A 60,067-nucleotide genomic window follows, 5' to 3' on the forward strand; every position below is an offset into this window, starting at 1 on the left:
CTAAACTAAACTTCATTTCTGGTGGGAATAAAGAACGAATTTCATATCCATATTTGAGTCCAAATGTCTGAGGTGCCTCCCCTAAAGAGAACATTACCCTAAGGAAGAACATTACCACCATGAACCGAGAAGGGGCAAATTCTCCATCAATGAGTGCTTTCCGATTCAAGTTGAAACTCAAAGATAAGGGATATCCCTCTTTGGGGAAAATTTTTTAAATTACCATGCATGGCATTGTAATTCGCAAATGTCGCCAACATTAAGAGGGGATAAACACCGCTTTGTCCGAGGTTCTTGCCAGGATTCGAACGCGTTCAGCGTCATAGGCTACAACGGCACGAATTCGATATCCGCATTGACGGCGAAGTGTCTCCTACCTAAAAAGATATTAGAGAGTTAAAGAAGGCGCAGCGGCTAGTAGCTGCCATAAAAACCGATTCTGAATCTTAAATTCTTAAGCTCAATTCTTATCTGATTCGGCTGAAATTTTGCACCAGGTGTTTTATTTTGACTCTTAACAACTGTGCCAAGTATGGTCCAAATCGGTTCATAACCTGATTAGCTCCCGTATAAACCGATTTCGGATCTTGTCTTCTTGAGCCTCTAGAGGGCGCAATAATTATCTGATTTTGCTGAAATTTTACGTGTCTTATGTGTTTTGTTTTAGCTTCTAACAACTGGCCCATGTACATTTCAAATCAATTCATAACCTGATATAGCTCCCATATAAACCGATCTCGGATGTTGACATCTTGAGGTATTGTTAATGCGCCATGTCGGTCCATGTTTTGATGTAGCTCCCATATAAACCGATCTCCCGATTATAATGATTAAGCCCCTTTAGTGGGCAATTCTTAACCGATTTGACTGAAATTTTGCACAACATTCCCTATGACCTTCAACATATACGCCAAGTGATTAGCAGCTCCCTATCTTTCTTGTTAAGAAAAACTATTACGTTGACATAGTATGTATATTGATTATTTATATTTATTGTTTAAATTTCTCATTGCTTAAGGTACAATTCTCATTGATCATAATCATCATTGGCATACGATGGTGGAAAGAAAATCAATGGAGAGATATCTGATATCTGGCCTCAAGTCACGAAATTATTTTTTTTATATGGTATTAGATTTTTTTCTGCTGCATTAAATTTCTCAATTTGTGTTCATAAACATTTCATTACAAGAATATATTGTTAAAAATGTGATTTGTTTAAAATTTTGGAGTATTTGTCTGTTTTTCAACGTAGCTCCCTAGGATGGATGGATGGAATGTAATGCCAATCGTTTAAAGGGAAAATTAAAAAAAAAATTAGCTATTTGAGGATGTTTAGGAAGAAAAAAGACTAGAAAATGTACTCCTTTACTTAAAATTGTGTTTAATTGCTATACAAATTTTTCAGATAACAAAATTTTCTTGCGATATATGATAGTCAAAGATCTCAAAAATATAAATGCAGATAAAATCTCAAGTGGTTGGTTGGTTGCTCTCTTAATCTGATGGCATTTAAGATATGTTTGATATTATTTTGTTTTCTTTTTTCTAAAGTGCTGCAATTTTTTTCATATTCTTTTAAAATTTTTTAAATTTTTTCTTTTGAGTAACTCTTAAGAAGGTATTTGTGTTGGTTTATATGTAAATTTTTTAGTTTTTTCCGTTATCATTTGTTACACATTTACAATCTTTATTAGTATTATATGAAGATTTGTTCATCTTATAGCTATATAACATACACAAAATGGTACATTTGCTCTATATTTATATATGTATATATATTTGCTGGAATAGTAGAATGTTTTTCATACTATATGTGGGATTTTGATTGAAGAACAAAAAATAAACTTTAATATACATAATAAAATAAGATTTATAAACTTTGTTTACTTTTTTTCACTTAAAGTTTCTGGCAGTCAAAAAAAAGGGAAAAAATAAAAATTATAGTTATGATAATCAAACGGTTTCAAATCAAGTAAAAGTGCTATTAAATAATCTACTCAGAAAGGCCCCCAATCAAGATTGCATTTTTTGTTTGCGTTGACGAATGAAGATGGAATCAATGTTGGCGAAGACATCACTGGATTTTTTGGCAGCATCAACGGCAAAATGCAAACCACGCAGAGCATAATAGTCAACCAAAGGTTTGGTTTGTTTGTGATAGGCCTCCAAACGTTTTTTCAAAGCTTCAGCATTGTCATCGCTGCGTCGTATCAAAGGTTCGCCGGTGATCTACAAAAGAAGGAATGAGAATGCGAAAAAAAAGCCACAACAAAATTAAACTCTGCTTACATCATCCTTCATTGGCACTTTGGGTGGAGCAAATTCTTCATGATAGGAACGACCACTGCTGACATGTATCAAACGACCGGTAATACGCCTCACCAACAAACTATCATCAATGGCAAACTCTATAACAGCATCCAATTCGCTTTTTCTCTTGGCCAACAAATCATCCAACTGAAAAATATATTTTTTTATTATTTTGTAACTCTAATTCTACTTTTCGTTTCTTTACCTTCTGAGCTTGTACAACTGTGCGTGGGAAACCATCCAAAAGAAAACCATTTTTACATTCTGGTTTATCCAGGTTCTTATCAATCATATCCACGACCAACTCATCGGAGACCAGTTTGCCTTCGTCCATAACCTTTTTTAAGGTAGCACCCAATTGGGAACCTGAACCAATTTCAGCACGCAACATATCGCCAGTGGACAGATGGCAAACGCAGTACTTCTCCTTCAGCAAAGGAGCCTGAAAGAAAAGAAAACAAAAAAAAAATTATTGAGAACAAATTAAAACAAGCTAAAGGCTGTTTAGTTAGGCCGGGCCGAATCTTAAATACCTAGCAGTATTCTGGCTGGTCTGAATCTGCCCGGCCAATTGTTTTTTAGTTTAAGTTAGGTTAAATTTGCCCATGGATATTCAATTAAGGAATAGCGGGGATATTTCTCTCATATCAAGGAGTGCTGTACGATACAAGTTTGAGCTCAATGACAAGGCTTACCGCAAATCGACACCATTTAGTAGAGAAGTTTACATGAATGATTATCGTCAGCGTCAAAGAAGGAGTGAGCTGCTGATATTAATCCGACCCTTCCCACTATGGACATACATCTAAGCCAGTAATCGACTTGTTGTTCCCTCTAAATAATAAAAAAAGTAACCTGGAAAAAATAGGTGTTGTTATTAATCCCCCCATGCCACAATGGACATACCCCTAAACCAGTAATCGACTTGTTGATCGCTCTAAATATTGAAAAAAAGTAACCTCAAAAAAAGTCAAAGTCTGAAATTTCATGCAAATTCCATGAAGGCCTTAATTTTTCTCCATACCACGCCGCTATGTCTGGTATAGTATCCTGTTAGACGCAAAAGCCGGGCAATGACATAGGAAATGTTATAACATCTCATAATCTTCCCCACATGCGCAATCGCCTATGTGTTCCGTAATGTTTCTTCGATGGTGGTTTTAAGGTTGTCTTCCGGGGAGGAAGCTGTGGACTGGGGGCGTCCCGTGATTCTTGGGACCCTCTGTTTACAAAGATGGGGGAACCCGGACTGGGGTTTTCTTCAATTCCTGGGAATAAGGGAGTAACGTAGAATTCTGGGCGGATGCAGCGCCAGGAGTGGTGGCCCCTTTCAGACTGTCACAATTTATGTGGCAGTCAGGCGACGCTGGAAGGCCTTTCTGAGGGTGATGTGGAATCCAGACTTTTCGGATAATAAAATGAACGTCTTGGATGTTTGGGCCATCAAGGGGAAGTTTGGACCATCGAGGAACAAAGTGACGAGCTGGCCAGGTTTGAACCAGGGATGAACTCTGTGAGTGTGACGCCAATGGTCAACCCCCCTCTATGTTGGCTGTTTGGAATGTTGTATGCATATCAAGCGTTGTAGACTGCAGGGTGGGCGAGTTTTTTCGGAACGAGAAAATCGATTGTCCTTGAGCATGGGAAGCGCGAACTTGGATTGTTAATCGAAATTCTTGTTATTATTGTTGTTGTTGTAACCACGTTTTCATGTGTAAGTGGCGATCCTCGTCAAGCCATTGGTTATTTAAAAGCGCCAATAACTCGTCTTGTCATATCAAGCATCTGGGCACTCAGTATTTGTGCAAGAGCCGGTGCCACCCGACCACTCACTGAGACTCTCCTCTCGATACCGCTGATTGTCCACAAGTGCCATTGCAGCTACTCCGTATGGAGCATTCCACTATCCGCAACCTGTGGACGCGCCCGGTAGCTCGCGGCTAAGCTTCTCGTGACAGCAAAGAACACCACACAGATCGGACCTCAAAGTTCCAGCTTTTGTGTTGCACACAGCTATCCCGGGGATCAAAATACTGACCGGACACTGCATTGTCCGGTCGCTGATGTCAAGTGATGAGCTCGGGACGATGAGAATTTTTGCACGGTATGTGGGAATGTAAAAGAGTTGGAAACGGTCGAGCAACTGTTTGTCAATGCCCCGCGATGGCGGAGAAAAGGCTTAGGATCATGAGTGAAAAAATGTTCTCTTCCCTGAGCTATGTACAGCTCAGCCCTATAAATTCTGAAATTCTGTAAGGACCTTGAATGGCTAACAGAGCGGCCCCCTAGTCGGTGAGACACCTTTCGTTTATCTTCTTGTACCTTCTTTCGTCTCTCTCTATCTTATTTCATTTCTTTTTTTGAACGAACACAGTGAACGAGACTTCAACTTCTTATTCCTAAATTCCACATACGACTAGAGATCACATTCAGCGTTTTTGGTCTGGACCTGTATTCACGATTTTCTCAAAAATCGTTGTTGTTGTAACCACATTTACATGTGGCGGTGGCAATCCTCGTCTAGTTCCTGTAGGTGAGCAAGCTCGTTCCGCTCCAAGGGGCCTATCGCCACGCGAACAGGGTGGCCATTGGTTATTTAAAGGCACCAATAACTCGCCTTGTCATATCGAGGCACTCTGAATTTATACAAGAGCCGGTGCCGGTTGACCTCTCACTGAGACTCTCCGCTCGATACTGCTGATTGTCTGCGATTGCCGTTACAGCAACTCCGGATGAAGCATTTCACTATCCGTAACCTGTGGCCCGATAGCTCACAGCCAAGCTTCTCATGACAGCTATGAACACCACACAGATCGGACCTCAATTTTCCAGCTTGTGTGGTGCTCACAACTATCCCGTGCCGGGCTTAAATCGTGGCAACTCCTTATGAAGCATTCCACTATCCGCAACCTGTGGACGCGCCCGATAGCTCACAGCTAAGCTTCTCATGACAGCTATGATCACCACACAGATCGGACCTCAATTTTCCAGCTTGTGTGGTGCTCACAGCTATCCCGTGCCCGGCTTAAATCGTGGCATGGTTGAGCCTGCGTAATGTAAAGAGCCAACAGAATCGGTTTCATAGCTTCTCTTGACCTTCAGAATAGGTGAGGTGATAGCGGGCAAAAGAGTTGTCATGCCATGCAAGTTACGAAATCCATCTTGTTGTTGTAGCCAAATTTGCATGTAGAGTTGGCAATCCTCGTCTAGCTCCTGTAGGTGAGTATGCTCGTTCCGCTCTAAAGAACCTATTGCCGCGGGAACATGATGGCCATTGGCTATTTAAAGACGCCAATAATCCGCCTTGTCGTATCGAGGCACTCTGTATTTATGCAAGAGCTGGTGCCAGTTGGCCTTTCACTGAAACTCTCCGCTCGATACCGTTGATTGTCCGCGACTGCAGTTGCAGCTACTGCGTATGTAGAGAGCATTCCAGCCTCCGCAACCTGTTGAAGCCCACGGTAGCTCGCAGCTAAGCTTCTCGGGACAGTGATGAACACCACACAGATCGGAATTCAAAGTTTTCAACATGTGTGGTGCTCACAGCTATTCCGTAACGGGTACGAAATCCATGTTGGTGCTCAGCACTTGGAAATTCTTCAACGAGCGCCTCAGCATGACTCTTTCTAATTCGAATGCTTTTCCGGCTTAAGTTGTGGGATTACTCTGCAAATTTTCTAGAACATTTAGTGTGTCTAGGCAATTTGTCTATTAATTGACTAAAAACCTTTGTTCAGGTACTCGACTTAGCTAATGGCTATTGGCGAGGGACCTCAGTCTATACGATTCTCCCTTATTCGAATTCTTTTCTTGCTTCAATAGCAGGATCACTCTTGTCATTTTCTAGATCATTTTCGGGAACAATACGTGTGCCTATAGACAGGATAAAGATTGTGGTCAGATTCCTAGTACATAAAAAACGTCAACATTTCATCGGGGCCCATATCCTATACAATGGCTGTGACTTCGATCTAGGGATGCTCAATACATTGACGATAGAATAACATGGCGGTTCAATCACTGCCAGGTGTCTGGCCCTACCAATTCAAGGATCGGTGTTTGAGCATGACTTGACCATTGACCAATTGCAGTCCTAACGTTGCAATTTTTCAAGTGATCTTGGTCATAACATTGACCATCTACTTATGTGGTGAGTTAAAAATAAATGACAAAAGTTAACAACTCATGCGGCAGTAATAAGTATTGGCTTCCAGTTTAATCAATTCTGTCTAACCTTTGGCCAATGCACGCAATATTTATATAATAAAAAATAAGTAAGTAAAAAAATGAAAATCATATGCCACTGTTATCAGAGAACGAGCGAAATTAAATAACAAATTTTATCGCTACACAAAATTGAAGAAAAAAATTAACAAAACTTTCTAAATTTGTATAATCTTTAATTCGAAACAATTGAAGAATGCTCCATGCAAGCCAAAGGTAAAATAAAAATAATTGCATGACTTCCAAAGCCAAAGTAATCAAAATAAAACGATTTCCTCATTGTCTGAATCATTAAGGAGCCTTTCGAGGAGCTACAAAAAAGTTTAAACTTTTCTTTAAATTCGTCTTCAACCATAAACCACAATTTTGGGTGTCATCTACCTACATTCACTTTACCAAAAAATGTTCAGACTTATTTTGCAGTTCTAAAGTCGTGTTCGCCAATAAACATATGACAAACCTCGAAAATGTCGTTACTGTCTAGTGTAAATATTGGCAGGTGCTTCAAATTGGCATTGTAAACTTTGCTTCCATCGTCATGCTCTTCTCTTAAGTCCAACTTGTTTTAATCCTCCTTTTACATTTTAGATTTTTGGCATGGTTAGATGCTTTTGGGAGTCAAAAAGAAAGTCCGCCATATTATCACATGCATAGCTATTTTTCCCCTTCTTTTCCCCCTTAAGTACATTTTAGAAGGTTCGGCTCCAACGACCTCAGCTGTTTACGATTGTTCATTCCTTGGCTCGGGTTACCCACTCAAAGTATATACCTATGATGGTTTTACAATGTACAAAAAACCACAATTGCCTTTGATCTGTAATTATTACACAATATTATAGTAGTGGTCCCTTTGACGTGTCTATGGAATACTGTTTTCATTGTTGCCTTTGAATCGGTAAATTAACCAAAATACCATCCTTGTATGTTTGTTTTTTTTTTACATTTGCCTAATATGTACTGATGTTCATTTCACTTTTACAAGGCCAATGCATCTCATGTCATTACTAAAAGGGAGGCGGTTTAATGAATCAACTTTTGATAAAAGCCAAACATATTTTATCAAATCGTATTGAAGATACCTACATAATGGACTTTCGGGTGTTTGGAATTTCTTTCGGTACGTCCATATAGAAGGCGGCAAATACCTAAAACGACCTTGAGCTGACCGCCAGCCAAAATCGTGCCATTATGTATATAAAGCCCATTATCAAAGCTCCAATTATTCCAGCCCATGTATATAACCACCCTCTCCACCATCCTTATTGACGCCAACAGTTTTATTCCATAATCTCGGAAGTTATGTAACTTCATTCACTACAATAATTTTCTTCTAGCTTTCATTTTCTCCCGTTTAATTCTTTCGATTTCTTTACCACCTTTGACCGTCAAAACATTGTTACATAGGTTAAGACAAGACGTTCGGCCAAAGGGGGGAAAACTACATACTACACTGTGAGGGTTCATTGATTATGTGGACAATTTGCGATTAGTGGTACTTACTTGAGTTCCTTTGCCGGAACCGGGGGGACCCAATAAAATGGCATTGATACCAACTTCAGGTTCATAACGCGATTGTGGTACGGCTTTAGCTGCGTTCGGTGCCATTTTCACTTAGGAAAATTCAAAATTTTCAGTTCGGTGCTCCCTCCCGTAAACGAAACGTGGATTGAGAAAAACAACCTAAATGAAGGCACATCGATTGAACGATTGTACAATCATTAGAAAATCGATTAAACAAAACCGTCATCGACTTTTGTCGATTGTACGATTATACAATTGCAAAGATATCAATTACACAACCGGTATTTTTAAATTATTAAAATTCAAAAGTTTTAATTAAGCCCGGTAGCTGATGATATTTGTGTAGTGTTTCAAAAAAATAATCGCGAAAAACATGGGTTTTTAACGGTGAAAAGCAATTAAGAGATAGCGTTATTATCATAACATCAAATATCTACCCCCAACCAAACCACCTCGAGTGGCAAATGCCAGGATGCACTTATAAGGTGAAATTATGCGAACAGCTGAGTACATTATTTTATTTTTGTTTTGATTTTCCTGTAAATCTAAATGTCAAAGCTGGGATTTTCTCTAAAATTATAAAAAGATGTTCTCTTTGATCCGATATTCCACACATAAGCAACAAAACAGTGATATACGGATGAAAATATAAATATAAAACACATTTAAAGAAGATAAGTTGTAAAACAAAGTTTATTTCTAAAACCTCTTTGACATTGCAATTTGCGATATTTGCCATTCAAGGTAGTTTTTATTGTTGTGCTAATGACGCGGGATATAAATCCGCCTTGACAAAATTTAACATCTTGATCATGGCGAAACAATTAAAGGTGGTCTCAAGGCGTTTTTATTAGGTGGCCGCATCGGCGAATTGCTACAACAAAGCATTTTTTTGGGAACTTGAAATGTCAAAATTTGTAAACAGGGGGAAGAAAATTCAGTTCGCTGTGACATTATAAATTTTCGGCATATTTGCTTCGACCAATCAAAGCAAGAAGAAAGAATTTTTTTTTTGGTTTTTGAGTGTCAAAGTGCTAAAGTTTGTTGGATACGAGGATGACGTTTTCATCGTGGTGTGTGGCCGTTCAGAGAGCATATAGTATGCTGTCAAGTTTGGCCATGGGGCTTGACATAAACGCCCGAAAGACAAAGTTGGTGCTTTTCACCAATATAAAGTAATTTGGTGTATTCAGGGGACCTCTCCTAGATGTGGTGGATTTATCACTTATAAAATATTAATTTTGAAATTTTTATTTTTTTTTGGGCGAATGCAAAAATGATTTGACATATCAAATTCCATCTGCTGTGCTGATGCGGCTACCTTATTAAATACACCTTGTTCATACCTTTTTAGTCATATCAACAAAACAGAAATTGTAAACAAATAATTGGAAGACACTTTGCATTTAGAATTCGTCTGAAGCGGACGCTTCGGGATTCGATGCTTAGTCATCGTTATACACAGTACAGTTATAACTGTACATTGGTTTTAATTCTGTATTTTTAATACACGTGTTTTAATTTACAGTTGGTGGGGACACCAACTTCGGAAGTACAACCTGGCATATAGAGTCGTACTCTGCCATTTCGATTAAAGTCCAAAAAAAATAATTGGAAGATGGAAGTGTACGGCACTTGTCTAAGAACTTTTTGTTGTTGGTGGAAATAAGATTGTTGTAAATATTTTGTTCCAGCCTTAGCCCTTGAAGTCATTTTATGGCTGAGTGGTATTGAGGATACAAAAAAGAAGAAATGTAAATACCAGAGTCGTGAAAGCATTAGGTGTTTTTTATATGATATGGAACCTTACAAATTGAGTACGAATGAATTGTTCAAGGTAATAAACGATCCACCTTCCAGTGCTTTACACATACCGTTGTTAATTGAAGACAGTGAGGAACGTTTAAGCGGGGAGCAAGAAATTATGCAAATATCAAAGAGACACTTTCCTGGTCCTCCGTCTGATTCAAGTTGATAATATGGATGATTAAAACTCAATAATTTTTATTATCCAAAAACTGCCCTTTAAGTGTTAGAAAATTCCCACAACATAACTCAAACTTCGGCCCACGCTTGGCATCCACTTTGCGCGTTGTTGTTGTTGTAGCCACATTTTCATGTGAAGGTGGCTATCCTCGTCCATCTCCTGTAGGTCGTTCGGGTCCAAAGGACCGATCACGGCGGCAACATGGTAGTCATTGGGTATTTAGAGGCGGCAATAACTCGCCTTGTCATATCGAGCATCATAGGCACTCAGTATTTGTGCTAGAACCGGTGCCGTGCGGCCTCTCACTGAGACTCTCCGCCCGATACCGCTGACTGTACGCGATTCCAATATCCGCAACCAGTCTGCTGATTTTTGTTTAAAATCTAAATCTAGAAACTCTGCGGCAAGTTATGGTGCGGCCAGAGGGATCCGGTCCTAAGTCGAGTAGGATTGGCTGGACGTTAAACAGGTGGCGTGTGACCTAGGTTACAATCGGGATAAACATCTAACATGCTGGCATTAATACTTGGTCAGTTTTTCAAATCTTGCTGACTTCTACAGTGGGTCGATTCCAAGATCGAATGTCGAATGTGTTATTTGGTATTTCCAGCCTAGTAACTATTAATATTGTACAGTATACCTTTAGATGACACTCTATCATTAATTAAAATATATAATAAAGAACCCCGCTCCAGGCATTTCACATGGAGAGTAACAGGACAATATAACACTGAAATAAAATATAAATAAGACTAGAGCAAGAATCTGACATGGTTATTTATGTTAGAATTAGGCAGATCGCTCACACCCAAAAAGGACAATTAAGGATCTACAAGTAAACTCAGCCTACATTGGACTATATATTCTAAATAAAATTCATTTTCTTCATTTGAAGAAATTTTCTCCACAATTTCAAGAAAATTTCATTAAATTTTTTTTCTGAAAATTTAGATTTTAAATTTATTACATTTGAAAACATACACTCATTTTATTTAAATAAAAATTGGGTGATTTTCATTTTTGTTTTTGGTTTTGATGTTATTTGTTTGTTTTTTTTTTTTGGTTATGGACAATTCAAAATTCAATTTATAATTAAAACATTTGCAATAAAAATTATCAACTATGGCGGCCAATTCGTTTAGTCATACATTTTTGTTGTTTATTGTTTGTTGTTTTTAAAATCGTAATTATGTTTCTTTGATTTCGTTCACTTATTTTTTGTTTCTTCTTTCGGTTTGTGTTTGAAGAAGGTTTTGAATTAAAATTAATTTGAAATATATTTTTTTTTTATCTTCTAAGATTAATTTAAAAATTAATTAAATTTGTTGTTTTTGGTTTTTGTTGTTGTTTTTTAATAACACACACACACACTACACATTAGATGGGCGTAAAGTGGTCGTTGTCTGAAAGGGTAAACAGAAATGGTCAAGCTTAACAAACTGGTTCACTGTAATAAAATTCAAACACCTACAGTTTTCGTTTCAGACGGTTTGATATTTTCTACAGGCGGCTGCTTCTCCTTCTTCTCCACAATATTGTGCTGTTGTAAGGCTTCAATGTATGAATTCTGGCATTCTTTGCAAATATTCTTGAAAGACATCTCCATTTTTTGGCTATTCAGGGTTAATAGAGATATCTGAAATAAAATTAGAGGTAATAGATAGATATTTAGATTTGGCAAAATAATAAAAAAATATATGACAATTCCACTTCTACAAGCCGGTGGACTGCATCGGTTAAATCCCCTCTACTGTGGTTCTTAGCAACCACTTCTATCACTGCTACCTATTTCACTACTACCTATTTCAAGGATGGAATATGTCTGCTTGTGTTCCTTACCATTAAGGAACGTAGCTGCAACTGCAGTCGCGGACAATCAGCGGTAAGGAGTGCGGAGTCTCATTGAGCAGCCGGCCGGCACCGGCTCTTGCCTATGATACTTTATACGACCAAGCGAGTTATTGGCGCCTTTAAATAACCGATGGTCATAAAGCTCCCACGGCGATCGGTCTTATGGACTGCTTGCTCACATATGGAGCTTGACGAGAATCGCCACCTCCACATACAAATGTCGTTACAACAACAGAAAACAAGTAAAAAGGCGTTAAGTTAGGCCGGGCCGAACTTTGGATACCCAGCACCTCAGGTATATATGAAAACTACGTTTCGTCGAAATCCGAGGAAAAATTCATACCTTCTGCCCCATAGCAGCTATATCGAAATAAAATCCGATTTGGACCAAATACTTATAAGTACAAGTCATTGTTCAATTGTGTATAACGAAATATTGGTCTTTTTAGTAGCTATATCTAAAAATAAACCGATCTGAACCATACACGACACGGGTGTCGAAAAGCCTAAAATAAGCCACTGTGTCAAATTTCAGTGATATCGGATTATAAATGCGCCTTTTATGGGGTCAAGACTTTAAATCCAGATATCGGTCTATATGGCAGCTATAACCAATTCTGGAACGATTTGGGCCAAATTGGAAAAGGATGTCGCCAGGTCTAACACAACTTACTGCCCCAAATGTCGGCAAAATCGAATAAGAACCTAACATAACTCACTGTCCCAAATTTCGGCGAAATCGGACCATAAATGCGCCTTTTATGGCCCCAAAACCTTAAATCGAGAGATCGGTCTATATAGCAGCTATATTCAAATCTAGACCGATATGGGCCTATTGAAGACGAATGTCGAAGGGCCTAGCACAACTCACTGTCCCAAGTTTTGGCAAAATCAGACAGTAAATGCGCCTTTTATGGGCCAAGACTTTAAATCGAGATATCGGTATATATGTCAGCTATACCCAAATCTGGAACGATTTGGGCCAAGTTGCAGAAGAATGTCGAAGGGCCTAACTTAATTCACTGTCCCAAATTTCGGTGACATCGGACAATAAATGCGACTTTTATGGGCGTAAGACCTTAAACCGAGAGATCGGTCTATATGGCAGCTATATCCAAATCTGGACCGATCTGGGCCAAATTGAAGAAAGATGTCGAAGGGCCTAACACAACTCACTTTCCCAAATTTTGGCAAAATCGGATAATAAATGCGCCTTTTATGGGCGTAAGACCTTAAATCGAGAGATCGGTATTTATATGGCTATATCAAGATATAGTCCGATATCCCATTTTGGAACTTAACCTGCTCAAGGTCAAGGAAAGATATTAGCAGTTGGAGTTCCTGACCGGGGTCAATACGCTGAAAGTTTACTCCTGCGGTTTGGCCGATTCTTAGATATGGGTATTTAGGTTAGGTTATGTATGAATATTTGGTTTGGATGGTCGGAAAGACGGAGTGCAGTACTGATCTCTGGGGGCGACAAGATGTATCTGAAGAGATAAACACTTAATACAACATTCGTTATGATGTCATTGCGCTAAGACTGAGGAATCAGGGTGGTGACTGAGTTGGTAGCGAGCTCGTCTACCAGTGAGAGGTCATGATATTAATTTCCACCAAAGCTTTCTTCCGTCGCCACTGTGAAATCTTTAACAGCAAGTTTGAGATACAACTTGCTGTTAAAGATTTCACAGAGAGATGCTGAGTTAATAGCGAGCTCGTCTTATCAGTGAGGGGTCATGATATCAATTTCCACCAAAAGTATTGGTCTGGCGCTACTGTGGTATCACTGCAAACTGTCTTGGTAAGCTAGTCCAAGTAAACTGGCATCCTATGCGTTGGGACACTGCTCGAGTATTGCGGGCATTGGCCAGTTAGGATATATATTGGTGAGAAGACAATTTGCGTTTCGAAGAGACCGTTATTTGGAAATCGTCTTCCTGTGCAGACTTGAAAGTCGTCTTACCGTATTGAGGGGTTACGCTGGCGGCAAGGTGCTCTTTGTTAGACCTACGATTTATGCGATGAACTAATGCACTGTAGCATGAGTCATTACTGATTTCTTAAGACTTAGGGAGTCGTATAGGATAATCAACGGTTGTAGTACATGTATACTCTCCAACATTGGGTTGGGATTGTAACACATGACTTGACATTCTTGATAGCCTTGAAATTCTAAGTCGCCTTAGCCATGTCCCTAAGTCTGTTAAAATAATGCTAACTTTCGGAGCGGTAAAGCTAGGCGCTTGAAATTTTGCACAAATACTTTCTATTACTGTAGGTTTGTGCATAACACACTGCTACAAGAACAAGAACAACAACGTATATAAGAGTCCGCCCGGCCGAACTTAACGCGCTTCTAATTGTTAAAACTGCCCCAGTTCCTTAATGAAATGTTCATGGGCAAATTTGCAAGCTTGTTAAAACTGAGGTTTTGACCCATTTTGCGGCAAGAGTGTCGCTCTGTCAGACATTCAAAACTTATGTTGAGGGTCAGGCGGTGCTGAAGCTTCTCAGTTCGAGTCATGTGTAATTAAAACTTGTAATGGAGTACAAAAAGTATCTCCTGCCCATGATAAGAGGTGTCAGACTATGCCATTGAGATTAACCAGATGGACAAAGGCTAACGTTTTGTGAATAAGGCTGAAAGAATTTTCAGATTTGACGACTAAAATCGGACGTCATTCTGTGTTGCCATACGTGAAGTAGTGTTTTTAGGCGTTAAAGTTAAAAATTTTTAAACTTTTGTCTTTTTCTTCTTGTTGTTGTAGCAGTTTATTATGTTCTATCTTTCGTCCGCTCGATTCTGTTGAGTGTCAAGACCCAGGAACTCTGCGACTAAGATGGGGTGCGTCCACAGGGACCTGGGCCTGAGTCGAGTGGGTCTGGCTGGGCAGTTAAACAGGTGACGTGTATCGTGCGGTCCCTGGTTACAATCGGGACATACATCTTGCACGTCGGCATCAATCTTTGCTCTGTAAAAGTTGAGGCGGCTGCATCTGCCGGAACGTAATTGAGCCAGAACCACTCTGGTTTGCCGGGGGAGGTCAATTTCTTCAGGTGTAATGGGAGGCGGTCATTCTCCAAGGACTACATTCACCCGGTAGCCATTTACCGCATCTGCTACCGTGTCGGCATGAATGTTGTCTAGACCTGCTTGATATGCCGCTTGTTTGCCTTTTTTGTGGGATTTGTTTGCGGAGTTGCATTGTTTCAAAAACAAAGCTTAATGCCGTCATTCTATTTTGGTCTTAAGACAGTTACAATTTAGGTTGAAAGTTAGGCGGCGCTGAAGATTGAGGTTTTAAGTCGTCTAAAAAGAAAATTTGTCCCTGGGATCATCTCTGCACCATGGTAATGGGTTCTGGGCCATCGGGGTGGGATGGGAAATAATGTTGCCAATGAGCTGGTAATAAATGGATTGCCAATAGAGCGGGTTCATACTACGGAATCGATAAGCTATTGCCATCAAAAAGTTTACAAGCTGATGGCCTCTCAAAATTCGCCAACATAAATGGCTGGATAACCAATATTTCACCCAATGGTCTTGTTTCTGTACCGCAACGATCTAGTTCACCAAAAGGAGCTGACTTAGGATTGCTTCCCTCATATGAATGTAAGGGAGTAGTGTTCAACGAAGCATTCAATCAACTTAATATGCAAATGCAAATTTACTCATAAACATTTCATTAAGGAACAGAAGCGAATTTCTCACATATCAATGAATGTTGTCCGATTCAAGTTTAAGCTCAATGATAAGGAGTGACTTTTTATAGCCGATTCCAAACGGCGTGCCGCAGTGCGACACCTCTTTGGGGAGAAGTTTTTACATGGCATTGTACCTCACAAATGTCTCCAACATTAGGAGGCAATAACCACCGCTGAAAATTTTTTCTGATGTTCTCGCCAGTACTCGAATCAAATGTTAACCTTCTACGGCTACGATGGGCTTATTATGGCACCGAAATATTCTACGCATTTGAGATGTACTCTAGTTGGATTTTTTTTAATCCATGTATTTTTTACCACTTACGTCTTTTTCCAAACGTGGCACATCATTGCCTAAATTGATAATTTTTTGTTTATAGTCGGGCCAAGAATTTTCCAATGATGTTACATGTGACGTTATATTGGCACTGCGATCAAATAATTCATCCAATTTGGTCTGCAAGGAAAGAAGGGAATTTTTCATCACTTTTAGTTTTGATTTTCGATTTGGTGGCAGCTTACCTTGTGTTTAACTAACTCCTCTTGCATTATAATTGACTTTTGTGTTAATGTATCATTGACGAAACTGGCATTGGCTTCCAATTTATCAATTTTCGCTTGTAAATCCGTTCGCAGGGATTTTAGTTCTTCTGTGTAATTAACCGGAAGGGCCATATTCTTGAGGCCATCACTGAAATTGGACTGTAAAGAGAAGGAACATTTTAAAATTATCAGAAGGAAAAAGTACCATGCTGCCTGACAACAAAAGCAAAAAATATAAAATTTGGTATGAAAAATAATTTCGAAATTTTTTGGGATCAAGTAACAGCGAGAACCTCCCGATCGCGATAATATGGGTCTTAAATTTAAGGGGTAGATTATGGATGGCAACTCAACTATAGTTGCGTTGCATATAGTTGTAAAAAGTATGCAATTCAATGCTGAAATGGACATTTATTTGACAAATTTTCTCGTTGGCAACTCAACTGAAGTTGGGTTGTAATCCATAATCGACATATAAGTGTATTTGGAAATGGAATATCCTATTTTGGGACAAATCAAGCAACAAGAAACACTTAAGGACATAACAACCGATCTTTACAATGTCAGATCTAAATTTGAGGAAAATTTCTGGGGACTCCTAATCCCAAAAACCTTCCAGCGGGTGTGTGATCAGTCACATAAACATATTGGAAATCCATCTAACAGTTTATTATAAATCTCGATTCGCATTTCGAGTCATGTGCCGGCGGCAGCTCCATCTCCATCTCCTAAATGAAAAGTATTGGAGAGTAGGATATGAAATTGGTATTCGAATTCGAGCTAATTGTACCAATTTACCTCCCAAACCCCTGAAGCGGTTGAACACCACAGGTGGCCTCAAGGAAACGTACTTGAGAGCCGATTATGAATCCAACATCCAAATTTGGAGTTGAGTGTCAACGAACACGGCCTCACAATCTCAAAATCTATACCGATCAAAACAATTTGCTAACCAAAGAAAGGTATTTAGGAGGAGAGTATGAAACTGGCATCTAAAATTTCCCATCTAGCTTAGGAACAACGGGTAAGTGCTATTCAATTCAATTTCTCTTGCCATATTTTCCCCCTTACCATAGTTTTCGAATGCGCCAGATCTTGGAAATGGGTTAAGCAAGTGTTGTTTGCAATCTTATGATAAATCTCAAACGCAAATTTGTTAGGGAAAAATTGTGCTTGACCTGAAGGAACGCCACCTTAAAACCATCCAAACGGACATGCTTACCGATTGGGACAATATGGGAAAAAATTGGGTCAAGCAACCTGGGGGAACGCCCCACCCCAAACCCATCCAAACGGACATGCTTACTGATTGGGACAATATGGGTATCAAATGAAGTTTAGTACGAATCTTCTCTTATATATAACCAGTAAGGAAAGGCAAAAGTCGGGCGGAGCCGACTATATAATACCCTACACCTACCCTACAATTATAAATTAGGGCAATATATAAATATATATGTATATTAGTGCTAAATCTGAACCGACTTTCAAACAGATCGTTTGAAAATTGTTTTTAATACGGCCATATAAGTGCAAATCCGGCGATAAATATGTATGGGTGCTACAACCAAATTTGAATCGATTTTAATGAAATCTCGCAAACAGTAACAAAGCTGTCCGTGCCAAATGCAGATTTGTGCAGATCGGTTGAAAATTGTTGCTACTACAGCCATTTAAGTGCAAATCGGTCGATACATATATATGGGAGCTATATCTAAATCTGAAACGATTATAACGAAGTTTTGCAGATATGTTGAGATCAGTAACAAAACAGAACATGCCAAATTTTGTGCAGATCGGTTGAAAATTGTAGCTACTACGGCCATTTAAGTGCAAATCGGGGGATACATATATATGGGTGCTATATCTAAATCTGAACCGATTTTGATTAAATTTTGCAGATATGTTAAAATCAATAACAAAACAGAACATGCCAAATTTTGTGCAGATCGGTTGAAAATTGTAGCTACTACGACCATTTAAGTGCAAGTCGAGCGATACATATATATGGGAGCTATATCTAAATCTGAACCGATTTTTAACAAAATCAATACCGTTCGTCCTTGTGCAAAATTTCGTGAAGATTGGACAACAAATACGACCTGCACTTTGATTACAAGAATACATGGACTCACAGACGGACGGACGGACGGACGGACTAGGCTAAATCGAATCAGAAAGTGATTCTGAGTCGATCGGTATGCTAATCAATGGGTCTAGCTCTTCTCCTTCTTTGCGTTGCAAACAAATGCACAAACTTTTAATACCCTGTATCACAGTGGTGGTGTAGTAGGGTATAAAAATCAATTTGTGTTTGTTTGTTTGTCAGTTTTCGCAGATGGTGTATTATGTAGCCGTAGTGAAAATAGGGTACTTCATTTATTGATGTCCGAAGGGGGCCGGACCCTCCACCTTACCCTAGTTTTCAGAAATGCCAGATCTCGGAGATGGGTGGTGCGATTTCAGCGAAATTTTGTGTGCTCTCTTATAGTAACATAAAAACAAAAAATTTCGGATGGGGCACCTAGGGGGGACGCCCCACCCCTAAAACCTACCAAAAATATATATTGACCAATCACGACAATATGGGACTCAAATGAAAGATATTTAAGATTAAACAAGTAAAAGCGTGCAAGTTCGGTCGGGTCGAATCTTATATACCCTCCACCGTGGATCGCATTTGTCGAGTTCTTTTCCCGGCATCTCTTCCCATTTCGACCGATTCAGACCATAATAAACACGTATGTTGATGGTCATGAGAGAATCCGTCGTACAAAATTTTAGGAAAATCGGATAATAATTGCGATCTCTAGAGGCTCAAGAAGTCAAGATCCCAGATCGGTTTATATGGCAGCTATATCAGGTTATGAAACGATTTTAGCCTTATTTGGCACAGTTGCTGAAAGTCATAATTAAATACGTCATGCAAAATTTCAGCCAAATCGGATAGGAATTGCGCCCTCTAGAAGCTTAAGAAGTCAAGTCCCCAGATCGGTTTATATGACAGCTATATAAGGTTATTGACCGATTTAAACCTAACTTAGCATAATTGTTGAAAGTCATAGCGAAACACGTCATGCAAAATTTCATTCCAATCGGATAAGAAGGCTACGAAGGCCTCTAGAGGCTCAAGAAGTCAAGACCTAAGATGGGTTTATATGGCAGCTATATCAGGTTATGGACCGATTTGAACCATACATAGTACAGTTGTTGGATATCATAACGAAACACGTTGTGCAAAATTTTATTCCAATCGGATAAGAATTGAGCCCTCTAGAGGCTGAAGAAGTCAAGACCCAAGATCGGTTTATATGGCAGCTATATCAAAACATGGACCGATATGGCCCATTTACAATCCCAACCGACCTACACTAATAAGAAGTATTTGTGCAAAATTTAAAGCGGCTAGCTTTACCCCTTCGAAAGTTAGCGTGCGGCCGTACAGACAGACGGACATGGCTAGATCGACATAAAATGTCACGATGATCCAGAATATATATACTTTATGGGGTCTCAGACGAATATTTCGAGTCGTTACAAACAGAATGACGAAATTAGTATACCCCCATCCTGTGGTGGAGGGTATAAAAAAGTATCTGATATCCAATTGTCGGACCAAGTGTTTGGGGGATTAGCCCAACCCCCGAAACAACCCTAAATCGGACATATATGCGGACCATGGCAAAATGGAACTCAAATGAAAGAGATTTGCGAGTAGAATACGAATCTGATATCCAAATGTGGGACCAAGTTTCTGGTGGTCCATTCTTTCCCCAAAACACCCCCAAACAGGACTTATTTACTGACCGTGGCAATATGGGGCTCAAATAAAAGGTATTTGAGTATAGAATACAAAACTGATATCTAAGTGAGGGACCAAGTGTTTCAGGGGCTGTCCCTCCCCAAAAACACCTCCCAAAGAGGACAAATTTACGACCATAAGAATATGGTATTTGGGAGTAAAGCATGAATCTGGTATCAATATTCGGGAAAAAGTGTCCATGTCCCCATTACCCACCCCAATAGGACGTATTTGTTGACCATTGCAATATGGGGCTGTAATAAGAGTTATTTTAGAATAGAACACGAATCTGAAATGTATTTTCAGGGCCAAGTCATTGAGTGGTATGTTTGGCGATTCTGGAAATATGGGGCTTAAATGAAAGGCATTTGGGAGCAGACCACAAATCTGATATCAATATTCGGGACCAACTATCTAGGGGAAGTCCCACCACCATAAAAACCCCCAAATAGAACGTATTTCTCACCATGACATCTTGGGTCTTAAACAAAGTGGAGCTCGATATTGATAGTTTTTACACTATTACACTTTAGTACCCATACTCCAAACCGGATATATTTGGGGTTTAAATTAAAGGTATTTAACATTCTAAAACGAATTTGATATCGAATTTTGAGGCCAAATGCAATATGGAGTTAAAAAAATTATATTTGAGAGTAGAGCACGATGTTGATATATTTTCAGGGCAAAGTGTTTGGGGAACCCCCCACTCCCCAAATCACCCCTAAATCGGACATATTTACCGACCATGACAATGTGGGGCTCAAATAAATGTATTTGGGAGTAGAATGAGAATTCGATATCCTAATATAGGACCATGTATTTGGAATATCGCTTCTTCCTCAAAACATTGTTGAAATAGAGCGTTGTGATGGTATTCATTATTCATTTGCTTGGCATAGGAAGGCTATGATTTTTTGTTTTTACAATTTCCACAAATCGAAAGGTCTATCTATGAAATGAAATGTCAATTGTCAAACTGTGATTAAAAGTGTTAGCAGAAAAATTTTGTGAAATAAAAAAAAAATTGAAAATAATGAAATCTGCAAAAGAAACATCGAAAAAACTCAAGGTAGGCTGCATAAATGAAGTAATCAACTGGTTGAATCAAGATTGGTGGACAACGGAATCCGAGAATGATTCCTTAATTGAAATGCCATCGAATTACAAAACTGATGAGGATTTGGAGAAAAATGGTGATGATATTTTTGGGAATATTGAGGTTTACAACAAATTAGAGGGATTTAATAATGTATTAGACAATCTTCATGATGAATTCCCAAGAACGGGAGTAGAGAATGTCGTCTTGAAAACAGATTCGGAGAATGATTTAGATATAGAGGAAAATGTGTATAAACCTACTTTTGAATATGTAGAAATTTTGGACGTATTGGAACAATTAGGAGAAAAGATTTACGACATTGGCATGCTAATGAAAAGTGTAAGAACAGCAATTAAAGATGGTGATATTCTCCTAGATTCAGAATCTGAGGATGAGTTCTATGAGGATAGAGAAAATGACTATAATGTTGAAGAAAATGTTGTAAATAAAAAAGTAATGCAATATGAATTCAAGGATGATTCGTTTGAATATGATGATGCCATTATGGCATCTGAATCGGAGGTAGGAATCATAGGGCATAACGATGATGACGGTCATCTTAAAGATCGTGATCTAAGTTCCGAATTAGAGAGCTTAAAAAGATGGCGGTCAAATTTAAGTGATAAAATCCGCGGCAAAGGATATGGGAATAAACATTATTCCTGCTTTGAATCTGAATGCGAGACGGATTTCCATAGAAACATGGAGCATAAGAATGATGATGTCGTAAATTCAGAAGATTATGATCATCGTGCCGAATTAGAGAGCTTACGTGAATGGTGGTCAAAAATGGTTGATAAAATCTCCATCAAAGGTACAGAGAAGGAAAATGATGATTCCTCCCTTGAGTGTGAATCCGTAATTGATTTGAAAGGAGCTATAGAAAATCATGTTATTTACAAATTAGAGAGCTTGAGAAGATGGCTGTCTTATTTCGAAGACCAAACAACAAATGGACTTGATAACGCCATTGAGTATGAATCGTTAAATAGCTCAAATGAAATAGTCGAATTTGATTACGATGCAGACGTAGAGGATAATGTGGAGGAGGATGAATCCTTCAATGACTCCAAAACCATATCCGAATTTGACTATGATGGAGACGCAGAAGACAATGGTGATGAGGATTAATTTTGATTAACTAAAGAAAATTACTAGAAGAATAGAATAACTAGAAGTTTGTATATGACAAGGTAGGTTAAAATAAGTGGAATGAAGTTGGTGATTCCTTTATCAATATTTCATTAAATTTTATTTTAGCTGTAAAGATGCTTAGACATAGACGTAGGACTAATTTAGCTGTAAAGATGCTTAGGCATAGACGTAGGACTAATTGTGAGGATCTGAAGAAGAACATTGGTATAGGTTTGAATTAGCCTTTTTAAATAGGAAGTTTGTATACTCCAATGAAGGTTAAGATAAACGGAACGGAGTTGGTAATTCCATTATCAATATTTCATTTATTTTAATTAAATTTTAGCATAAAAATTTTCTTAGATGTAGGTGTAGCACTAATTGTAGTGATTTTAAGAAAAACATTGGCATGGGTTTAAATTAGCCGTTTTAACTAGGAGTTTGTATACTACAAGGTAGGTTGAAATAAGTGGAACGAAGTTAGTGATTTCATTATCAAAATTTCATTGAACATTATTATATTTTAGCTTGAACGGATTCTAAGGTGTAAGAGTAGGAATAATTTTGATGATCTGAAGAAGAACATTGACATAGCTTTGAATTAGCCATTTTAAATAGGAAGTTTATATGCTGCAAGGTAGGTTATGAAGAATGGAATGGAGTTAGTGATTTCTTTATCAATATTTCATGTATTTTAGTTATATTTTAGCTTGAGAAGATTCTTAGGCGTAGGCATCGCGAATTTCCCACATAAATCAAATGGACGATTTTAAAATTTTTAGTCCAGGGATTAAATTGGGGAGAAAATTGTCTCATCTAAGTGAAGAAATTAGGATCGCTGACCTTATGATAAGTGTTGCCATAACGGATGAAGACAATGATTATTGAAATGAAATCTTATAAACATATGTAGAATATAATTGTTATTGAATTCTTATTAATAATTTCTTTGTTTCTCTTTTTTATTATTTGTTTTTTTTTTCTAATTCCATTAAACCAGCATTTTACAAAGATTTTTTTTTGTCTTGAATGTAACATTAGAAAACTAAATAATATAATAAAAAAAATTTCGTAAGCACATTTTCATGTGGAGGCGGCGACTCTCGTCAAGCTCCTGCAAGTGAGCAAGCTTATACTCGTCACAAAGGACCTATCGCCGCGGGAATTCGTTATTTAAAGATGGCCATTGTTTATTTAAAGGCGCCAATAACCCGCCTTGACATATCGAGCATCATAGGCACTCAGTATTTGTGCAAGAGGCGTTGCCACCCGACCTCTCACTGAGACTCTCCGCTCGATACCGCTGATTGTCCGCGACTGCCGTTGCAACTACTCCATATGGAGCATTTCACTATCCGCAACCTTGGACACGCCCTTTAGCTCGCAGCTAAGCTTCTCGTGACAGTAGAGAACACCACACAGATCGGATCTCAAAGTTCCAGCTTGTGTGGTGCGCATGAAATTCCACTAAGGAACAGGGGCAAACTTCTCACATATCAATGAGTGCAGACCGATTCAAGTTTTAACCTCAATGATATGGAGCCTCCTTTTTATAGCCGAGTCCGAACGGCGTGCCGCAGTGCGACACCTCTTTGGGGAGAAGTTTTATGATGGCATAGTACCTCATAAATATTGCCAGCATTAGGAAGGGAAAACCACCGCTGACATTTTTTTCTGATGTTTTTGCCGGGAGTCGAACCCAGGCGTTCAGCGTCATAGACGGACATGCTAACCTCTGCGCTACGATGACCTCCGGATGATTGGGATATACCAATTTTAATATTCCGTTTCTAAAACTTTGAAATATAGGCCTTAAATCCTATTCGATTTAACACTGGTCATCTATTATGACTTCCAACATCCATGCCAAATATGATGTGAAGCAAACCATAACCTGATATAGTCCCCATATGAACTGATCTTCCGATTTGACTTCTAGAGTTCCTGGAAGACACTTTTCTCAGCCGATGAGGTACAATGACTTCAATTATGTCTTTCAACATCCATGCCAAATCGGTTCCTGACTTGATATGGCAGCCATATATTTCGATCTTCCGCTATAGTTTTTTGTTTACCTCTCCATATCGGATAAGGATTGCAGTTGTATAGGACTACTAACATTTTGTCACTCGATTCGTTAGGCAATTCGTTAAAATCTACTGCTTCCCTCTATACGAAACGAGTGACAAAATATTAGTGGTCCTTGGTCCAGTTAATTTCTACTTATAAATAGAAATCGTGCATAAAACTTCACAAATACAATCCACGGCAGCCGGTTGTACGTACCGGATTGACCCGATGGAGTAATTCATCGGCAAGGGCTGCCGCCTCAGTGTACAACACACTGCTACAACAACAAAAGAAGTCGAAGCACCGTAGAGTGAAACAGGGAGTTCCCCAAGGTGGGGTGATTTCTCTGGCACTGTTTAACCTCTACCTATCCTCCATTCCACTCCCTCCAGACGACATAGAGATCGTATCATATGCGGACGATTGTACGATCATGGCATCGGGCCCCCCACCCATTGTTGACACCTGCGATAGGTTGAATGTCTACCTCAACGAACTTGCTTTATATTTCGCTGCAAGAAATCTGAAGATATCTGCCAACAAATCTTCAGCCACATTGTTCACTACAAATATGCGTGAGGTGAAAACTGAGCTGAATGTGATGGTCGATGGAGAAATGATTGCGACCATCAAGTATCCCAAAATACTTGGCGTCACAAGTCAAAAGTAGAAACAAGGTCCTCAAGTCACGTGCTTCCATCACTTGGAGTACAGTCAAAAAAAAAACCTTGTTGACCAAAGCAATTGGCCGGTCTGTGGTAAGTTATGCAGCGCCAGTGTGTTCTCGTCAACTTTGTGACACGCAATTCGGCCCGTCGCCGAACTCCTCAGTTCTCATGTGGACCACCTCCATCAGGAGACAAAAATCCTACCAGTGCGAAGACATAACTACATGCAGTCTTAGCACTACCTTTTGGGCTTTTATCGCAGAGACCATCCAAATCATCATCTTGTGGATAGATATCCACCGCCCAGAAGCCTTAAGGTAGATCTACATGATCTAGAGCGTGAGGTTCAGCGCTACAAGAGAGAAAATCTATATCAAGCGGCATATCAAGCAGATCTAGACAACATTCATGCAGACACGGGAGCGGATGCGGTAAATTGACCTCCCCCGGCAAACCAGAGAAGATCTGGCTCAATTACGTTCCGGCAGATGCAGCCGCCTCAACTCCTACAGAGCAAGGATTGATGCCGACGTGCAAGATGTATGTCCTGATTGTAACCAGGGCCCGTACGATACACGTCTGCTGTTTAACTGCCCAGCCAGACCCACTCGACTCAGACCCAGATCCCTGTGGACGCACCCCATCTTAGGCGCAGAGTTCTTGGGTCTTGACACTCAACATAATCAAGCTGCTACAACAACATAAACATGGTGTGCTACATTCTGATTTAGCTCAGCCAATCTCAGCGCTATTTTACTTCTTTATCCTAACTTACCTTCAAATTCTCAAAAACTTTTTGCAAATCTGTTTGTTGCTCCTTCACGGCATTGTAATGGTCCTTCATACTTTCAACATCCGTTGCTATTGCTTCGATTTTAGCTCCAAAATCGGCTACGATTTTCTCCTCCTTATAACTCTTTTGTGCTTCTTGCGAGGTACGATATTCACTGAAATTCTTCCATAACACCTGTAATGATTGTTGTAACTCTGACAATTTGGATGAGATCGAAGTTTGATTATTAATCAAATTCTTGGAGGTCTCATGCCAGGCCTGTAAGGTATCGGGTAAAATTTGACTGGCGGCAGAAACTAAAAGGACAAAAAGACAACAACAAAACTCTTGGCATAAATTCTTTTTGGGGAACAGCAGCGCTTACCTTGTTCAACTTTTTGTCTATATTCATAGATTTGTTGTTGTAAATTGAAATTTAACCAATAGGTAAAGCCAACAAATATGGACAAGGTAATGACAAACAATAGAATGCCATACAAACGGAAAATCAACTGTTTATTGTGGCCACAATGATGAGTCGGCTGTTTGACTTTGGGCTGCTGTGGAATGTCGTCGACAGTCATGGGTTAGGGGGGGTGGGTAGAGTAGCAACGAAACGAAAAACATTAGCATTTGTATTGAGTATGGAATTTCTTGTAAGTTTTTCTCTTACCCAATTATAATCCTCCTGGTCATCTGTGGACACATTATTCAGCAGCTTGTCTTGCGAATACAATGTGCCTCTATTGTTGTTGCCGCGTCTCAAGGGTCCGCCTCCACTGGCACTGCCACCCCCACCATTTTTACTGTGGCCCTGTGATAACAGGGCATCTAAATCTCGACGTTTTCTCATTTTCTTGATACCATAACGCAATGGTACCGTAACATGATGACTAGAATCCATTCTGAACTAAAAATTATGTTGGTTAATGTTTGAAATTTAATACCAGTATATAAAAATGTGATGCAAATAAATGTTTTCTTTGTAAATGTTTAAACACCTAAGGGCGAGCGAAGAGCCAGTGAGCACAACCCCAGTTTCTTGCTATGGTTGGGTTTTCCGTTTCCCGTTCGATTCCTTTTCTTTCTCGTTATTCCGTTTTTTTTCGGCTATGCTCCTTTCTCACAAATGATGTAAAGTAATTTTTATGAAAAACATTATTATTGATTCCTTCTTCTTCTGTTGCTGCTTCTTCTACTACTGGGTTTTCTATAACAACGTTTTACTACTCTCCGTCAGTATTGTCCACAATAGTCGTAGCAGCACTGAGCGAATATGGCTCTAGCTTTGATCTGAGTTCTCTGTGGGCAACACAGCACAGCACAACGCAATGCTCAGAAATACAAATTTCACCTCAACCCTTGTCGTGTCGTGGGTATGACAATCGCCAAATACCTCCAGAGACAAACGGCAAGCACACATTTCATCACACACATCCCAAGATTGGGTTGGTGAGTGCATTTTCCGGATTATGCGCAGTTAACGGCGGCAGTGGCTGTTTTTCATTTCTCAGCTTTGTTTATATCCACACATGGACACATACACGCGCGAACATTGAATTGTGTGTCAAATTTGTCATTGAATGGTTCTCGTGCCGTACAATTCCACAACAATTGAGCCATTAACTGAACCCAACCAAGTCTACGACTGGTGTGCTGCTACTACTCTTCTCCCCCAAAATATGTGTTGTGCAGATTGGCAGAGAGGGTTAACGTCATTCATATTTAGTCTATCTACCTAAAATTATTTCTTTCTGTTCTCGCTTTTTTTTATTTATTTTTTGATAAGGCCCCTCAGAAAAAAACAGAATTTGTGAAAATCATATGAAACGATTTAACTAAATTCGCTTACAAGAGAGAAAGAGAGTAAGCGAAAGAGGGATTGAGAGAGAGGGAAGGGCGGCCATACGATAACGACATTGAAAATCAAAATTCGCTGAAATCGTTATGGCAAAAGTTCATTGATAAACCTTACCAAATTAAATTGCCCCATACATGTTGATGTGGTGGATATATGTATGGGAGAGATTTACAAAAGAAATTAATAAAAATAAAACAAATCTTATATATAAAAATCAATTTGTGTTTGTTTGCAGGTTTGTTTGTGTGTTCCTTATAGACACAGAAACGGCTGAACCGATTTACTTGAAATTTTCACAGATGGTGCATAAAGATCCCGTGGTGAAAATAGTACTACACGGACCCTCCCCCTTCCCCTAATTTTCAGAAACGCCACATTAAAGGAGATGGGTGGTGCGATTTAAGCGAAATTTTGTGCTCTTATAGTAACCTTAAATCAAAAATTTGGTATCCAAATTTCGGATGGGGTACTTAGGGTGGCCGCCCCACCCCCGAAACCTACAAAATATATCCATATATATAGACCAATCACGACAATATGGGACTCAAATAAAAGGTATTTAAGATTTGAAAACGTATCTGATATCCAATCGTCGGACCAAGTGTTTGGGGTACCACCCCATCCCCCAAAACAACCTTAAATCGAACATATTTACCGACCATGGCAATATGGGACTCAAATGAAATACTTTTCATAGAAAACCTTTGCGAGTAGAATATGACTATGATATTCAAATGTGGGACCAAGTCTCTGGGGATCCACCCCTTCCCCAAAACACCCATCCCCCACCCACACCTTCCCCCAAACACCCCCCAAAAAAGAGGAATTATTTACTGACCATGGCAATATACGACTCAAATAAAAGGTATTTGCGAGTAAAATGCGAATCTGATATTCAAATGTGGGACCAAGTTTCTGGGGTCCACCCCTTCCCCAAAATGTGTCAGTTCATGCACCTAACAGCTACCACAATTTTCAAAAAAAAATACGGTAATGAAAAATTTATTGCCTCAAGACATTAAGTCTGGAGATCGGTCTATATATCGGTAATTACTAGTAATAGTAATGAAAAATTACCAATTTATTGCCCCAAGACCTTAAGTCTAGAGATCGGTGTATATAGCGGCTATATATAACTAAAATCAGAAGATTCCATGCACCGGTTACACCTCACCGACACCGACCGATGGAGCAGGCCGTTCAGGCTAACCGAACAGAACCAGAGTTCGGGGTTCTTTTCAATCCGGGATGTGCCTCTCTCATGACGAAAAAAGACGAACACGTACACTGAGGCGGCAGCGCTTGCCGATGAAGAATTCCTTCGAGTCAATCCCGTGCGTACAACCGGCTGCCGTGGCATTTTACCAACCTGTAGTGTACCACTCAGGAGTGTAGCTACCAGTAGTGTGCCAATGACAGAACAAAACTAGCTATTTATGTTATACCTAAACTTGGCCCCTAATGAAAAAACAAGTAACAGCGTTTTAATTTCGGCCGGGCCGAATACTATATGCCTTCCGCAATGGAGCGCCTTTGTCAAAATTCTTTGCCCGTTATCTCTTTATAGGCAAACAAAGGATAATGGATAAGAATTGTTATGCTTTTTGGAACTATATCGGGTTATATACCTATTCGGGTCGTACTTTGTATAGATTTTGGGAACCCTAATAAAAGTCATTGTGAAAATTTCAGCCAAATCGCATAAGAATTGGGGTCTAAAGGGGCTCAAGAAGTAAAATCGGGAGATCGGTTTCTATGGGAGCCTTTTTAGGTTATGGATCGATTCAGACCATATTTGATAGGTATGTCACAGGAGAAGTTGTGGTGCAAAATAGCAAACAAATCAAACAAGAACTGCCACCACTAACGGCTCAAGAAATACAATAGAGAGATCGGTTTATATGGAAGCTATATCAAACTTCTCACATATTAATGAGTGCAGTCCGATTCAAGTTTAAGCTCAATGATAAGGGTCCTCCTTTTCATAGCCGAGTCCGAACGGCGTGCCGCAGTGCGATACCTCTATGGAGCGAAGTTTTATGATGGCATAGTACCTCACAAATGTTGCCAGGATTTCGAGGGGAAACCACCGCTGAAATATGTTTCTGATGGTCTCAAAATTTCAAGCGCACAGCTCTACTCCTTCAAAAGTCCTTCATTGGCAAGGGCTGCCGCCTCAGTGTGCAACACACTGCTATAACAACAATAAAAACAACCTTCGAAAGTTAGCATGCTTTCGACAGACGGACGAACAAGACTATTGCAACATTTGCCTTTGAACACTCCATTAAGTAACAGGGAAACAAGTCTCAATCGACTAGAAAATATCATGGCGATCAAGAATATATATACTTTATAGATTCTTAGACCAATATTTCGATGTTACAGACGGAATGACGAAGTTAGTGTACCCCCCTCCTATGATGAGGGTATAAACAAGCCAAAACAATACGAAAGCTGAACCACATAAAATTCCATAACATTCGCTCAACCCTTGGAAGTTTTTATACTTCACACCTGCTTACAATGTTTCAAAAACTTTTTTGGGGTGGAAAATAACCTCTTTTCAAATGGACAACACATTTTATTTAGGTTAAATTGGGATAGGTCAACCAACAACCACCTTACCACATCATCTTCTGTAAATGTTCTCATTCACGTTCGCAAGCATACGCACATACACACACCCACATGCACTTATTCCCTTTTGGGCATTTCAAATCCTTTGATATAACAACAACACTTCAATTATTTATTAGTCGTTCACATGTGGCTATACATTATTGCTTTTATTTACTGTTATTAGACAGTAGTTAAAAGTAAAATAAAAGTCATTGTCTTTATGGCAAATACTTTTATTTTTATCAACAAACACAACTGTATGAATGACCAATTGGTCATAGGCATTTGCAATATGACAAACACGCACCGATTGTAGGCAGCGAAAATATTTACATGTATTGTACACACGTACATACATATACACGTATATTTTAATTATTTGTTAACGTAATGACATTGAACATTAGCACTTGCAAAGGCTTGTTGTAAACAACAACAAACTAGAGTTATGCTATTACTGTCGGTTAAACTTTAAGAATTCAAAAGACATCCGTTGTAGTATTTCCGCCTTTTATTGTTTTTTTTTTTTGGATATAGTTCAACTTTTTGCGAAATAGAATTTAACAAAACTTTTGAAATTACCATAATTGTTTATGTTATTGAAACAGTTTCTTCCTTCCCAGAATAGAAGAACAAAAACACCATACTGTACTCCTTATACGATGTTTATCAACTAAGGTCGTTATCATTCTTTTCCTCCATAGAGTGAGTAGATTATTAATAAACGGTGTTAATATACACTCACCCAGTTGTAGCCGGCCAATGAGAATAAAATTTGAATTAAAACTTACTCACTAATAACGCCCGTACTTTCATTAGGTGCCAGCCTTACTGTTGACAATGTCGTGATAGCCGTGAATATTTTGTTTGTTTATTTACACTTGTTTTCTATGGCATTTCTGCCAATTCATTTGGTTTATTGTTGAATATATTGCTTTAAGGCGAAAAAAAATTTGTTTGAGAAAAAAGTTTAGCAACAATACCTAATTGGGTGGTTGAGTTTTGGTGCGGTAGGCTATCATTTTGCCAACTGATATACACCGCCCGAATAGATTTACTTGTGATCACGTACTTTACGCTGTAGAAAATCTCTCAAATCATCCTGGGTGTATACAACACCCAAACCATTGGAGGCATCATGTGGTGTATGCGTTCAATGGTTAACATACCAACAATATAAGACCGGAAAACCTGTAAAGAAAAAAAAAGCGGGGAAAAATAAACTAGACAGGTGATAATTAGAGTATATCAATATTGTTTTCTTTAAAAATACATATATAGAGCAAATACACACAGAAATTTGCGGTGATAATTACTTCACTTAGAGATCATAATTATTAGGAGGGAGGGCTGAAAAGTATATTCAATATTTTTGTAGAAACAAATTCTATGCGGAAATATTGGCTGCAGTCACAAAATTGGTACTTCCGACATTATTAACGATTACAATTGCAAATTTTGCCCATGAGCATTCCACTAAGGAACAGGGCGCAAACTTCTCACATATCAATGAGTGCAGTCCGGTTCAAGTTTAAGCTCAATGATAAGGGGCCTCCCTTTTATAGCTGAGTCCGAACGGCGTGCCTCTTTGGAGAGATGTTTTTACATGGCATAGTACCTCACAAATGTTGCCAGTATAAATAGGGGAAAACCACCGTTGAAAAAAAATTTTTTTTTCTGATGTTCTCGCCAGGATTCGAACCCAGGCGTTCAGCGTCATAGACGGATACGCTAACCTCTGCTAACTTACGGTGGCCTCCAACGATTACAATTATGATAACGATTTATTTTATTTGTGACTAGTCGAACCGGGCCCCCTCCCCTGCGCCTTCTTTAACTCTCTAATATCTTTTTAGGGTGGGGACACTTCGCCCTGAATGCGGATATCGAATTAGTGCCATTGTAGCCTATGACGCTGAAAGCGAGCTGATGTTCTGGGGTGTGGATAAATGTGTTTTATAGAGTGTTCTTAACATTTCGAAGATTTCGCCTGTGGCTGATAAATATGATCCTTCCATGTTAGTGTTTGATTAATAATTACACCAAGATTTTTTGCTTTATATACCTGTTTCCAATTTGCACAGGGTATTCGCACACCGCATCCTGGCAGGGGTTTGAAAAAATAATGAATTTTGATTTGTTTGGATTTATGTGCAATTTGTTTTCCATATCCCACATGTTGATATTTCTTAAGTCGGTGTTTAGCTTCTCTATTCCATGAAATAGTTCTGTCTTTGAGCAATTCAGATAGATTTGTACATGGTCCGCATAGATTTGGATATTTGAATGTGTCAGTCTGGTTGGCAGTTCATTTATATACATACAAAATAGAATCGGTCCCAAAATGGACCCTTGAGGAACTCCCTGCATTATATGCAATGGTGTGGAAACGCGATGTCCTACCACGACAGACTGGACACGATCCCGTAAGTAGTTAGATATTGGCTTGGTTGCAGTGCTTGGAAAGTGGAAAACATGTTTAAGCTTTCTGCATAGTATGCTATGGTCAACACATTCTGATCTAGCAATACAAGACAGGAAAGCATTCCATCATCCAAACTTGATCTTACTTCCTCGGTGACATCGATAAGTGCAGTTATACAGCTGTGCTTTGGTCGATAGACAGTCTGATGTCTATTTGAAAGAAGTTTTTGTTTATGTAAATACACATATATCTGCTGATGAACAACTCTTTCAAAAGCTTCTGACAGTAATGGTAGGATTGATATGGGTCGATATTCGTTTGCAGTTTTGGGGATTGGCATGACTTTAGCATATTTCCAGCTCAAAATTGTATGAAAAATATGTGTTACGAATGGCAGTATAATCTTTAATATAATTTTGATAAATTTTGGATTTATGGTGTCTAATCCTACATCATCAGACTTTATAGACTGGCAACATTTTGCTACATCACTGGTGTATATGCATGATAATTCAAATGGAGAGTACATTCGATATGAGCAGAATTGGACTACCTATGTTGGTGGACTACCAATGGGAGATGATGAGCTTTGGGCATTTAAGTTATGTGGCGCTTTTATCAAAGCTTCATTAATTTTATCAGGTTCCCTAAATTTTATTAGTGGTGTTTTTCACCGATTCCCATTTCTTGTATAGTTTTCCACTTCTTTTTTGTATTTGTAGCATTTTAAAATTTGTTGGCATAGTAGATTTTTTTGCTTCTCTCTATTGGCTTGTTGGCCTCAGACCTCAGTGATCGAAATTATTCATGCAACAGAGGCATCTTAAACATTTTCCATCTTTTGAATGCAATATCTCTTTTGTTTATTAATTCTTTTATAGCTGGGTTACACCAAGAATTATTTCTTCGACTTCTTGCACAAGGCATTTGCTGCGAAACTGCACAATTTTGTAAATATCGAACTTTATCATTAAAAAATTCGAGTTGTTCATTTGCTGAAACCATGGCAAACATTTCGTTCCAATTTATTTTACAAAACTCTCTCGTAAAAGTCCCATAACACATATTGTTAAAATTATAAGATTTTATTGGTTCTTCTTCTTGTGGTGGTTCAGCATTATACGTTAAGAAAATAAGAAAATGTCCAGGAGACGACTATTAGTGTTTGCAGTGAAATGCGTTGGGGTGCTTGTATTCACGGATTGCATACCCATTTCGGTAAAAGAGTCTATAAGTGCCAATTCTCGGAAAAGATTCGAATTCAGATCACCACCAAGTACAATTTCATCATAATTCATGGACATATCAAGTAAAGTGTCTATTATTGAGTCATATGGTATGGATTTGTTTGGTCTATAAATACATCCAAGAAGCAACTTGTGTGAATTTGCAATTGCTTCCACAAATATTGACTCTAGGTTCTCATCCGTGTCTGATTTTCGAACAACCTTACACGGGAAGTTGTTCCTAACATAGATAGCGACTCCAACTCCTAAGGAACATCTGTCGTTTCGAAAAACTTTAAAACCATGTGTACCAATCATTCAATCTGTCACAGCGGGGCTAAACCAAATTTCGGACACATAGATAATGTCGACTCCTGACGTTTCAAATATATATCGAAATTCATCAATTTTTCGAGTAGTCTCTGCGCATTGATGTGGCAAAAAAATAATGTCTTTATAAATAATAATGAAAGTATTTGTTTCAGTATAAAGTATGAACAGATAGTGATTGAGAGATTGTACATGAAAAAGATTGTGATTAAAAAATTCTCCAAGTTAGAAAGGCTTTCGATTAATAAAGGTTCTCCATTTGTTGTGGGTTTGACATAAATTAAACCTCGGTATGAATCTGTTGATGCAATCATATTTTATTTTCTCAGGTTTATAGCAGCTTGTAATATTTTAAAACTCATCGATGTGAGATTCTCTTTAATTTGTATTGAGTTATCTGATGAGTGAATATCGAAATCTCCTGGCAAACCTTTTGCTTACACAACTGAAATTCAGCCCTGAGAAAGAAATAAGAAATTTTGAATTATTGAAATTAAGATTTGGAGAATTTCTACTGCATAATTATAAAGTTATGCTTAAGGATATTGCGGATTCGAAACGCATCAACGTCCATATACACAGTGATCCTAAATATGTGGATCGTGAGTTGAGTTAATTTGATAACAAACTTCTAACCTTTTGTTTAAAATACTCTGCTTTTATAGAAAAACAGTTTGATATTTCCTCCTTGATAATATCGGCCCAGTTTTGGCCATCATTTAACAAGGAAAGCATAGAATCACCCGCACCTATAGCCAATGAGTTTCAAAAATACACCAAGTCCTATGAGGAACATAAAGGCAAACGCACATTGAATTGGCTCAGTGTAACGGGTAAAGCTTGTATAAGCATTGAACTGGGCGAGAGAGTTTTGGACATGACCGTTGCTCCCACACAGGCAGTAATTATATACCATTTTCAAACAAAAAGTAAATTTGAATACCTATGACTTAAAAAAAAAATTAAGTTGGGTTTGTTTTCTTTTGCTGTGTATGAAGATGAATGGTCTTTGGATGACTTGAGCTCTTTGGTAACAATACCCCCCTTGGTTTTAAGAAGGCGTATGGCCTTTTGGCAATCGCATGGCATAATTGTAGAATCCCAGCCGGGAGTCTAAAAGTTGATAGAAGATGATATACCCAATTCACAAAAACTGCCCATCAATGAGATTATCCTTCGGCGATAGGATAATGAATCTACCATGGCCAGGGCCTCTGATCAGAGAGAAGAAGAATTACAAGTAAGTTTTTTTTTATAAGGATAAAGATAGCATATCCGCCTATGAGCTGAACGCCTGGGTTCGAATGGCGAGAACATCAGAAAAATTTTGCAGCTGTGTAAAAACTTTTCCCCAAAGAGGGGTCGTACTGCGGTACTCCGTTCGGACTTGGCTATAAAAAGGAGATCCCTTACCATTTAGCTTGAAACTAAAATCGGACAACACTCATTAAAATGAGAGAAGTTTGCCCCTGTTTCTTAATGGAATGTTCATGGGTAAATTTGCATTTGCAAAGGCCAGTGATGCAAAGAAATTTTATTGTATACTATTACGCCAACTTCAAAAGACATGAATGGGGGTAAAAACATGAAGATATTTTCAATTTATAGCCGTTGAAATAGAGCGTTGTGATGGTATTCATTATTCATTTGCTGGGCAAAGGAAGGCTATGATTTTTTGTTTTTACAATTTCCTCAAATCGAAATGTCTATCTATGAAATGAAATGTCAGTTGTTAAACTGTGATTAAAAGTGTAAGCAGAAAAATTTTGTAAATTAAAAAAAAATTGAAAATAATGAAATCTGTAAAAGAAAATCGAAAATACTCAATGTGGGCTGCATAAATGAAGTAATCAACTGGTTGAATCCAGATTGGTGGACAACGGAATCCGAAAATAATTCCATAATTGAAATGCCATCGAATTACAAAACTGATGAGGATTTGGAGAAAAATGGTGATGATATTTTTGGAAATATTCAGAGTTGGAGCAAATTAAAGGGATTTTATAATGTATTAGACAAACTTCATGATGAAGTTCGAACTGGAACTGGAGTTGGGAATGATGTCTTGAAAACAGAATCGGAGAATGATTTAGATAAAGAGGAAAATGTGGATACACCTACTTTTGAATATGTAGAACTTTTGGACGTATTGGAACAATTAGGAGGAAAGTTTTACGATATCGACATGCTGATGAAAAGTGTAAGAACAGCAATAAAAGATGGTGACATTCTCCTAGACGCAGAATCTGAGGATGAGTTCTATGAGGATAAAGAAAATGGTTATTATAATATTGAAGAAAATGTTGTAAATAAAAAACTAATGCAATATGAATTCAAGGATTATTCGTTTGGATATGAGGATGCCGTCATAGCATCTGAATCGGAGGTAGGAATCATAGGGCATAACGATGATGACGGTCATCTTAAAGATCGTGATCTTAGTTCCGAATTAGAAAGCTTAAAAAGATGGCGGTCAAATTTAAGTGATAAAATCCGCGGCAAAGGTTATGGGAATGAACAGAATTCCTTCTTTGAGTCTGAATGCGAGAGGGATTTTCATGGAGACATGGAGCATAAGAATGATGATGACATAAATTCAGAAGATTATGATCATCGTGCCGAATTAGAGAGCATACGTGAATGGTGGTCAAAAATGGTTGATAAAATCTTCATCAAAGGTACAGAGAATGAAAATGATGATTCCTCCCTTGAGTGTGAATCCGTAATTGATTTGAAAGGAGCTATAGAAAATTATGTTATTAACAAATTAGAGAGCTTGAGAAGATGGCTGTCTCATTTCGAAGACCAAACAACAAATGGACTTGATAACGCCATGGTGTATGAATCGTTAAATAGGTCAAATGAAATAGTCGAATTTGATTACGGTGTGGAGGAGGATGAATCCTTCAATGACTCCAAAACCATATCCGAATTTGACTATGATGGAGATGCAGAAGACAATGGTGATGAGGATCAATTTTGATTAACTAAAGAAAATTATTGACATAGGTTTAAATTAGCCATTTTAACTAAAAGTTTGTATACTACAAGGTAGGTTAAAATAAGTGGAATGAAATTAGTGATTCCTTTACCAATATTTCATTTAATTTTATTTTAGCAGTAAAGACGCTTAGAAACAGACATAGGACTAATTTAGCTGTAAAGATGCTAAGGCGTAGACGTAGGACTAATTGTGATGATCTGAAGAAGAACATTGACATAAGTTTGAATTAGCCGTTCTAAATAGGAAGTTTGTATACTGCAAGGTAGTTTAAGAAAAATGGAATGGAGTTGGTAATTCCATTATCAATATTTCATTTATTTTAATTATATTTTAGCATAACAATATACTTAGATGTAGGGGTAGGACCAATTGTGGTGATTTGGAGCATTGACATAGGTTTAAATTTGCCATTTTGACTAGGAGTTTGTATACTACAAGGTAGGTTAAAATAAGTGAAATGGAGTTAGTGATTCTATTATCAAAATTTAATTTAATATCATTATATTTTAGCTTGAAAAGATTCTAAGGCGTAGGAGTAGGAATAAATTTGATAATCTGAAGAAGAAAATTGACATAGCTTTGAATTAGCCATTTTAAATAGGAAGTTTGTATACTACAAAGTAGGTTAAGAAAAACGGAATGGAGTTAGTGATTTTGTTATCGATATTTCATGTATTTTAGTTATATCTTAGCTTCAAAAGTTTCTTAGGTGTGGGCATCGCGAATTTCAAACATAAAATGGGCGATTTTAGAATTCTTAGTCCAGGGATTAAATTGGGGAGAAAATTGTGTCATCTAAGTGAAGAAATTAGGATCGCATAAGATTGCTTTGGGACAATATTGTATCCAATCGCTGACCTTATGATAAGTGTTGCTCTAACGGATGAGGACAATGCTTATTGAAATGAAATCTTATAAACATATGTAGAATATAATTGTTATTGAATTCTTATTAATAATTTCTTTGTTTCTCTTTTTTATTATTTGTTTTTTTCTAATTCCATTAAACCAGAATTTTACAAGAATTTTTTGTCTTGAATTTAACATTAAAAAACTAAATCTTGTATTGAAAATTCAATTTGGGTTTGTGTGTTTGTTCCGTATACACTCAAAACGGCTGAACCGATTACCTTGATATTTTCACAGATTATGTAGGTTGATCGGGAAGGAAACATAGACTATATAATTTTTTGATATCGGGAGGGGGTGGACCCTCCCCCTTACCCCAAAAGTCCTACCAAAAAATAAAAGTGGACCGATCGGGACAATATGGTATTCATATGAAAAGCATTATAGAGTAGAGTACGAATTTCATAATAAAAGTTGGGTCCAAGTACCTGGGGGCCGCCCCAGCCCCAAAACCCCTTAAAATAGAATTATTTGACGATCATGACAATATCGGACTCAAATGAAAGGTATTCGGAAGCAGATTACGAATGTGGTCACGAAGTAGGAATAGGCGTTATAATTTGTTGATAACGGAAGGGGGCGGACCCTCCCCCATTACCTCAAAAACACCATCCAAAATCAAAAGTGGACCGATAAGGACAATATGGGAATCAAATTAAAAGTATGCGGGAGCAGATTACGAGTCTGGCATACAAACTCATGTCGAAGTAAAGGGTGTCACCCCACCCCCACAAAAACGGCCAAAATGGGACTCGGTTTGTTTGTTCCATATAGACTGAAAAACGGCAGAACCAATTTTCGCATATTGTGTAGGTTGGTCTGGAAAGAAACATAGGCTATATAATTTTTCGATACCGGACGGGGGACGGACCCTCCCCCTTATGCCAAAAACATAACTCAAAATCAAAAGTGTACCGATCGAGACAGGTATCAAAAGAAATCAAAAGAAAGGTATTGGAGAGAATAATATCAATATGGTTTCGAAATTTTTGTTTAAGTACCCATCGGGCCGCTCCAACCCCAAACCTAACCCAAACGGACATATTTGACGTTCGTTTCAATATGGAGCTCAAATGAAAGGTATTCGGGAGTAGATTTCGAATCTGACATACAAAATCAGTTCGAAGTATAGGGGGTCACGCCACTCCTCAAAAACGCCATTAGACCCATTATGACTATATGATACTTGGCTGAACGGATTTTCTTAAAATTTTTATAGATTGTGTACGTTTGTCTGGAAGGTAACAGTCTATATAAGTTTTAGATATCGGGTGGAGTCACAACAAGGGTATCAAAAGAAAGGTATTCGAGACCAGAAAGCAAATATGATATTAAAAGTTGGCTCCAAGTATCCAGCGCCCCTTATTTTTGCTGGTGTACTCATACCGTAGGTATCGTGTTTCAAATTATTGTAAATACTTTATTTTTTAAAACTGTGTGGGGCCAACGGTCATGTTACAACTCTCTCGCCCAGTTCAATGCTTATACAAACTTTACCTATTACAGTGCGCCAATTCAATGTGCGATTGCCTTTATATTCCTCATAGGACTTGGTGTATTTCTGAAACTCATTGGCTAAAGGTTCGCGTAATTCTACCCTCTCCTTGTTAAATGATGGCCAAATTTGGGCCGATATTATCAAGGAGAAAATATCAAATTGTTTTTTTTTTTATAAAAGCGGAGTATTTTAAATAAAGTTTAGAAGTATGTTATCAAATTAACTCAACTCACGTTCGACATATTTAGGATCACTGTGTATGTGGCTGTTGATGCGTTTCGAATCCGTTATATCCTTAGGCATAACTTCACAATTGTGCAGTAGAGATTTTCCAAACCTTAATTTCAAATTTCTTATCGCTTTCTCAGGGCTGAATGCCAGTTGTGTAAGCAAACGGTCTGCCAGCAAATTTCGATATTCACTCATAAATAATTCTTTACTGCCAAAGCTATCCACGACCATGGTGATGATATTGGTACAACGTGAGGTATTTACAGCTCTTGGTTGTACGGAATTTTCCAGAACAAAAGGATCGGGTTGCCAATTTTCCCAATTACTGAGTTCATCGTTGACATTGCCTGCGGTACCACCATCTTTGGTCGCATCACCTTTGGCCAGTTCTTCCGACAAATCGGTGGGACCTGATTCAGTTTCAGTTAGACTTGTAACCACACAACGTAGAGTACCACTACGTTTTCTTATTGTTTCCAAAATAACTCCACTGCTGTCCAGTTAACGTATGGCCTTGATGGCAGCCACATAGCCAATTAAAATATCCATGGTATTTACCCCCGGATGTAAAATGCTTATCTCCAATGAGGTTTTCAAAGTGTTGATAATCTGACGCCTTATGTTAATCTTTTCCATGCATATACTGAGATCTTTAACGGCTGGTATGGAATCCGGAAAATCTAAAAAATTTCAAAATGTCTAAAATTAGAGGTTTTACGACACATTATCAATTCCACTAGTTACCTATAATAAACTTGAAAATTGGTTTATTACACTGATGGCATAATTTTCATAAACATAAAACGTCAGCTTGACCTTTAAACTTTGTATAGCATCCGAGGTCCGAGAGCTATCATCGACATGCATAGCATCCGAGGCCATGGACTTGCTGTGGAAAACTTGCTTCAGCCAACTAATGACCACATCGTCGAGCCACTAAAATAAAAAATGTCTTTAGTATTCTAGTTACTGAATTTTTAATAAAAGAAAAATATACTGTTAGCAAGGCCTTCAAATGGCTTCTATGGTGGCTTTATGCGCAGCTGTACTAAAAGTGTCATTGATTGACCTTCCAAACGATCTAACAGTTCCAAATCAACTCACTTTTGATTAACTTCATTAATGGTCTGCAAAAAGACACTGCAGGGTATTCCGGATTCCTGCAGGGTATTCCGGATTCCTCCAAATCTTCGTTGTCTGAAAAGGAAAACAAGAAAGACTTCGTGCAGTTTACAATGCAAAAATAGATTTCTACTAAAAAAGAAATGGATTTGAAATTTTTTCTCCATACTTTTGGACTTGAGAACTCCTACTTAAAAAAATCACTTCCTTCATATTCTTACCTTGCCCAGCCTGATCAGCGGTTTGATGTAATTTAAAAAAGACTCAAAAGAACACACTATAAAACGAAAAGACCACGTTATTAAAATTTGTGTGCAGTTGGGATAGCAACGAAGACCGCAACAATTCATTTAGCTTTGCCAACGAGTGGCTGTGATCTGTTATCTCTCGTATTGAGTCCAATTTTTCAAGACCTGATAATTGGGATCTAGACCTTTGACGGCATTTACAAAATTTGTAAACAGTTTATACTGAAGTTGTAGGTCATCCGCTGTTTCGCTTTCGCAATCAAATTTTGAAAGAGTTTGTGTGTGTTTAAAACAAGACCAAAAGGCGGGAGTTAATTTGTTGCGAACAAAGGAGCCAATTTCAAACCATAACACTTCGTAAACATACTCCCAGGGTTCTTCACTTTCGCTGCATAAGTCGGGTGTCTCCAACTAAAAATGAAATTGGGAAAAAGAAAATTATAAATGATAAATTTCTAATTTCAATATTTTCTTGACATTCACAAAGCAGGAGCAATTGCCTAGCCAAACAATCACGGTTTACATGCGGAGTCGCGCAGTAGTTAAGCTTATGTGCTTCAACTACACGACACATGCCAGAATGTCTAAGGAGCATATCTAAACATCTGACTTTGCGGAGTAACGGACCGTTGAGAAGTGACACATAACGAAATTACTGATAAACTACTTAGGAATGGATCACCAATGGGACACATCCAACTCACACGGTCGGTAAAATCTTCTCCGTGCAAGTCCCTTATTGGATGGGATTTTAAGGCTTACATTTTAAGTGTGACATTACTCTGCTCCAGATATTTTTGTAATTTTTGTAAAATATGCAGATGCTCACGGCCTTATTAGATTTGAAATAGGTTTATTTGACATATTTCCTTTATAGAACTGTCAAATAAAACTATTTTAAGCCTTCATTAAGTTTTGTGAATAAAATCGTTATCTATCAAATGTATCCCGTTGAAAAGGCAGATTTGCCGATACGATCTAATTGCAAAAATGTTAAGATAATGTAGCATGGACATATAAACAAGACTTTGCCATAGAAAATATAAGACCAAATCTGTGCTAGGAATAGGATTTTCGACTAGTGAGACGTTATCATAAAATAAATTGATTCATTTCCGCGGTGTCTTCTTTTTGACGTTCATGATGAAAAATTACTTACACACTCTTTATTATTAGACAGGTTTCGCTAAAATCAGACCAAACTATTTCCATTTTGGAAACTTATTTCTTAATTTGTTTACGTTTTCCCAGTTTGCCGGATTTCATTGTTATCGATTTCGATTATTTACTGCCGATAGTGATAACTAGGCAAAATTATACGAGGTAAAGACACTAGCCCAGCTGATACAATTTTCCAATTCCAAAATTATTTGGAAATCCCAATAGAACGTCAAATACTTTGTTTGGATTCATGGCGAAACAATTAAAAGTGGTTTCATGGTTTTTTTTTCACATTTTGTTCCCTTTTTTGCATTTTAATAGGCTTAATTTTTATTTTACACGTTTATAATTATAAATCTTTTGATCCTGTGGCTGCTACTACATGATAATACGAATATAAACTAGAATGTCAATTAGGAAGTGTTCAGAAATTTGACAGCCAAGTGGGACTTTGCGCAACTACATATATCGTTGCAATTTCAACAAAAATCCACCCCTTCGAAATTAATAAATAATTAAACACAAAACTATTTAAAAAACGAACTCAGCTTTTATTTGTACAAATAATTTGATTTTGTAGTATTTTCGTTGGCATAAGTTAAATAAACACAATTTTCCAAAGGTATTGCCAGCATCTTCCACTTGTATAAAAATAATGTTGTTGTAAGATCAAAAGCGAAACACTTTCTTTCACAGTCGTAATTACTGCGTACAGATTTATAGCTTGTTATGAAAGAAACATTTTTTTTATTTATTTTAGAAGTATATTTATTTATATATTTATATACAAATAGTTTCTTATTTATGCTTCCACAAATTTTATTTTTTTCCACTCCAAGAAAGTACATGTGAGCAAGATCGTTAACACTAACAAACACTTAGTTGCAATTAGGAGCTTGGCGATCGCGTTTATGAGACCACCTTTAATTGTTTCGCCATGGGCTTTATCGAAAAATTCGTTTGCAGGTACGCAGCTCAAATGAAATTTTCTTTGCGTAACAGGGTGACATATTAGGCATTGGTGAATTTTTCTTGCAACTACGAATAAAAATGTATTTGTAATAGCACCATGCAACATGAAATAAAGTTTTTCGCAAATAAAAACAATTAATTACAGCCGATATGTACATTATTTGACAAAAAAATTATTAAAATACAGCCAAAATTATAAATCGATGTTTGTCGCCATCTTGTATCCTACACAACTATTTTTCAGGGGCGACATAAGTGTTTTGGCTGCAACCTAAAATTTCGCTAGATTGCATACTCAGCTTAATAAGTGAATAAACCTTATTTAGGGCTCTCTTAGCAAATCTGTGTCCAAAAAACAGAGTAAACTGGATAAACGCCCGCTTATGTTTGAACGATTAAATGCACACAAAAGTTGTTTGTTAGATATGCTGCACTACAATTTCTGCGTTTTGTTTTGCAGCACATATGGCATATGACTTGCACTAGATAGAAAATATAATACACCAACTATTACCATATTTGAAACTCTTTTATTTATTCAAGACGACGTTACCATGAATCGTTGCCAACAGCTTTTAAAGTTCTGTATAATTATCGACTACTTAGTACCCGTTTAACAACAGGGTTACATTGATGCCGCCAAATCTATTAAAAATGCCATATAAATCAACCATGCTCATATAACGATATTTTTAATTCATTTATGTTATAATCACACTTTGCATTTAGAATTCGTCTGAAGTGGACGCTTCGGGATTCGGTGCATAGTCATCGTTATACTCAGTACAGTTATAACTGTACATTGTTTTTAATTCTGTAATTTTATTACACGTGTTTTTATATACAGTTGGTGGGGACACCAACTTCGGAAGTACAACCTGGCATATAGAGTCGTACTCTGCCATTTCAATTAAAGTCCAAAAAAAAAAAAAAAAAAAATTATGTTATAATGTAAAACGGGTCAATTTTCGAAAAATACAGAGATTTAAAAACCTGTCTATTTAAAAACGCCATCATTCAATTGAAAGTATGAATAAAACCAACTTTCAAAAAATAAGTATGTTGAATCTTATGTTTTATTCTTTTGTTATGAAATTCGAATGCGTCATGTGATGAAATAATCACTTCTTTTTTGTAAACAACCCTTTTGTCATGACATGACCACGATCACAAGCATATTCATGGTTGAGCTAACACATTAATGGATAATATGTTAGGTAAGAAAGATTTAACAATAATAACTTACTGATTTTCTGCGACTCCGAATCGATCTGAACTGATTTTATTTTGCAAATTTATAAGTTCTTGTTTCAAACACAAGAAATTGTATACCTATTCTAAAAACGGTATCTGCGAGACACATGATGTAGGCTTTGAACAGAGAAGCACATGAACAGCCTGACGGTATATTATATGTATTTATGTACATACATACATTTGTATATATGTATATTTAAAACCCGTTAATCCCATTTCATGACATATTAAATCAAGAACAGACATAAGTAACACTACCTTGTTTTGGCTGCAACCTAAAATTTCGCTAGATTGCATACTCAGCTTAATAAGTGAATAAACCTTATTTAGGGCTCTCTTAGCAAATCTGTGTCCAAAAAACAGAGTAAACTGGATAAACGCCCGCTTATGTTTGAACGATTAAATGCACACAAAAGTTGTTTGTTAGATATGCTGCACTACAATTTCTGCGTTTTGTTTTGCAGCACATATGGCATATGACTTGCACTAGATAGAAAATATAATACACCAACTATTACCATATTTGAAACTCTTTTATTTATTCAAGACGACGTTACCATGAATCGTTGCCAACAGCTTTTAAAGTTCTGTATAATTATCGACTACTTAGTACCCGTTTAACAACAGGGTTACATTGATGCCGCCAAATCTATTAAAAATGCCATATAAATCAACCATGCTCATATAACGATATTTTTAATTCATTTATGTTATAATGTAAAACGGGTCAATTTTCGAAAAATACAGAGATTTAAAAACCTGTCTATTTAAAAACGCCATCATTCAATTGAAAGTATGAATAAAACCAACTTTCAAAAAATAAGTATGTTGAATCTTATGTTTTATTCTTTTGTTATGAAATTCGAATGCGTCATGTGATGAAATAATCACTTCTTTTTTGTAAACAACCCTTTTGTCATGACATGACCACGATCACAAGCATATTCATGGTTGAGCTAACACATTAATGGATAATATGTTAGGTAAGAAAGATTTAACAATAATAACTTACTGATTTTCTGCGACTCCGAATCGATCTGAACTGATTTTATTTTGCAAATTTATAAGTTCTTGTTTCAAACACAAGAAATTGTATACCTATTCTAAAAACGGTATCTGCGAGACACATGATGTAGGCTTTGAACAGAGAAGCACATGAACAGCCTGACGGTATATTATATGTATTTATGTACATACATACATTTGTATATATGTATATTTAAAACCCGTTAATCCCATTTCATGACATATTAAATCAAGAACAGACATAAGTAACACTACCTTGTTAAAAACAAACTTTTTTTGACATAGCAACAAAAAAGTCAAGTTAAAAGAGGTTGAAAAAAAAGTATGCCACAGGCAAGGCGTATTTATCAGGTGGCCGCATCAACCCAGCAGAGAAAATTTGTTGGGTGAATTCATTTTTGAATTATAAAATTCATTTTTGAATTATAAAAAAAAATATTTTATAAATTGTGTTTGCTGCTGTTATGGTTTTAAAACGTAGGTTATATAATGGCACGCGTCTAACAACTTTATCACTATCGGCTTTACTCATGGAACTTAGGTCCATTGTGTCGCCCCCGAAAGATTCAAAAAGCGCAGAAGAACACTGATAAAATGTACGTCAGTACAATGCCAGACATAATAATGAAGATTAGGAGCCAACATGCATGACAAAACGGCCAGACGGTCTGATAAAGTTTCCTCCAATATGCCATTTAAAGCTATAGTAGTCAAGAATGACGAAAGGACTATTGCACGAAAATAATTTAGACAGGGAAATAGGTGTATGTGCAGCCACAATCAGCCATAATCAATTTCAGGGCAATCCCATAAGAGGTGCTCAGCCGTCTACGACTCCTCTTTATCCCCACAAATCAAGCTTAAGTCCGTGATGTGTCCAGCACAAGGTCAAAGTCTTGACATTGCAATGACTTTTCAGGACTTTCAGTAGTGAAAGCGGCAGCTCCATCACATCTAGGAGAGGTCCCCTGCACATACCAAGTTACCCAGGATAGGTGAGTAGTACCAACTTGATCTTTCGGGGGTTTACGCCAATTTCGGCAGCATACTATATGCACTCTGAACGGCCACACACCTTGATGAGAACGTCATCCTCATAGCCAACAAACTTTAACCGTCCTCTTCAAATGACCTGAAAATCCCACGTATATCTAAGATCCAAAAAGGTCTACACAACCCCACCTTGTAGTGATTGAGCTTTTACCAAAATCTTCCTATTTGAGCCATACGCTAGTTATCCCACCTATCAACATCAGCTTTCACTTGGCAGCTATCTACGGCTACAATAACCTAATGAAAAGCTATTAAAATCTGGCATATTGCAGGTTTTGTGGGTAAAACCTCTGGAGCTAATTGGAATTTTAAATATTTTTTAATATGTGTTTTCTTGTTTGACACTCAAAAGTTAATAAACTTCTTGCTCTCATTGGTCGAAGCAAATTTGCCGAAAATTCTAAATGTCAAGGCGAATCGAATTTTTGTTCGCCCTGTTTACAAATTTTGACATATCAAGTTCCCAAAAAAGACGCTTTGTTGTAGCAATTCGCCGATGCGGCCACCTTATAAATACGCCTTGGCCTTTGGTTGAATTAAGAATCAACTCCAGAGTTGTTTCCAAAGCCCACTATTAAATACGCCTTGGCCACAGACGTGTTTTGGTCTTCTCTGAAACCTATTGACAATTTAATTCTTCATGGATCTCGAAGTGAAACAATTAATTTTACATGCGAACTATATAGGCTGAGGCAAATTTTTGTATCCGATTGCTTGTACCTATCTTAGAAATTTTATTGTAATAGAAACGCGTCTGTCAAGGGTGTGTTCATGGTCCTGACTGTCTAAAGCTTTTTTACATATACATATATAAGAAGTTAGACCAATGATAATTTACCAAATGTGCAGGGATGATTGCTGAGGTTTACACCATAGGCTGGTATTGCAAGTAATATAAAGCCTATTGATATTGTAATCAAACCCGGAATCCCAAGGTTACGCTTAGACTGGTGAAATTCGGTATGAAAAAGGACAGTTCCATTTTGGACGGATGCTCTGGAAAGTCTGGGGAAGATCTCACACTACCAGAAACCGAGAAAATTGTTTGATAGTATGTTCAAGATACATTTTGCAAAATGGAAGATTAGGCCTCGTATTCACTGTTTGAGGACAACCAAGATTCAATTGAGTGTGTGCCATGATTCACTTCAGCTCAACAACTCAACTAGTTTAAATTTCCGTACTTGCAATCTTGCAAGAGTCTGTCATCTGAATCTGTCAAGGTCCTGACTTGAAGGGAAGTCATAAAATTATATCAACTGGCTAAATTTAGTATTGATTCGCTTTGGCTGACATGTTTCAATCTTTAACAAATGCAATTTTTTAGGAACAGGATGTAAAATGCATTTTTTTTTATTTTCCCCCTTAAAAAAATATAAAAAACTAAAACAAAATTTTGTTTAGATAAATTCTTAAATAATACATATTCCGTTTTTATTTTAAGACAGTATTTTAATTTTCTTCAATATAAACTAGTATTTCTAAAGAGTACAATGTGAATAAAATTAGAGCGAAAATATAGAGTAATTCTAGAAAATATTTTAAATTTCGTTTAAGTTTAGGCGTGTGTGTTTTTCTAAACGATGAGATATATTTACAACAATGAACATGAATATTCTCAACCAAAATCACCAATGACAATATTGGCAGATATTGCAATAAAATCGTCTGCTACCAAAGAAACGCAACAGTTTTATTTTTTATTTAGTTTTTATATGGTCTTAAGTTAAAATCTGAACATTCGCATTCGACGTCTTCTTTTCTCTTTGCGCTCCCTTTTTTGTCGCTTTGTTTTTCTGGGTATTGGGTGTGGGATTTGAGGTTTGGGCTTTCCTTTTGGTTCTTCTACTTCTGCCAGCACTAGTGGCGTTTCTTTTTTAACTACGTGCAAATTGGCAAATCGATTCTCGTAGACTTTAAGACGATGCTCAGGCTCCAAGATGGGATTCAAAACGTTTGCTACTCGGTTTATGCGCATTTTGAAACGTTCACGATCTCGAGCGTACATTTCCCAATGACCTTTGCGCGCTGCACGATAGGCATAATTCCAAGCGTGCATAACATGGACCTCGGGTTTGGTATTAAAACGCACCTGAAAAAAAGAAGACCAAACAAAGAAAAAGAAAAAACAACACGAATTAAAATAGGTTTATCCATAAACAAAAGCAATTAAGAAGCCATGGGCTGAATACAGGGAAATAACTTCTTTCTGTATTTCAAAAAAAAAAAAAAAGACTGAATGGACTACGTGAGTACAGCAATACAAAAACAAAAATACCGGTATTAGTGATTGTTATGCCACACGGCAAGGGTTATTTCCCCCCAATCACCCTCTCCCACCCATTTCAGCAGCTGATAACATGTGCTATCATCAATAATGCCATTGCTAAACGTAAATATTTAAAGGAGTGTGCACATGACTATACAAATATTAGAATAAAAACCGTAAACAGGCCCTGTGCATGAAACATTTTTTTTATGGATGGATGAAAAAAAAAATAAACTTGTTAACCATTATCTATCGAAATGAAGTATTAAATAGTTTGCAAAATTATTTGCCAGCCACGCGAGGCAGGAAAATTTCCAGAATTCCATAGATAAGAGTGGCAAAATAATGCATGAGAGTTGTTCATTGGGCACAAGTTCGTTACTACTTGCAGACAAAACGCAATAAAATTTGCCAGAATGATTTTAATGTCATTGGCGGGACAGCGGTCGTATTATCTTTTCAGGTGCTCTCAGAAAATACCCTTGGTCTGTTCGTGCTTGTCTTCCATCTGGGCTTGGGTGCAAATAAGGCTAGTCTCTCATCCACCGGAGTAAACTTAGAGACAAAGTACGGAAGATGGACATGGAAAAGCTGCAAACACAAAAGATGGCAATGCAATACTCCACTCGACTGGCCCAACTGCTTGATGAAAACACTCATTCTCCCAAACAGATGCTACTTTGGATTGAGTAGGCAGTTTAGAAACAAGGCCACCTCCCGACAGACGAAGATAACACTATACAAGACAGTGATACTACCAGTGTTGTTATATGGTCCCAAGGCATGGGTACTTGTGAAAGCAGACGAGACAGTGCTTGGAGTGTTTGAAAGAATGATTCTTCGTAAAATATATGGACCTGTTTGCGTTAATGGATTATATAGGCGTCGTATGAATTACGAACTGTATGAGCTGTATAACGACGATAGCATAGTTACATATATAAAAATACAATATATACAATATCATATATGGCCATAATGGGTGTAATGGCATTTTTGGGTGATGGCTTGACCCCCTATACTTCGATCTGATTTTGCCAGATTCGAAATCTACTCCCGAATACCTTTCATTTGAGCTCCATATTGGAATTGACGTCCAATATGACTGTTTGGGAGAGTTTTGGGGTTGGGGCGCCCGATGGGTACTTAGATTCAAATTTTAAACCATATTCGTATTCTACTCTACAATACCTTTCATTTGATTCCTATATTATCCCGGACGGTCCACTTTTGATTTTGGGTTATGTTTTTGGCAGAAGGGGGACGGTCCGTACCCCGACACCGAAAACTTATATAGCCTATGTTTCCTTTCAGACCAACTTAGATAAGCAGCGAAAATTTCAAGAAAATCGGTTCTGCCGTTTTTCAGTCTATATGGAACAAACAAACCGAGTCCCATATATCTGTGATTGGCTAATATGCCCATTTTGGGCGTTTTTGTGGAGGTGGGGTGACCCCCTATACTTCGACATGAATTTGTATGCCAGATTCGTTATTTATTCCCGCATACTTTTCATTTGATACTCATATTGGTCTTATCGGTCCACTTTTGATTTTGGGTGGTGTTTTTGGGGTAACGGTGGGGGGTCCGCTCCCTTCCGTTATCAATAAATTATAAAGCCTAATTCTACTTCCTGACCATATTCGTAATCTACTCCCGAATACCTTTCATTTGAGTCCCAAATTGTCATGATCGTCAGATAAACCTATTTTAAGGGGTTTTGAGACTGGGGCGGCCCCCCAGGTACTTGGACCCAACATTTATTATGAAATTCGTACTCTACTCTTGAATATTTTTCATTTGAATCCGATATTGTCCCAATCGGTCCAATTTTATTTTTGGGTAGTACTTTTGGGGTAAGGGGGAGGGTCCGCCCCCCTTCCGATTCAAAAAATTATATAGCCTATGTTTCCTTCCAGCCATTTTTGAGTCTATACGGAACAAACAAACAAACCGACAAACAAACAAGGTTAGGTTGGGGGGTTAGGTTAGAGTGGCAGTCTTTAACAGACTCACTTAGACAATTTTAAGTCCATTGTGATACCACAGTAGCGACAGACCAAGGCTTCTGGCGGGAATCGAACCCACGACCCCTGCACTGGTAATCCAAGCACGCTACCAACTCGGCTACCGGGGCGACAAACAAATAAACGAACATACAAACACAAATTTAATTTTATATATAAGATTACATGTTTGAATAAATAAATAAATCTAAATTTGATTTGATAACATTCACGGATAAAAACTCAATTTTGCTCTAAACATCTGACAGCCTATAGGTATCTCTAATACTCGTTATCGATAATTTCTCTCCTTATCTCTCTCTCCCTCTCTTTGACAAACTCGTATAAAAAATTATTTACTGAAAAATATCTATAACATGCAATAAATATGGAGTAATTCGAAATAAATTCATTGTTGTTACAATGTCGTTGCCCCGTTGTTGTTACAATGGATAAGAATTCATAGTCATACGAGTTGAAAGCAAGATCAGAAATACCGTTTATATTCTCGATATTCCCACATACATATGTATGTACATATGAATGTATTAGGGGTTTTTCGAAACGAGTACAAAGTATTAACAAATGACGTCATCAATACACATGTATAAAACTGCTGACGAATCACTTGACAAAGAAAACGGGAAAAAATAAAAATCTCTGAATCAACAGCTTTATAAATATATGCGAAGACTAATGAAGCTAAAATATGCATGTTCTTCCCAAATTCTTTAAAGAGAATTACCAAGCATTCCACATAGAAATAAATGCAATGCGGAAGAAGTTTAGAATTTTTTAAGAGTTTCACATAACGTTTGAACCAACTCCTTGTATACATATTTTGAAAGTGAAAACTTGTACAAGACAAAACAGGCATAGTCATGATATTCATTATGTTTAACTTAATGAGACTAATGGATTTTTTTTTCAAACATCAATACTTTTTCACGTCAAAAATTCTTTGTATGCTTGTCCCTCACACTGGCAACGTCAATTGGCACTGTGATGTTATTCAAGCAAAACAAAGCAAAACGTCTGTTGCGTTATTTGTGATATGAATAACAAAATTGCTCGAGGATAGATAGATAGGTAAGGTATAAGGTCTTCTCCAATTACTTGGTGTACAACACGCTGCTACAACAACAACTAAAATAATAGCCCAAAGCCTTTTTGTGAATAGTTGCCACACAAAATGGAAACTTAACAGGCAAAAAAAAAAAAACTTGAAAAATGTTTGCTGATGTTTCTGTATGACGAAAAAAATAGTTTTTTAAGTATTTCTGAGAGAAAGACAAAATGTATATACAGATTCCATCGATAATACAAATCGATTACATTTTAAAATGTAGAACAAGACGCATTTAATAAGGTGGCCGCATTGGCGAATTGCTACAACAAAGCATATTTTTTGGGAACTTGATATGTCAAAATTTCTAAGCGAGGCGAATTAAATTCTTTTTACCGTGACTTTTCAAATTTTGGACAAATTTCCCATACCCATTAGCTCCGATGGCTTAACCCACAAAATCACCAGGATGACAGGTTTAAATTGTTTTTACTAGGTTATTGTAGAGGTAGATAGCTACCAATTGAAGATGATTTTAAATGGTGCGGAATAATACGCGTTGTACTATCAAAAGGCTCAAATAGGAAGATTGTAACTAGAGCTTAATCAGGTCATTTGAAGAGAACAGTTAAAGTTTCTTGGCTACAAGGATGATGTTGTCATTATGGTGTGTGGTCGTGCGCCAATGCGCATGATGTATCCCTCGAAAGATAAAGTTTGTGCTATTCACCAATATGAGATAACTTAGTTTGTTCACAGGGGATCTCTCCTAGATAGTGCGAAGCTATCGCTCTCATGGCAATGTTTGATTTGTTGGGATGAGGAGGAGTTATAGCCGGTTTAGCACCTATTGTGGTACTGCCACGGAATTGCGGGGTTATTTGCAGGATTATGGATAAACGAACAAGGTGTTCTATGTCTAAATTATTGCAAATTTTGCACATGAACATTCCACTAAGGAACAGGGGCAAACTTATCAATGAGTGCAGTCCGATTAAAGTTTAAAGCTCAATGATAAGGGCTCCGTTTTTATAGCCGACTCCGAACGGCTTGCCGCAGTGCGACACATATTTGGAGAGAAGTTTTTGAAGCATTAGGAGGGGAAAACCACCGCTGAAAATGTTTTCTGATGATCTCGCCAGGATTCGAACCCAGACGTTCAGCGACATAGGCGAACATGCTAACCTCTGCGCTACGGTGGCCTCCAATTATGTCTTAATTATTATCATGTACATAGTCCTTGCGCTATTCGTGACTACTACAGCTTAAAATGGCAGATTGGAAGGAATTATCCAGCCCGCTTGTCCGCCGTTTTATCATGCATTTCGGCTCCATCTTCATTCTAATGTCTGCCATTGTATTGACGTAAATTTTATCGATGTTCTTTTGAGGTTTTTGAATCTTTTGGGGGCGACACAATGGACCTAAGTTCCCTGAGTGAAGCTTACAGCGATTGAGGTTGTTAGACGCATGCCTCGGTTTTAGAACCATAGCAGCAGAAAACATTTTTGTAGGGCGAATTCAAAAATTATGACATATCAAGTTCTATCAGCTGTGTTAATGCGGCCACCTTATGAAAACGCCTTGAACTAGAGTATAATTTCTGAATTGAAACCCATCTCTATATCCATATCACATCTCCCTAATGTTTTATTATAATTTCAGCAAGAAACCTTTTATTAAATATAAAAAAGTACGGGTTTTTGGTCAATGACCATACTACAAGCTAACATTACAGACTTTTCTTGTTTATGTGTTTGCCTCAAATTTTATAAAAAAAAACAAACAACAAAAACGATTGCAGAAAATGCAAATAAATGAAAACTAAATAAAACGACTAAAATAGTTAAACAAACTTTTTTTTAAATAATTATTGACTTTATCTGCTTTTTTATACCCACCACCACAGGATGGGGATATACTAATCTAGTCATTCCGTTAGTAACAACCCGAAATATAGTTTTGCGGTCTATAAAAACTATTAATATATATGATCTTCCCCACTTCGATCTAGCCATGTCCGTCTGTCCTTTTGCGGAAATCACGATTACTATTGAATGTATTAATATATCTGTCTGATATTTTGCACAGATACTTCTGATTGTCTCTAGGGAATAAAATGACCCAAGTCGGTTGATTAGACTCTCATATAAAATGGTCATTCGAATTGACTTTGGTAGTCGCTAGAAGCTGCAATTATTATCCGATCGAAATTTTCAACGAAATATTTTGTTATGGCTCCAAGTTAGCGTGATAAGTATGGTTCAAATCGGTGTGTTACCTGATATTGCCCCCTTAGAAATCGATCTCCCGAATTGTTGTCTTGAGTCCCTCGAAGCAGCAATTATCCGGCTTTTTAACGTAGTGTTTAGTTATGAATTCCCACATCCATGGTAACTATTGCCTCGATGAATGATCAAGTGGTGGGAGACACCTTGAAACTGGGTGTAAGAGATTTTAGAAAGAGCTCAGAAGATCGAGGCGCTTAGAACGCTATTCTACTTCCGGCTAATGGGACAAATGTTCTTTCATATCCAATTTAATATAATAATAAAAATAAAGATGTTCTAGGCGATCGGAAAAAATCCCTATTTTGATGTCAATACTGAAACAGTCGAGGCAAATGCAAAATTTGACCATGTTGTGGCACTGTTTAACCTCTACATTTTCAAAGTCCCTCCCACTCTCTCTGGCGTGGAGATATTATCTTATGCAGATGACTACTCTGTCCTGGCGGAGGGAAATAACATCAATAGACTGTGTGAGCAAATATATATTTATCTCCGGGACTTGACAGAACTTTTCAGGAGCCGTAACCTAAAAATCTCCCACATCAGCAACGTTACGGCAAGCAATTCCAATGGTAAGGCACTCAAAATCTTGGAAGTTATTCTCGACAACTGCCTCTTATTGTCAGTCCACACTGCTACGATCTGCGAAACGGCAAAGAACAAGAACAGAGTCAAGGAAACCCTGTTGACGACCTATAAGGCGATCGTTACTAAATTATGCGACACCGGTATGCACCGCGAGAGTGTGAAACACACAGGCGAAACCTACAAACATGTCAGCCCGGCACGGGAAAGTTATGAGCACCATCCAGGCTGGAACAGTGAGCTCCAATTTATGTGGTGTTCATTGCTGTCACGAGAAGCTTATATGTGAGCTAACGGGCGAGTCCACAGGTTGCGGATAGTGGAATGCTCTATACGGAGTAGCTGCAACGGCAGTCGCGGACAAATAGAAGTATCGAGCAGCACCGACTCTTGCACGAAAGCCGTGCCGCAGAACGACACCTCTTTGAGGAGAAGTTTTGTATATGGCAAGGTACCTCACGAATGTCGCCAGCATTAGGAGGGGACAACCACCGGTGAAAAATTTTCTGATGTTCCTGCCAGGATTCGAACCCAGGCGTTCAGCGTCAAAGGCGGACATGCTAACCTCTGCGCTACGGTGGCCCCCAAGTAATTATTTAGTTATTGGCGCCTTTAAATTACCAATGGCGAACCGAAAGCTACCGGCCACAGGTTGCGGACAGTGGTATGCTCCATATACGGAATAGCAGTGAGAGCCCAGAGCACCGGCTCTGGCTCAAATACTGAAAGCCTATGACACTCGATACGACGCCTTCAAATAATCAATGACCATAACGTCCTCGCGGCGTTTGGTCTGATGGACCGGAATTAGCTCGCACCTAAACAGGTGACCAATCACCTGAGTAGACTAGGAAGACAGAAGAAGGATCGATATACTTGCAACGTGTGGCTACAACAACCACAAAAACATACGACAACGAGTTCAGACATCGTTCAGAATTCCTTTTAAACTGTGGGGGAAAAATGTCTACCAGTAAAAAAATGTTACACAAAAAACCAAACAGATAACAAAATAAGTCAGACACAGAGCGCAGAATTTGTTCTGAATTTCCACAAAAATGTCGAAACAAAAATTCCAAACGGTTCAAACAATATGTAAAAAAACAAGCATAAAAGGAGTACAAGGAGCAAAGACATCGTTCATAAGTCCTTTCGGGCTAAACTATCGCAAGAAAAATAAAAAAACTACGACAGGACGTTCAGACATCGTTCAAAATTGTTTTAGAACTGTCGGAAGAAAAATTAAAAAGACGGTCACACATCGTTCAGAATTCTTTTACTCCTGTGTCTCAAAATGTCGAACAGAAAGATACCCCATGGACTCCTTCATTGGCAAGGGCTGCCGCCTCAGTGCACAGCACATTGTTAAAACAATCAACGTTTTGGAGCAACTACGTTTTGGTAGATGGATGCCCTCAATTCCCACTCACCTGGGATTGATGACAACGTTTCAGATTTCTGTTCCGCTGGAAACCAGTGTCTTGTTTATATATACGGTCAATTCTATTCAACTTAAAACTAAAGGGCAGTATGCACTTTTGTTACCATAAGAAATACATTGACATATCCTAAGCGAAATTTTCCTTACCGATACCGTTACCAAACATTTCACTGCAAGTACGCAGCCCAAATGAAATTTTCTTTGCGTAACAGGGTGACTACTACAACTAACGGACGAAAACATAAATGATTGTTGTTAGTTTATAGTGGCAGTCTTTTGAAAAGAATCATCCATAAAAATTTTAGTACATTGCCATTACATAGTTGCTCCTTGCTACGTTTTATTTTAGTTCTATCCAGTGCAAGTCAGAAGTTCTGAAAAGAATTGTAGTGCAAAGTTGTCCTGGACAGTTATCGATATCAAGGGGTAACATATAATAATAACCAATTAATCATGAGTTGCTCTTTATAGCACTAAAAAAACACTTCATGTTGTGGGAACCGAAAACACTACTCCTGCAATGGTTATCTGAGTACGATACCAACTCGGCAAGTGACGCACTAAATAAGACAAGCCCAAGGGGAATAACCCTTATCATATCAAGAAGCTGGCTAATCTTACATGGAAGTGTGTGTACAACCAGGAAAAACCATCATATTGGTCAAAATTGTTTTTATCTCCAATTGTGTCTGTACGATATGGTTTAAAATTCAATTTAAAGCTTTGGTGTCGGTCTACAATTGGTTTTTCTTTTATTTTACCAAAATTTGGAGAAAAAACTCTTTGTTCCTAATACTCGAAAAGGGAGATCGATATATTTATGCGGGGCTATATAAATGTATTATGCGATACAGCTCAGCTTCAGATTGGAAGTAAATAGCAGCGTCATAAACAATTCATGAAATTCACACAGGAAATGCAGATAACGGCCGATGAACGGCGCTCAAGATGTCAGGTAAGTACCCAAAACAGCGACGTAATTTCACAATTGCCTCAAATGTTTAGTGAATAGGTGAACACGCAGAAAATATTAATGCCAATATTTTTTTTATAAATTTGAATTAATCAAAATTATTTTTTTTTTTATCATTTTATGGCAAAATGAATGATTACGTGTTAAAGGTTTTATGAATTACTTGGCAAATTTAAAACCAATAAGCAACTGTATTTGATGTTATTTTTGTTTTGACATTCCGAGTTACCCAAATATATGGCGAGTTTCGGGAAATGTACCATATTTTATGGGAATTCTCATTGATTCATAACTCTACACAAATAAAAGTAAGTGCCCCAAAAAGCATAACGAAACCACGAAAATTTGTTTGAAATATAACTTGGAAATAAATGTGTATAAATAATTAATGGTTAGTATATATAAATAATTTTAATGGAAATATGCGATTACCTTTTTCTTTTTATCACAATATTCGTTTGTTGCTTTTGCAATTGGGCAGGGCTTTATGAAATCAACAACGTCTTCACCAGTAAATAGACAAAAATCATCATCATCTTCACACTCCGCATCGTCATCATCAGTCTCATCGACATCGATATCATTGTCATCTTCATCGTCTTCGTCATCCTCCTCTTCCTCAATTTCATTCTGGTTAAATGGTCCTTCGTCCTCATCGTCGTAGGCAAATTCAATCAGACTATCATCATCATGTTCATGGTTGTCTGTCATTTTATCAAATAGACCCATAGATATGAGATTATCACAAAATTCGGATATATGATGATTTATGGAACCATTCATGGTGGTACACATCATATACACATGGGCATCTTGAGCTGTTATGGGGGCAGCCAATGCAGCCATAGGGAAAAACCCTTCATTGGCAAATGGTGGCACAAATGAGTTTTTATCGCTCCATGTGCTCTGTGGTGTACGATTTTTCTCTTTTTCGGCCATTTTGTCTTTGGTAACCTCAACCTTGCCGCCAGCTGCAGCAGCCGTGGGAACTGTTGTTGTCGTTGCTTTCGACGTTGAAGTTGCAGATGCTGCCGTCGTTGCTGTCGCAGAACCTCCAATATCCACAACAATACTGCAAAAGGAGGGTTTTGAATATATTATACTATTGACGACCACCGCTGTCTCCAGGGGCTTTGCGGCCGCTTTGCATAGATCAGCTGCCAGCGATGACATTTTCATAGCGGTTGTATTATTTTGGGATTTATTCGGCTGAAAGGATGCCGCCGCCACAGCACTATGGTTATGGTGCTGATGGTGGGCTTTCAATGCTGCTGTTGTAGACATTTTGTTTTGGCCAAGGCAGCTAGTTTTGTACTGTTGTTGAGAAATTTGATTGTCGTTGCTGATTCCAATCATATGGCAGGACCACCAGCAGCGTTCAGATGCCAATTCAAAACGTTGTGTTTACAATTGTAGCCTTCTCTTTGTCGATTGATAATACGCCTAAGGGCTTTTTTCTTGAACAAAGAGCCTTGTCGCAATTGGAACACACCGGATACAGAGACGGATGTGTAATTCAATGATCTCTTCTTTATGTGGGAGCGAATGACGGCTCTCAAGTTATCTTTGTCTATAACGTCTCTATCTATGCGCTTCAATGGAACTGGAACAACGTTTCTATCCAAATATTGTTGCCAGGTTGCATTACGAATGTTGGCTTTAATAGAAGAGGATGAAGTGTTGGCCTCGATATTGTTGTAGTTGTTGATGTTATTGTTTTTTGTTTTCTCAGCAGCAATAGTAGTAAAAGAAGTCCCACATGTTAAGCGGGTGTGGACTTGATGACGGCAGGGATGCCCCATGATTTTCATTCCGAAGACGTTAGCTTGAACATCGTATTTATTGGAAGCAAATAACATTGGTTCAATCAAAGTTCAAAAGGGAAAAAGAGTGCCCCGTATGAAAACCTCAAATGGAATTAACTTTTTGATGATGAAAGCAACCTCACAGAACTTGCAATTTAATTTTCTTTCTTCGTAGTCGTCGTTTTACGGCTTTATGGTTTAATTGTATTTGTTATCAACAATATGAAAAAAACACATACACGCGTGAGTTTAGTTCTTCGTTTTTGTTGTTGCTTTTTGTTATTGTTCAATTATTTGTCTTTTTTTCACTTGGTTCGGGGTTTGGGGTTTTCCTAGCTGCTTACCCGCTTCAGCACTTTGTCTACAATTAACAACTGTTGTAAATGTAGATGTATCAACGTTTGTGTGTGCGTGTTGGGTACCTCTGCTACACTTTCGAGTAGAGTAGTATGCGTGAAAGGTGATTTTCTGGTTGTCTAATAATACAACGTCGTTGACGACGTGATCTTTGTATTGTTGCTTGCAAATTCGATTGTTCAAGGGCACAAAATTGTAAAATCTTTCTTTCTTTTTTTCTTACGATTTCTTTGCTAATTCATATTCTTTTATTTTGGTATTTTAATGTCTATTACTTCAAATGATGATTCACTTATTTCACGGAAATTTATTTCACTTCAATACTTTTCTGATGATTTTTCATGTGGTAATGAATTCGATTTCGTTGGTTGGTTTCTCGTTCGTTCTGTTATCGTATATGGTTACTTGTGATTGGGTACCTAACCTGCTTGAAGTTACCATCGATAACTGAAATGATGGCTTTGATAAAGGGTGACACAAACTAACTAAAACCTATACGCTGCTGCTAAAGCTGCTATTACACGGTAAGACTTGTCAAATGGATGCGGCAGTGTGTTGTACACTGAGGCAGCAGCCCTTCCAGATGAAGGACTCCATCGGGTTAATCCGGTACGTACAACCGGCTGTCATGGG

At 37.8% G+C, this 60,067-nt stretch overlaps 4 protein-coding genes across 10 annotated transcripts; all 4 read right to left on the bottom strand.

The window, feature by feature from the left end:
- Positions 1 to 959: 959 nt before the first annotated feature.
- Positions 960 to 8,228, bottom strand: LOC106090896 (adenylate kinase). The gene is made up of 4 exons (XM_013257251.2): positions 8,038 to 8,228; positions 2,519 to 2,755; positions 2,293 to 2,460; positions 960 to 2,232 (listed from the first exon to the last, which is right to left on the bottom strand). Exons 1-4 carry the CDS (start codon positions 8,140 to 8,142, stop codon positions 2,017 to 2,019), a joined length of 726 nt encoding a protein of 241 aa, XP_013112705.2. The 5' UTR covers positions 8,143 to 8,228; the 3' UTR covers positions 960 to 2,016.
- Positions 8,229 to 11,178: 2,950 nt separating this feature from the next.
- On the bottom strand, positions 11,179 to 31,264 carry LOC106090893 (liprin-alpha-1). 7 transcript variants are annotated; one of them, XM_013257240.2, is made up of 8 exons: positions 31,162 to 31,264; positions 26,369 to 26,605; positions 26,081 to 26,255; positions 25,699 to 26,012; positions 16,127 to 16,306; positions 15,930 to 16,061; positions 11,517 to 11,681; positions 11,179 to 11,448 (listed from the first exon to the last, which is right to left on the bottom strand). In XM_013257240.2, the coding sequence occupies exons 2-8, from the start codon at positions 26,597 to 26,599 to the stop codon at positions 11,416 to 11,418; spliced, it is 1,230 nt and encodes a 409-aa protein (XP_013112694.2). In that variant the 5' UTR covers positions 26,600 to 26,605; positions 31,162 to 31,264; the 3' UTR covers positions 11,179 to 11,415. The 7 variants fall into 7 exon arrangements, with proteins under 7 accessions (XP_013112694.2, XP_013112696.2, XP_013112695.2 ...); XM_013257242.2 differs by lacking the exon at positions 31,162 to 31,264 and adding an exon at positions 30,970 to 31,034; XM_013257241.2 differs by lacking the exon at positions 31,162 to 31,264 and adding an exon at positions 30,924 to 30,946.
- A 38-nt stretch (positions 31,265 to 31,302) lies between these two features.
- Positions 31,303 to 42,422, bottom strand: LOC106090891 (anaphase-promoting complex subunit 2). Its single transcript, XM_059368691.1, is given in 6 exon segments — positions 31,303 to 31,369; positions 39,804 to 40,481; positions 40,546 to 40,737; positions 40,906 to 40,998; positions 41,145 to 41,582; positions 42,331 to 42,422. Coding segments are annotated over 2 exon segments (672 nt in total). The 5' UTR covers positions 40,438 to 40,481; positions 40,546 to 40,737; positions 40,906 to 40,998; positions 41,145 to 41,582; positions 42,331 to 42,422; the 3' UTR covers positions 31,303 to 31,331.
- A 5,890-nt stretch (positions 42,423 to 48,312) lies between these two features.
- Positions 48,313 to 59,824, bottom strand: LOC106090894 (uncharacterized). The gene is made up of 2 exons (XM_013257244.2): positions 57,705 to 59,824; positions 48,313 to 48,732 (listed from the first exon to the last, which is right to left on the bottom strand). Exons 1-2 carry the CDS (start codon positions 58,626 to 58,628, stop codon positions 48,367 to 48,369), a joined length of 1,290 nt encoding a protein of 429 aa, XP_013112698.2. The 5' UTR covers positions 58,629 to 59,824; the 3' UTR covers positions 48,313 to 48,366.
- Positions 59,825 to 60,067: the final 243 nt, after the last annotated feature.

The sequence above is a fragment of the Stomoxys calcitrans genome, chromosome 5, assembly GCF_963082655.1.
Source record: "Stomoxys calcitrans chromosome 5, idStoCalc2.1, whole genome shotgun sequence".
NCBI classification, from domain to species: Eukaryota; Metazoa; Arthropoda; class Insecta; order Diptera; family Muscidae; genus Stomoxys; species Stomoxys calcitrans.

Coding starts and splice junctions, on each gene's coding strand:
- LOC106090894 (XM_013257244.2), bottom strand. CDS start 58,628: ATGATTGGAATCAGCAACGACAATCAAATTTCTCAACAACAGTACAAA. Junction 48,733..57,704: donor ATTGTGATAAAAAGAAAAAG/GTAATCGCATAT, acceptor TCTTTTTTTCAG/GTGCGTTTTAATACCAAACC.
- LOC106090896 (XM_013257251.2), bottom strand. CDS start 8,142: ATGGCACCGAACGCAGCTAAAGCCGTACCACAATCGCGTTATGAACCT. Junction 2,461..2,518: donor CAGTTGTACAAGCTCAGAAG/GTAAAGAAACGA, acceptor TATATTTTTCAG/TTGGATGATTTGTTGGCCAA. Junction 2,233..2,292: donor AAGTGCCAATGAAGGATGAT/GTAAGCAGAGTT, acceptor CTTCTTTTGTAG/ATCACCGGCGAACCTTTGAT.
- LOC106090893 (XM_013257237.2), bottom strand. Junction 26,013..26,080: donor TAGACAAAAAGTTGAACAAG/GTAAGCGCTGCT, acceptor TTGTCCTTTTAG/TTTCTGCCGCCAGTCAAATT. Junction 16,062..16,126: donor AGGAGTTAGTTAAACACAAG/GTAAGCTGCCAC, acceptor CTTTCCTTGCAG/ACCAAATTGGATGAATTATT.